Source organism: Suillus subalutaceus, assembly GCF_016647625.1.
Source record: "Suillus subalutaceus strain FC151 chromosome Unknown DFJ58scaffold_202, whole genome shotgun sequence".
Classification (NCBI taxonomy): Eukaryota; Fungi; Basidiomycota; class Agaricomycetes; order Boletales; family Suillaceae; genus Suillus; species Suillus subalutaceus.
The window spans coordinates 1-66873 of NW_024540451.1; the positions used below are offsets into that span (position 1 = coordinate 1).

Sequence of the window (66873 nt, forward strand, 5' to 3'; positions counted from 1 at the left end):
CGAAACCCCTCCAACCAGCCCACTGCATAGCCCAAAATCTAGCCTACTTTTCCCAAAGGTCGATTACGCCGAAGCTTTCACTCGTATCTACCATGATAGCCCCCAAAGCTCCTCTCCACCCAGCAGCCTTTGTCCTTCATCGCCCCCAAGTATCTGTCACATCCTTCCAGATACTGTCAAAGACTCAAATGAAGTTCTGGCAGCATCTGTTACTTCCTCTGGGCACCATGACTTTGGACACGCTGATGTCAGTCCACCTATGAGAAAGCATGAGGGGCGACACCATATTTCACAGTCTGGTTACCACCCTTACGTCCGAAAAAATCCCCCCACACCGCAGGCAGTGCGCAAGATAGCAGGCATGATGGGAAGATTAGCTACCAGTACAAATTCAGACCATGACGACGATGAAACGGTATGTCACTATGTTTTATGCAGCGACTCTCAGTGACACATTGTCATTGTTCTAGGCTCGCAAAATATTTTCGCAGGGCCTGCAGCAGATGTCTACTGAACGTGTTCGCCGTGCTGCTTATTACAAGGAAGCAGAACTGGAATACCATCGGCATCTCTCAATGACTTTAGCTTGGGAGGCGGAGAAGCTCTCAAGGCTCAAATATTTCATTGATGGCGAACAGCAGGAGCAGGAAGAACAAACCATTCGGGCATTTGAGGAAGCGGCGCTCTTTACACGTATGGTTGCTGATCGCGACACAGAACGTGCTTCCCAGGATCAAGAGTTCATTGCTGTGATCCAACAGGACGAGGTGAAAAGGGTGAAACGGTTGAATGCTGAACTCGATGAGCTTGGCATCTTTCTTCCCTTGGACCCATCGGCTTCAGACCTCGACAATGCTGACACACGCTCTATCGGAGATCCCCGCAACTTTGATCATCCATCTGTCGGAGACCGTCCTGAGAATCAGCTGGTGATAGGGGAGTGAATCAGAGCGCAAATATAATTTTATTCGCCAATACCAATGTATGTACGTTGTTTCATGTGGCAGCATGCGCTCATTTATTTATAGGATGTAGCTTGAATGATAGGATTGGATAGCTGTAAGGTGGTAGTACATATGCGAACATGTTTCTTTGGCTTTCGACTATTTGATATGTTGACGTCTTTGTTTGTTGTTTGTAGAACCATATTACCTTGAATGTAGCGCTTCGTAAACTTTGTTTCATGCCTTTTACTATTATGGACACTGAGTACTGATTATCGATTGATCGATTGTTCTGCACTTGACCACCATGTCCTCTCGCCAAAATGCACCATCTAGACGCAGGATTGTACGGGTGAGTAATTTGGGATCTATCTCTTAGTACACTGACTCACAGCAACATGATAGGATGTCCCTATTGTTCGACAAGCAGGACTGAATATCGCAGGGCATTCATCGACAGATCAACTCGGGTGTACGTCAGAGACACCAGAGTCAATGGACACACCGGAATTACCCCCCTCGCATCCATTATCACCCCATTTTCTCGCACGACGGCTACAGCTCGATGCCGCCTAACTACCAGGATGATGTGCCTTTACCAAGGGAATCGCACCTCACCAGGACAGCACCCCACGCTTCGGGGCCTGACCGAGTCCATCAAATGTTTGAACCATCTCGGTTTCGTATGGTATATACATACATGCCTCTTCGCGGTGCAGAGAAATCCCGCCAAGAATACACTGATGGTGTCGTTTATGTAGGCCCTACATTTTTGTACTTTGAGTTGTCACTAACCATACCTTTAGAGAGATGTTACGACAGGGATACAAAAAACGACTGCTCGACGATTCCACCTCCCTCCGCTTAGACCCCCGAGAGAGTCACTCGCTACAAATTTGGAGATCACGCCAATTGCTACTACTAGTACTAGCACCCCTCGATCCTCTGTATCAGCCCGTACGGTGCGCGAGCATGCCCCTGCCACAGTACCTGTGGTCGACAAAGCGCAGTCGAAAATTATTGTCAAGGACGCGAAGGAATATGTGATCGCTGAAACATTGAATACATGCGGATTTCACGATTCCTCCAGTCGCTTAACCGTAGTACGTACCGCGCTCAGCAGTGCATGTTTGTCTGTCATCACGGAAGGTGAGTACTGTCATTAATACAAGATCAATAGTACTAGAACTACTTAACGGCTAGATCACTCGATTGAACTATGGATCAACGAAAACTTATCTATGTTGTACAAGACCGTTATCACGCCCATGTCGACGATACTAAATCGATTCAAGCACTGCGCACAGGACCTCGTTGGCAATCTTTACAGGCTTCAAATGTCAATTTGGACAGACCCTGCAGTCCAGGCGAATCACAATAAGTCGACTGTTGATTTCTTCATCGGCAACAATAGCCTTAACTACATATTTGGTGATCCGGTGAGAGTACATACCATTTCACAGTTTCTATCATTCAGAGGATGACGAGACGATTGTCAGCTTGAAGATGGTAGAGAGGTCCGGTACCCGTTCAAGCACGAAGGGATAATCCAGATCGCAGACCGTGCCGCCTTTCGTGATGGCTATGACAAGTTTATCTACTCGGACAGTAGCCTTGACAACATCATGGCGATGTCTGCAACGGCTGCATGTTGCAGCTTGCAGGAGTTTGCCACTGGTGTATTCAAGCAAATTGATTTCACTTACGCTAGTTTTCACGCCATATATACGAAACTCATCAATTTCATTCGTGTTAACATTAGGAGCAATCCAGCGTTGTTAGCTAGATGGAATAGATTGTTTCAACTTCTTCGCGCGGGAGCTCGTTGATTGCTAGATTATCTTGATGTGGCTACATAGTTATCTAGACATGATAATCTTAATCTAAACGGCTTATCTTGGAAATTTTGTCAGAACTGAGATACACATATACTTCCACCAATCGCATGAGTTCGCTAGTGAAGTCGTAAGCGTTCGTAAGTGTTCGTAACGCGCGTAAGTTAAGCGTTCATTTCGTCGTTTTGCAGATGCAGGGTCCATAGTTCAGAAGCCTGAGGCTGCAATATATTACTAAAAACACTACTGTATAAGCGATCGTGTTCCTGTACCATGACTCAAGCTCGCTGTCTGTTTTCTTGTGCTCTGTTGTTGCGTTATGCTCCTCTTTGTTGGCTTCAACGTTTTCATTTCGCCCTCTTCTCTGGCTCTTCGTCCTTATGGCTTCTGGTTCTTCTTCAGTCATCAATCAAGCTGTGTTTCGCCATCCACCTGTGTCGCTCGTGATTTCAGATCGCGAGCTTGCACAATGCAGACGATGGGACGTCTGTTGTGTCTTCATGTGTCCTGCGGAAGTACTTTGGGTTTTGGGAGGTCTCTTCGGAGCGTGTGTCTTTGTATAATCAATATCCTGTTAACTGGTTTGTTGACAATTGCCTGTCGTGGCGCCGAATCTGCGGTGGGTTGTCGAAAATTTTGTCGAGAGCAATATACTGAGATCGCATGCCCACATCCCATTTATGTGTCCCCGATCGCAAGGATCATGTTCGTGATCTGCTTCGCGTACATGTATGTGAGAGCCTTTCGCAGCCTCGCCTCGTTCACGTCGTGCTACTTCCGAGCGAGATGCGCCTATAACCTATGCGCCAAAGACCTGCTGTGTGCGGAAGCAGGGAAAATACCGTTACATTTGCTGCGCAATGGCTGTTTACCAGAGCACACTCTGCCTCGTACTTATGATTTGGAATTATACAGTCAAGTAATCTTGTATTTGAAGGGGCTCACTAGTTGTTGGTCTTTGTCTGAAGTATATGTATCGCTCGTGTCATTCGGCTCTGCTTGGCAAGAAGTTGAACAGACCAAAAAAAGAGGGAGGGTACATACTACTATGGTACCAGATTCCAGAATCACTTTTTCGACACCACCTTCAAAAACCAGAAAAAGTCCTTCCGACTTCTGCCTTGCAATCTTACCCTTTTTGTTTCGGGGAGATCATCACTGAATACAACAATGCGTAAACCAGGGAATCGAGTGATGTAGATATCAAGCATGTTTACCGAACTGTCCACCCGACAAGGCGACTCAGATCTCCGAAGCCGGTCGAAACACGTCTCACTGGGGAACATCACATTTCCTGACGATGACGGGGGATGAAGATGTCCCGTTCTTCGCAGCTACAATATCTCCGGTGTCCTGATGTCCATCGTATCAACAACAGAAGCCATGTCCCTAACTTGCGCGATGATCTCATTATCCGAAGCGATTCTCTTATACTCCCCACCACGCTGCTGCGCTAGCAAAAGTGCGCCAAAAGGACGAGCAAGACGAACGAGCAACCTCAACCCTCTGGTGACCAGCTCATCATCTCCAGGTTCATTAGGCCAATTGTCCACGCTCTGCGACTCGTCTGTAAAGTCGAAATCATACCGATTCCACGGGCGGATGAGCAGGAATGTCTGCCGAGTACGCTTTGCAGGCGAGAATTGAACAAGTTTGTCTTCCGTTGTGATTAGTAGGTCTGGTAGCCCGTCTGCTATGACTTCATATGTGAAAAATTTGTCCCCGTCTCCACCAGTACTCCGCCTGACTTCTGTGAGAGGAAATGCGATGCAGGGCAGTTGCAGTCTGGCGTTTGCAAAACGAGGAACGCCAAGGTTCTCAAGAGTGATATACAGTTTCGAAGCCGACTCCACAGCCACAATATTGTTTCGCAGCGTGAAGACCGATATCTGCATGTCTTGTTCAGATAGAGATGGTAGCGTGCATGGCAGAGCCTTGTATGAGGAAATCTCGGCTGGGAGACAACTGTTGAAGTTGGACGATTGTCCCACCCAGTCCAGGGCCGTGATGTCGCCCGAATGAGCTATGATCTCCTGTAAGAGAGGTCCGAGCGCGTTCTGTCTTTTTTCTCCGTAGATTACAGGAAGGTGGATCCCAAAGATCCTAAACAGTGAATATGCGATGTCTTCCTGTAACGTAGTAACACGCGTTGATGCCCATTGAAGTTTCTCTCGGGCATTTCTCATCCCCGGGCGGAAGGCGACGAGCGCCCGTGCATTTATGCCAGTTGAACGCTCCAACTCCTGCGTGATAGCAGCAGATTGCTTGTGGTTGCGTAAGCAGTGGTCGAGATATAGGGTCCAATCTGCTTGGTAGAAGAGAACAATTTTAGGAGCGAGGAACTCCTGAACGGTCCATCCTCGCGTGTTCCAAATGCTGTTTGCGAGCGCACCAAATTCTGGCGAAGGAGGAACATCCGATAGATAGACGATGGTGAGCGCTGAGTAGTGATACCAGACGAACATGGAGTTGACTGATTCTTGTAGCTCGACGTTGTTATACTGGTCGATGCAGCATGTATCGTTCCACGCCCAGCGATACCCCGCGTCGCGAGCGACCTTTGCAGAACTTCTGCAACTTCACAATGATTTCGACCCGATCCAAGTCGTAGATGTCCCTGCCCTGAATGTCATGCAGTAGCGGCTCCTTGCTTTCCCACCTATGGGATAACATGACCCAACTGAAGCACTTTATGACCGCTTCTTTAATGAGCTCCGTTTGGAGGGGCCCATGCATCACCAATGAATGCAAAAGCTCTTTGTACTCTGTACTCTCCGTGAATGCGTTTATCTGCGCATCTCGATTGCACAAACGTTCAGTAGAGGTGTTAATTAGGCGAAGTGGAGCGTTTTCCAGTTGGGCGTGAATGGCTCGTCGAATAGCATCTCGTACTTCAGATAAACATTGCTGGCGTAGCCCTGCAAAAATATAAGTCATCTGCAAGTCGGCGCTTGAGTTGTTTAGGACTCACGTCGTATCTGTGGGTCGGGTGCTTGGAGAGCATGATTGTGAAGGCCTCGAATGCATCATCATGGCGCTGTGCTCCACGAAGCGCTGCATGCTTCAGTTCGTACCCGATATAACACGAAGGACTGAGCTCAATGGCCTACGAACATCATTACAAATGTTAAAACGACGGATATTGTCTGCACCTTGTCCACGTCCGAAAGGCCCTCCGCATAGAGCTTTTGGCCCAACTTCACCTTACTGCGATGCACGAAGTACGAGGGATCCATCCCGAATACTGTAGAAAGTGTGTTCTCGATAGACCAGAGGTGAAGATTCCCATCCAAGTCTCCACTCACGAGCAGTTCTCCGCTGAGAGAAATTGTGACGCAGCAAACATGTGCGGTGTGTCTGAGTGGTTGTCCTATCTGCTTGTGTGACTTTGTGTTCCACAGGCGCACAGTATTAATATTGTCGTCCGAGGCGGTTGCAATGAAGGAGCTATCAGAAGAAATGGCAAGTGAGTTGATGTAAGAAGTGTGGCCAGTGCAAGGTTGGCCGATCTGGGTCCCATTCGACGAGTCCCAAAACTTGATTGTTTTGTCCGATGATGCGGAGACAAGTTGCTGGCCGTCGGGCGACCACACGACGCTTTGAACCCAATCGAAGTCGTGAGCGTTGATGTCGAATAGAAGCTCGGCGTTATCGGTGCTCCAAACCCGAACGGTACAATATCTGCCGGATGTCAATTTCAGCCCATCTGGGCTGAAGGCGACACAAAACGGACCCCGATTTCCATCGGGGAAAAATGTATGCTTCACCAGCGGTTTGAGCTTGCTATCGACGTCCCATATGATGATGGCTCCATCTCTTCCACCACTCGCAATTTGTTTATCGTCTAGTCACTATGTGAATTCAGGCGCTGTGACAGCGACTGAATACACACAGTAACTACCATGTCCCCCGAATGGCGTTCCCACCGATACTCTTTTCTTCACGTCCCAGATTCGCAGTGTTCTAAATGAAGCGGTGACGATCAGTCGATCATCTTTGAAGAACGCGACTGCCGACACTTTCCCCTTGTGCACTCGCATCGTATGTGTCGGGCCTGTCGGCGTCGCACGCCTTCTCACAGTAAGATATGATTTTTTTGCTACATTGAGCAATCCTGACATGTCGCTAGACAGGAAGATGGACGGTCAGTGACGTTTGAAGTTCTGTGCTGCCGTCGTCAATCGTGAATAGGGCTGGATTTCTGGATTGCTGCCCATAGCCCAATTCATGCAGGGTCTTTATATATCCTTGGCCCATAGTAGTACATACCACGTTGCTACAGCGTGAATCTCATTTCGCTCCTTCCATCAGTGCCCGTAGCGGACCTCGCGAGTACTTTCTATTCGTCGACGTCCCAGATCATGATGTCATCAGCCACAAGTACTGCTCGCAACTCGCCTGTCATGCATGTCATGATTCATCTGGTGATACAGCGACTGGACACGTGGCCTCACGACCCCGGTGTCCCCCGAATGGCCTTCAGATGCCCGCAATGTGGTCCGAACCAGTGACAACCTGTCGACTGTCTCTGAAGAACGCGACTGCTGACACCATCCTCGTGTGCCCTGGCATCGTCCGCATCGGCGTCAGTTGTATTATCTGCTCCGGTGTCGCGAACCCTCTCACAGCCAGATATGCGGTTCTTGCTCCATCAAGCACACTTGCTAACATGTCATGCTGGCCTACTAGACAGGGAGATGGCATCAGTAAACTACAAATTTCTCCACAGAAAGTACGAACACAGCGTTTTTGTGACAGCCAGCCACAGACACCACAATGCCGCCAGTCACAGCAAATAACAGCCACAAAGTCTACATCATCTCCAGTCACTCACAGTGCTACAGAATGACTTCCTTGTTCCATGTTTATTTCGCTTATCTCATCTTATTCCTGTCAAACTCCTAACTACACCCATTTGTTCGTTGTTTCTACAGTTGCTCGATGTCGCCATCGGCCGAGCAGCTGAGCTCCTTACTACCCATTCCTTACTGTTACCTTTGACGTTTCTGTGTCTCCCCGAAAAGGCTACTACGCTGATTGCTTAAATACGGCACTCAGTAGTAGTGCTACGTTAAAGTTTTCTGGACCCCCAAATATCAGACTTTTACCCTGTTATTTCCCGAGAGCATTCTTCTCTTGTGCCGCTGACTTCGAGCTTCGCGCGCTGGGTAGTCATCGTCACATCTTTTTTAACACCCAAAGTCTACCCACTTTTACTACCCTTTTACCTCACCTCTCGTCACTGGAACGATTATGGGCCGCACGTCTGCATGAAACGTTTAGAACTAGAACAGCGATCTGAATGCTGCGGGAAGTCGTCCACTACGGTACCAGAAGCACTTTTCCCACACCACCTTCAAAAACCAGAAAAAGTCCTTCGTTTCTGCCTTGCAATCCTACCCTTTTTGTTTCAGGGAGGCATGACAAAAGATGCTTTAGTGCTTCCCGAAGTTTCCGTACTATAGTAGCTCTCCACTAGTACTCTCGAGCGCAAGTTCGCCCAGACAATCGTGCACGTGTGCACGCCTGTTATAATTAACTCACTCAGACATGATGACGTTGGAGAGATAAGCGGATCTATAGAAGCGTCACTATGTCCGTAAAGAAATACAACAATTGTTTCGTATGGTAAGACCTCAGACTACGGTATGATTCTAAACATTCACAGCTTTTCCTTTAGTTACCTGCATCCTTCTTGGCAGCGTACACAAGCAAGTCACACACACGCCTCGAGTAGCCCCACTCGTTGTCGTACCATGAGATCAACTTCACGAACTGCGAGTTGAGCATGATACCAGCATTAGCATCGAAGATGCTCGATGCAGGGTGACCGAGGAAGTCCGTCGAGACGACCTGTTCATCGGTGTAGGCGATGACGCCTTTGAGAGGGCCCTCAGAAGCGGCCTTCATTGCCTTCTTGATGTCATCGTATGTGGCGGGCTTCTTGAGGCGCACGACAAGGTCGACGACGGAGACATCCAAAGTGGGAACACGGAAAGAAAGACCACTATAAGGACGTACTTAGCATCTCAGAGTTATGGGAAAAGTTCGATATCACATACGTGAGCTTGCCGTTTAGGGAAGGAATGACCTTGCCGACCGCCTTAGCGGCACCCGTGGAGGACGGGATAATGTTGTTGTTAACAGCACGGCCACCGCGCCAGTCCTTGTTGGAAGGACCGTCAACAGTCTTTTGAGTAGCTGTCGTCGCGTGGATGGTTGACATGAGACCCTCCTCGATGCCAAAGTTGTCATCGATCACCTTAGCGAGGGGAGCAAGGCAGTTGGTCGTGCAAGAAGCGTTAGAGATAACGGTGTGCTTGGAGTCATAAGTGTCGAGGTTGACACCGCACACAAACATGGGTGCGTCAGCTGAAGGGGCGGAGATGATGACCTTCTTTGCACCACCCTTCAGATGAGCAGAGGCCCTGGGAGTAATCTTATTAGAAAGCACTCGATTAATAATAGAAAATCCTCACTTTTCAATTGTAGTGAAGACACCCTATTCACGTCGTTCCAATCAGCTTTCAACTTGAAGAGGGTGCAATAGTCGGGAACTTACAGTGGACTCGACGACGTAATGGGCGCCGACCGAACCCCACTTGATGTTGCTGGGATCCCGCTCACCGAAAACGTGAATGGGCTTGTTGTTGATGTATAGCTTTCCATCTGCAGTGTGGACATCGCCCTTAAAGCGGCCGTGGACGGTGTCGTACTTGAACATGTAAACCTACATTTCCCACCGATCAGATCGAATTCGGTACAGGATGATATGTTCATCTACTGACCATGTACTCCAACTCAATGAAGGGACTGAAAACGAGAATCAGATGAATCTTTGGAAAATAGGAGGTGAACCCACTCATTGATGGCAACGACCTCGATGTCCTGGTTCTCGAGGGCATTACGCATGACGATACGGCCAATACGACCTGAACGTAAGATATTGTGTCAGAAATATTCAAGGATAAAGAGCATATACTCACCGAAACTATACAGCGACGAAGGAGACAACATCCGATTAACGACAAACGCCTCGACTGACGATGATAACATACCCATTGATACCGACTTTGACCTACACGATGGATGTTATGAGCAACCAAACATATGCCTGTTGGACGATTATGTGCTTACCATGTTGGCTGAGAAATTATAGTGGTGATGGGATGAGGTGGAGAAATACGGGCGAGATGAACCTTTTATACTAGAATCAATATATTTGGGTGGGTTAATCTAATCAGTACTGATACGATAACGTCAACTTGGCAAACCCCCCAAAATAAACGTTTCTCGCAATTGCTAAGCACCAACACTGCTCGCACTGGAGGTATGTTAGTAAGTATGTCCGTCTCTCTCTCTGCACCCCTACAAGCTATCTGTAAGCTAAGGACAGCAAATTTTAGAAACGCGAGTTGTTGGTCAAGTTGCCTCTCATTGTTACATAATCAAATTGATTTATCGGACATCGTTCGGCTTGTATTTCTCAGCTAGCATCGTACCATCGGCATCGCACCATGATCATTCAATTAGCCGCTGCCCAGCCTCCTTCGCAATCTTGTTCGTTCTCGTTCTCGCTTTCCTTTCCTTACGATGCTTCTAGGCAACTTTTGATTCGAAGCACATGCAGACTCCGGAGTATCAGGCCTCACTGGGTATCAGGTGTGTTTGTTTATTGGTGAGGTTCTCGGCGCGGACCTGGCGCGGACAAACGGAATCATCACCTCCGAGTTGCCTGATCAATCGAATCTCACCCATCGATCAAGTAATACTCGACCCCTGACTATCTGAATTCGGCTCATCAAAACATTGCCGTCAGATATCTAGAGGCAGTGTCGAACGTGCACAGAGTCTTGGAGCAAGCCTGACTCGCTGTAACTCGTGGTGACAGTCTAACGGAGGCTAGCCGACAGTAGCATATGCATTTCTCACAACATCCCCATTCCACTCTCACTTCAATCGCTAGGTCATGTAGGCTGTTAAGTCACAGGTTGCATGTTTAGAAATTGGAACCCATCTTAGGTCAAGATCATGCGCGGGTGTTTGGATTCAGCAACACTTTAAGCTTCAAGTCCACGCACGGACTAAAATAATACTATGTTTCTGGCAACTGCAATCGGTGCAAATTAGACTAAGTTTTGTGCGCCCTGGAGTCGGTATGGGACTATGTAGAAACAGGCCTCGGCCGTGACGCACCAAATGACGGCACTAAAGCGCAGTCACTCCTGATGTCACCTAACCACATCCGTATTGAAAAGTAGTGTCCTGCATTTGACATATTCCCAACTGCCTCATATTTGGCGAGTAGAGATCAAGCGCTAAGAGGCGCTAAGCAGCGCGGTTAACATAGGTTATAAATGCATCGCAGCTGATTTAAATTAAGCAGTTATTCCCCCCCTGTCATACCAGCATCCCACACAGTCCAGCGGTCTTCTTGTAAAGCAATTTCTTGGCCTCGTTGCCAAGGGGATCCTCTCCAATTATCAACCTCAGAGAGCGCAGATTCTAATAGTGGAATGAGGGTATCTGCATTCTGCTTGAACAGAACTTCGGACGACGATGAAGTCGGGACGCGCATGCGCACTGCTTGAAATTCAGTGTCATTCGGAGAATGGTTCTGGCGCATTGCAAGCGCATGATCTCCCAGAATAGCAATAAACCCAGTCGATTCGCTTGGTTCGCGAGAGGAAGTGAGGAATGCGAACGGTGTGGCTGGTGTGACAGGTTGATCACTATCACCCAGAAATGATGAAACTAACTATCCAGGGGAATGATTATGGGCTCACATCCAGCGTTCTTCATACTGCTCCTGTTCTCCTGTCTGGGGGTTTACCCCGATTCCAGTTTCTACTTCTTCCCCATCACATGAGGTCATAGTGCCTTCATCAGGAGGACCATTTCGTCCTTGGGAATCAATATAATGATTCCATCGGAAACGCAGAGGAGTGGATGAAAGTGTAACACGGATTCCAGCAAAGCCCCACATAATGGTGCTATCCGGTAGTAAAGGCTTTGAGAGACGTAAGTCGAGGTACAGTTGGGTGGAATCTTTGGAATGCGTGTCACTTGTGGACCGGGAGGAAAGCACGAGAACATCGGAGTCTTCAAATGGTTGTCCACCATTCCTAGAAATACTTTTTCTGATTGTTATCGAGGGCGTGCCATATAATAGAGGCTCAGGCTGCTCTAGCACATAGTTGTTCATCCTTGTAAAGAGTCAAGGACTGGCCGCCGTTATTATAACCGAATAATCCGATCATATCATTGGTGAAAGACACAATTATCCGAGTCAACAAAGCCACATACAATCGAGCCGTATTAAGTCACGTGACCTCTAGACTTTTTCGCGTTCTGCCGCTTGTAAGTATGAGGAGGACAGTCACTGGTCAATTTCTACTGCACAAGCTGCCCTTGCGATCTTTGAAATATTGAGCGCGCGCTCGATATTCGTCTAAAGTAGTGTTGGATTTGTGCGACCTACGTCATGCAAAAGACTATCCTTCCCCTCGGTCTACTCGATTTTAGCCTTGCTCATGTCCAATCGGTAAAATGGGGACGTCATTCACGGAACTTACACCAGGCAGTAGCCCTTGCGCCGTCTCCTACGCCGTCTTTTGAGTCCGCTGAGGAAAAAAGCGTGTTTTCTAGGTGGGTTGTCGTTCTATATCAGTTGTCCAAGCTCATGCAGCACAGACGGCGTGGACGCCGCAGGGCACCAGGCAATTCGACAATCAGGGACTCTGGAAAATTGATCTCTTCCCCTGTGTTCAAGCTGCCCAAAAGCTTTACATCTCCAATGTCCGAGCTCGAAAGAAGAGTCCTTGCGTTACAAACCACACAAGTGCCATTGGATGACTTGCGCTCCCAGTCGGTGGGCTTTCACTTTTGAATGTAACCCTTCCTGTACACTTTCTGATGTTTTGCTCAGCTGGAGGTAACTCCGGAGTCGGAAGCAGCGCTTTCCCCTCGTTACACGGATGAGGAGTTATTCTCAATGTATGAAGACTTGCTGGAAACACCACTCGCTCAACAACCTGTAGAGGTCACGAAACTCTCTGAGGGAGGCAGAGATACGCAAGCTATGATTGAAGTGAGACAACGGGTCCACGTTTATGTACGTCTTTTAAACTTTCATTGGAGTCAAGTATCTTACAGACCTTATAGATGCAAGATGGAGACTTGGGCAGCGCGGAAAGTGCAATAGAGTCTACAAAGGTTATTATCATAATTTCACCTCGCTTTCAGATGTTCATGAACAGCTTAGCTTTCCGGTGTCACACCGCCCGAAGACACCATTAATATGGTGCTTGGATATCACGCATTGCATGGAAATATAGAACGATTTGAAAGATTTATGGCAGATATTTTAACCGGTTCGTATTCCATTCATGCACTTGCAGCTGTTGATTAACTGTATTTATGCATAGGCAAACCTTCTGAGACTCAAAGAGATCTGCATATTAAGTCGTACCTGCGTGACCCGAGTGTCTTTGTGTCGCGCGCATTTCCCACTCGTGCAATCGACCTTCTGCATAAGTATGAGGCTTCTGGGCTCCATGCCCCCATGAAGTCCTATACACGTATTATATCCTCCCTATTCTCCGTCCGCCCCTCTCCTTCATGTCCTTCGATATCCTCAACACCAGACGTACCACTGGGAAGACTGGCTGCACATTCACAAGCTTGGGACCTTTTCGCGCACATGCGCTACGTTGCGCACCCGACCCCAGATGCTCATCTCTACGCACTGATGATCCGCGCTTGTGCTTCAGCTCCTTTATCTCCCGAACCCGAGCGCGCCCTGGACCTGTGGACTGAGATGCTCGACGCGGGAATCGTGCCGACCAAAGGGGCATACGACGCAGTGATTCGCGCCTGTGCGAAGGCTGGAGGAGAATGGGTCCATGAGGCCATCAGGTTTGCGCGGGAAATGCGCGACCGCTTTGGAGGTAGTTCTTCTGCGGTTGGTGGTGATGATCTTCAAGGGATCGGTGGGCCACGTACTTGGATGGCTCTGCTGGATGGCTGTAAGCGCGTTGGCGATCTGGGGCGTGCTAGATGGATCCTGGCAGAAGCTGTAAGAGCTGAGGGTCTAAATGAGGAGATGATGCAGCACATGTTCCATGCTTACGCCGCGTATAGACCCCCATTCAAAAGGGGTGCAACCAGGATCGTGGACGACGGAGCGGTTGTAGCACCAGCTACCCTCCCAGACCAAGTGAAACCGCTAACAAGCGCTACTGAGGGCTCATCAGACTTGGCTTCAGTATCTGCAGATGCATCTTCCGACTCTGATGCAGTTCCGACCGATTTGTCGCATATGGGTACCGTGCCTTCATTTTCACACCTCCCGCCCCAATCACCAGGCGAGGTCATCGCAGAGGCCAGGGCTCTCTTCGACAGAATTCTTCATGATACCAACCCTACCTCTCATTCATCATCTAATGTGCCTCCCGAGCCCCTTGCTGGAAAATTTAATGTCACACTTACACCACGCCTCCTCAATGCGTACATGTCCGTGTATTACTCGCATGCGAGTATCGAAAGCGCGCGTGACGTATTTGAGAGGCTGTTTTCTTCTCGTGGCGTTGGCCTTATGGGTGATTCACGCACTTATGTCGATGCCCTCGAGAAGTGTGCACTTGCAAGGCCACGTGAACGTGACATTGCAGGGAAATGGGTGGAAGAGCTATGGACGCGCTGGGAAGAGCTTGAGCGCCAGTGGATCAATGGGATCGCAGAGACGACAATGACTGCCAGGCTAGTAGAGAGAGCACATAGTGCTGTCAGAAGAGCTCATCTCCTGTCGGTCTTCTATTTCTTCAACGTTTATGGTCACACTAATTCCCTCGTTTAGAAATAATAATGTCGACCGTGCAATTACACTAGTCCGCACGTTTATGTCGCGTTATCCTCCGACCGCGCTGCTGCCTCCAGCCCGTAATCCATCGTCTGCTCGTGTAGATGCTCCCAGTCAAGATGTCATGAACAAACGTAAAATTACCCTCTTTGCAAAACCACCCATCCTCTCGACACGTACGATTCTCAGTAATCCATCCGCTACGCCTCGTCCCCTCGTGCGCCTCACATCAGCCATTGGTCCACCTGACGAACGTGTCCCACCTTTGCTGAGTTTCGCGGATGTTGAATTACTGCATGCCCGTTTAGTGGAACAGGGTAGGGGCAAAGAAGTAGGGTTTCTCAAGTGGGCGTGTAAGGCATATGAGGGAGCGCTAAGAACTCGTAGGGAAGCTGTCCTTGGAGCACAGGTCTCCGTGGGAGAGGATGTCCAATGAGAGGTGACTATTGTCCATACTATATCTAAGTAAATTAATTACAACACTATTTAGGGGGAGCAGTTCATGGTTTTTTGACGCTCAATCCTTGTTCCCAGTTCCAATGACATGGGCCGCCCATGATGCGAGTCATGTGCCTGTTCTCAACGGCATCTACGTATCCTGTAAAATCATGGCAACATCATACAGTGAGATTCTTTTGTCTCTGGTGCCTAGCGCATTGACCCTGCACCCGGGCTCTCGTTGACCTGTCTCATCGTTGTCAACGTGGCTGAAGAGGTTCATAAAGTATCTCATGCTCCTGATATATACCGGTTTCTTTCGGTCAACCAATAGGTCAGATGTTTACTGGGTCCAGGGCCGATAGACCTGGTTTGGTGTTCTCTAGCTCGTTATCTTGACACTCTTCCAGCAGAGCGCTGAAACCTTCATATAAGTTACTGCAACCGGACACACAATGTTACGGATAAGTCGTGGACGGCCCATGATGCTATCATGTAAGTAGTCCACTTTTATTTAGTACCCGGTCTCCTCATGATCAAAGGTGCCGGTTCCTGGACCTGAACGTTAACGCAGCTGAGCGATTTTTCCTCTCTCGGTTCCTCCGCTTCTGATCAAGCTACTAGCTTCGTATCTCAACATTTATACAATGGTCATTCTATCAGCACGCATGTCGAGTTTGCCTGCCCACCCGGCGGCAATCTCGCCAGTGTAATGCTCGGTCCCAGCCCAACCACTAATTGTCCGATCCCAATGTCTCGGCGAATCGCGATAGATGAAGCTGGATAACAAATCTCGATAAAGGTAGCGAGCGTAGATTTGACAGCAGCGGATGCGATCGCAACTTGAACACACGCGAGGACAGCAGGAACCTAGCATTTACACATGTACACAGGCCTGAGGGCCTGACAGATGAAGAAATGAGATTTCATGCTTCGTGATCAGTGGGGTACACCGAAAGTAAGTTCTACTCCTAGTACCAGCGTTTCAATGGCTCATGCTTGGACTTTGAATGAACAAGCTGCGAGTCTGAGAAGGATACCCAACATCACTTACACATCTTTTGAGACTGAACTTAGTTGCTGGTTCCCGCGTCAATTAAGCCTGGTTGCCCTGGCAAGGGGAATACCGGCATGTATAACTAAACCTACTAAACGTTTGCGTTCACACTTTAGATCATCGATGTCAACCATGGCATTGCTAACTCAGCCTGATCCGCGCCAACCTTGATTTCCCTGATCAAGCGTGGCAGATCGCACACTAATAATTAAATACTAACTTAAGCCTATGCATGACCACTAATTAGGTGACGACCGGCCGTGCCATGTCACATGTCTGGCAACTTATTCCATACACAGGGAAATTCAAGTTGCACCAACCCTGCAGGCCTGAGCGTTGTCGATAAAGGTCTCTTCAGAGTGTCGCGCACACTCATTCTATTCTCATGAATAGTCATTATACCCTCTCTGCTCAAATTTCACTGCCGCTGCCACCTCGAGGTGTAAATGTAAATGCCATTCGAGGGCTTTTAGTCTTGCTTGTGGTACCCTAACTGACGGCCCTTAACGTGTCCACAGAATGTCTTTAGTGAGTCAAGTGTTCTATCTTGTGCAGCTCACCATGCTTATAAAACTTGCTTGCTGAAAGTCGTCCTTGCGACAATTGTGGTACGTTATCCTGTGGTGTTGCCGGAGTGGAACAGATAACAACACCGTACGCTCGGACTAGGTGTACGATTTCGTAACTAACCTAGGCGACGAGGTACGCAATGTGTCCCGTGTAGTGGGGTGATTGGTTCAGAACTCCAACAGTTTGACTATCTCTTGGGTTCTCGAATGACACTGGCAAAAGGGCTATTTCTTGGATGTCGTTACACACCCTTCGCGATATGCGCCCTGCACGTTCGAAGTACATTGGTCGCTGTCTTAATCTCACAACTCACTAAACGAGACGTTGTTCGCAGTGGGCCTCTCACCGAGCGTTGAGGTATGTATGCGACTAAGAAACACGGAAAAGTTTGGCTTACAATGGTGCTAGGGTTGCCCGGGACTTGCTGAAAGTAACATACGTCAGCGAGCGTAATATCTATGACCTACTCGCCCGCTGACCGATGGCGATAGTGCTCCTTGGGATTGTTCTACTCTGCGCGGAGTGTAAGGGATACATTTATCGAATGAATATCACTGAGGTCGGCGTACATAGGTGTCTTTGTTCTACCAACATATGCGTTATGGAACTGCGACCGACGTGTTCGAATAGCGCTATTAGTATCGTATTTGGTGAGTACCCTCACCCAAAGAAAAAAGAAGGAAAAAGCTTTTTTAACCTCCTTACTTCCAACTCTGATTAGGGCTTTTTCTGTGGGATGATATTACTAGTAGTGGCATCCGGGCTACAATCGAACATAGCGAATTGTACGCGTTTTCAATTTGAAGTCGCTACTTATGTCTGGAGCAGGACTCTTGCAGTCGCACCAGGTTGTTACTCCGATACTTCGGTTTCGGGCGATTTCATTCTCGCACCCTATATCTTTTTGTTACTCCTTGAAATCGGTCTGTCGTTCATTGCCCAACCTGGACATTACAACTAAAACCACAACTATTGCGCAGAGATTGTTGGTCTCACCTTGTACAGAATGATCAGACACTATCGTGCTACACGCTGCCGGCTTTTAACATTGCTGGCACAATACAGCGTAGGCTATATCGTTACTGGGCTATGTGAGCGAATAGAACAACGTTGATACGACACACTAATCTTTTACAGTATTCACCATAGTCAATATCGTTACGAACTGCATTGTTCCGGTATGTATCCTCAACGCCTAGTCTTCTCAACTCATGAAATAACCTCGTGGTTCCACAGGGCGATTATGGCCCAACGCTTGAAGGGTGAGATGTCTCCAACGAGAAGTTTGTGCATGCTTATTGTTTTTAGGTCACAGATCGTAGCACAGGGTCTTCTTGCAACTCGAATGCAACTTGACCTATGGAAGCTTAATCGCCACTCACCGGCAGTGGCTCCTACATCGATCTCGACCGAGTACTCACAAACGGATCTGGAATTTGAGTTGTCACAAAGAGCATCCATCGTACCCAGTGGCACTGTACCAGTAATCTAGCAAAGTTCGGTGCAAGCGCGATGCCGAGACCATCTCCCTCCTTGAACATGATTATCACCTGGCTGGCTGAGTGGACCTATCTCATCGCTGTCAACGTGACCGAAGAGGTTCATAAAGTATCTCATGCTCCTGATGTATACCGCTTTATTTCGGTCAACCAACAGGTCAGATGTTTACGGTTCCAGGGTCGATAGACAGGTTGGTTTGGTGTTCTCTAGCTCGTTGTCTTGACACTCTTCCAGCAGAGCGCTGAAACCTTCATATAAGTTACTGCAACCGGACACACTATGTTACAGATAACTTTGTGGACGGTCCATGATGCTACCACGTAAGTACTCCACTTTTATGTAGTACCCGGTCTCCTCATGAGAAAGGTGCCGGTTCCTGGACCTGGGCCTGAACGTTAACGCAGCTGAGCGATTTTTCCTCTCGGGTTTCCTTCCCGCTTCTGATCAAGCTACTAGCTTCGTATCTCAACATTTATACAATGGTCATTCAATCAGCACGCATGTCGAGTTTGCCTGCCTACCCGGCGGCAATCTCGCCAGTGTAATGCTCGGTCCCAGCCCAACCACTAATTGTCCGATCTCAATGTCGTGGCGAATCGCGATAGATGAAGCTGGATAACAAATCTCGATAAAGGTAGCGAGCGTAGATTTGACAGCAGCGGATGCGATCGCAACTTGAACACATGCGAGGAGTCGCCGAGGACAGCAGGAACCTAGCATTTTACAGACTTGAAAGCCTGACAGATGAAAAAATGAGATTTTATGCTTCATGAGCCTATCAGCGGGGCACACCGGAAGTAAGTTCTACTACTGGCCTTTCGATAGCTCGTGCTTGGATTTCGAATGGACAAGCTGCGAGCCTGAGAAGGATATCCAACGTAACTTACATACTTTGAGACTGAACTTAGTCACTGGTTCCCGCGTCAATTAAGCCCCAGACAAGGAAAATGCTGGCATGCATAACTACTAAACCTACTAAAGTTAGTAGTTTGTGTTCACACTTTAGATCATCCATGTCACCCATAGCCTGCTTTGGCATTGCTAACTCAGCCGGCCTGATCCGCGCTAACATCAAGTCTGGCCAACAGATCGCACACTAATACTAACTTGAGCCCATGCATGACCACTGATGTTACGTGACGACCGGTCGGATGCCTGGCAAATTGTAACTTAACTTATTATTCCATACATAGGGAAGTTGCACCTCAACGTTCAACATTCAACCCTGCAGGCCTGAGGGTCGTCGATAAAGGTCTCTGGAGAGTGTCGCGCACACTCATTCTATTCCCATGAATAGTCATTACACCCCTGCTCAGGCTGCTCAAATTGCACTGCCGCTGGCACCTCGAGGAGTAAATGTAAATGCTATTCGAGGGCTTTCAGTCTTTCTTGTGGTACCCAACTGACGACCCTTAATGTGTCCACAGAATGTCTTTAGTGAGTCAGATATTCTACCTTGGACAGCCCACTGTGCTTATAAAATTTGCTACAAGTCGTCCTTGTGACGAGTGTGGTGCGTCATCCTGTGATGTTGCCAGAGTAGAACAGATGACAATATCGTACACTCGGACTAGCTGTACGATTTCATGACTAACCTAGGCGATGAGGTACGTGATGTATCCCATGTAGTGGGGCGATTGGTTCAGAACTCCAACAGCTTGACTACCTCTTGGGTTCTCGAATGACACTGGCAAAAGGGCTATTTCTTGGATGTCGTTACACAACCTTCGCAATATGCGCCATACACGCTCGAAGTACGCCGATCACTGTTTTAATCTTACGACTCACTAAGCGAGACATTGTTCGCAGTGGTCCTCTCACCGAGTGTTGAGGTATGTCTGCGATTAAGAAACACTGGAAACTTTTGACTTACAATCGTGCGAGGGTTGCCCGGGGCTTACTGAAAGTAACATATGTCAGTACGCGGAATCTACATGACCTACTCGCCCGCTGAACGATGACGATAGTGCTCCTTGGGATTGTTCTACTATGCGCGGAATGTAAGGGATATACTTTATTGAATGAATATCACTGACGTCGGCATACACCTAGGTATCTTTGTCCTACGAACATATGCGTTGTGGAACTGTGATCGACGTGTTCGAATAGCGTTGTTGATATTGTATTTGGTGAGAACCTCGCTCCCCCCTCAAATAAAAAATGAATAAAAGAGCTTTTTTTAACCTTCTTACTTCCAACTCTAATCAGGCTCTTTTCTGTGCTACGATAATACTAGTACTAGGATGCGGGCTACAATTGAAGAATACTAAATGTACGTCTTTCCAAGTTGAAGTCACTATTTATGTCTGGAGCAGGACTCTTGCAGTCACAACAGGTTGTTACTCCGATAGTTCGATACCGACCAATTTGATTCTTGCACCCTATATCCTTTTGTTACTCCTTGAAATTGGTCCGTCGTTTCATGGTCCAACCTGGACATTACAACTAAAACCACAACTCTTGCGCAGAGGTTGTTGGTCTCACCTTTTACAGAATGATCAGATACTACCGTACTACACGTTGCCGGCTTTTAACATTGATGGCACAATACAACGTAGGCTATATCCTTGCTGGGCTATGTGAGTGAATATAACCTGGGAGTTGATACGACACACTGATCTTTTACAGTATCCACCATAATCAATATCGTTGCAATCTGCTTTGTGCCGGTATGTATCTTCAACGCCTAGGCTTCTCAACTCATGAAATAACCTTGTGCTCCAGGGCGATTATGCCCCAGTGCTTGAAGCGTAAGATGTCTCTAACAAGAAATTCGTGCATGCTTATTGTTTTAGGTTACAGATCGTGGCACAGGCTCTTCTTGCAACTCGAATGCAACTTGACCTATGGAAGCTTAATCGCCACTCACCGTCAGTGGCCCCTACATCGTACTCGACCGAGTACTCACAAACGGATCTGGAATTTGAGTTGTCACAAAGAGCATCCACCATACCCAGTGGCACTGTACCAGTAATCTGCGATGTACATGTTCCTACCTCTGGCTAAACCACAGTGGGTTCATGGTACTGAGGGAAATGCGCAAAGTGGCGTCCATGAGCCCTGTTTGATCACACAAAGCGGCAGAGTTAGTTCTTCCAGTTCTGTCCGAAGTTGATTGGACCCTTGTGACATCGCATAAACTGACTTCCGTAGCTCAGGAGTAGCGGGAAAGCCACAAGCAAGGAGAAATGACATCAGGTAACTGACCCGAAAACGATAAATTTTTGAAGAGCTTTATCTGATTTAATATGTGTATAATATCTATCAGAATTACACCCCATAGTAAGAGAAAGCTTTGAATTTGACAAAGACTAAACTATGCTCTCGCCAGGTCCTTCTAGATAATCCGTTCGAGCTCATCCTATCTCGTCTTCTTAATACTTTCCATCATCTCCCTCTCGCCAGGTCCTTCTAGATAATCCGTTCGAGCTCATCCTATCTCGTCTTCTTAATACTTTCCATCATCTCCCTCTCACCAAGTCCTTCTACATAATCCACTCAAGCTCGAATCTTCCTGCATCTCCTAAAATCATACCATCTACCTACATCTCGAATGTCTGCACGTTCAGGTATGCAAAGTCTGGCGTGTCGAAACTGATGAGCAAGGACATCGCCGTCGCCCGCAAGTGAAGGGAGTTGCTTGCCGTCAACGGTGCACTCGCCCAGCGCTGGGAGGGCTCACCAGATCTGCCGCAGCCCTCGTTACTACCAGTGTGATTACTGCAGCACATGTTAGCTGTGTCGTCTCCCCCACCTTCGAACAGCTTCTCTCTTCGTTATCCTTTTGGTTTTATTTCGCCATGACACACCTTACGATACGCCCGCCTACATAATCTAATGTCGCTAATTAGTAGAGGGCCTGCAAGTATGTCAAACTTTAATGCACTCGTTGGCCACTAGTTACTGCTTGAGCTGCTGTAGGAAGTTGGGACCATAAACAAGACCGCAAATCTTCCACGACCGACCGTGACTTTCTCGCAGGAAACTGCTAGCATTTCGATGGCTCATGCTTGAATTTCAAATTGACAAGTTCTAAGTGCTAGTCTGAGAAGGATACCCAACGTAACTTACATACTTTGAGACTGAACTTAATCACTGGCTCCCGCCGCGTCAATTGAGCTTGCCAGGCTGCCTTGGCAAGGGTGTTCCTGAAAAATATTGGTATGTATAGTAGTTATTTATGGCTCGTTTGGGTGTCTAATGGGCCTCGCACGATTTATGGAGGCGCACGCACGCCGATATAGCCAAACCACGGTCCCTCGATACGCAGAGGGACCAGCTGCAATTATTGACTAGTAGTATGATGCGGCAAAAGGTATCCAACATCAAGGCTGGCAGATCACACACTAATACTAACTTAACCCCATGCATGACCACGAATGTTACGTGACGACTGGCCTATGGCATGTCTGGCAAATCGTAACTCATTATTCTATACATAGGGAAGTTGCACTTCAACGTCCAACCCTGCAGGCCTGAGCGTCGTCGATAAAGGTCTCTCGAGAGTGTCGTGCACACTCATTCTATTCCCATGAATAGTCACTACACCCCCTCTGCTCAAATTGCACTGCTGCCACCTCGAGGTGTAAATGTAAATGCCATTCGAGGGCTTTTAGTCTTGCTTGTGGTACCATAACTGACGGCCCTTAATGTGTCCACAGAATGTCTTTAGTGAGTCAAGTGTTCTATCTTGTGCAGCTCACCATGCTTATAAAATTTGCTGAAAGTCGTCCTTATGACAGTTGTGGTGAGTTATCCTGTGATGTTGCCGGAGTGGAACAGATAACAACACCGTACGCTCGGAATAGCTGTACGATTTCGTGACTAACCTAGGCGACGAGGTACGCAATGTATCCCACGTAGTGGGGTGGTTGGTTCAGAACTCCAACAGCTTCACTATCTCTTGGGTTCTCGAATGACACTGGCAAAAGGGCTATTTCTTGGATGTCGTTACTCACCCTTCGCGATATGCGCCCTGCACGTTCGAAGTACATTGGTCGCTGTCTTAATCTCAAAACTCACTAAACGAGACATTGTTCGCAGCGGGCCTCTCATCGAGCGTTGAGGTATGCATGTGACTGAGAAACACAGGAAAAGTTTGACCTACAATCGTGCGAGGGTTGCCCGGGGCTTACTGAAAGTAACATATGTCAGTACGCGGAATCTACATGACCGTCTCGCCCGCTGACCGATGGCGATAGTGCTCCTTGGGATTGTTCTACTATGCGCGGAGTGTAAGGGATATGTTTTATCGAATGAATGTCACTAAAGTCGGCATACACCTAGGTATCTTTGTCCTACGAACATATGCATTGTGGAACTGTGATCGACGTGTTCGAATAGCGTTGTTGATATTGTATTTGGTGAGAACCCCCCCTCCCCCCCTCAAATAAATAGAATAAAAAAGCTTTTTTTAACCTCCTTACTTCCAACTCTAATCAGGCTCTTTGCTGTGGTATGATAATACTAGTACTAGCATGCGGGCTACAATTGAAGACGACTAAATGTATGTCTTTTCAAGTCACTATTTATGTCTGGAGCAGAACTCTTGCAGTCACATCAGCTTGTTACTCCAATAGTTCGATGCCGACCAATTTGATTCTTGCACACTATGTCCTTTTGTTACTCCTTGAAATTGGTCCGTCGTTCATTGCCCAACCTGGACATTACAACTAAAACCACAACTTTTGCGCAGAGATCGTTGGTCTCACCTTTTACAGAATGATCAGATACTACCGTACTACACGTTGCCGGCTTTTAACATTGATGGCACAATACAACGTAGGCTATATCCTTGCTGGGCTATGTGAGCGAATAAGTACAACGACGTTGATACGACACACTGATCTTTTACAGTGTTCACCATAATCAATATCGTTACTATCTGCTTTGTTCCGGTATGTATCCTCAACGCCTAGTCTTCTCAACTCATGAAATAACCTTGTCGTTCTACAGGGCGATTATCGCCCAGTGCTTGAAGCGTGAGATGTCTCCAACGAGAAGTTCGTGCATGCTTATTGTTTTTAGGTCACAGATCGTAGCACAGGGTCTTCTTGCAACTCGAATGCAACTTGACCTATGGAAGCTTAATCGCCACTCACCGTCAGTGGCTCCTACATCGTACTCGACCGAGTACTCACAAACGGATCTGGAATTTGAGTTGTCACAAAGAGCATCCACCATACCCAGTGGTACTGTACCAGTAATCTAGCAAAGTTTGGTGCAAGCGCGATGACGAGACCATCTCCCTCCTTGAACATATCTTCTAATTGTCACCTGACAGGCTGAGTGGCGAGACTGGTGAAGTCAACCCACGCTTGAGTACGCGTGAAAGGTTTTGGTAAATAAAAAAAAACTGTACGTTGATGTGAATCGAGTGTCCTGGAATAAGGTTGATATCGTGCAGCAAAACTGTCGTGCCAGAGTGATCAAAACGTCACAACCATGAGCATGCAACTGGCGCTGCGTAGTTATATGACTGGTGTGCATGGCGTTAATATTCCAGGAAAAATGACACCCCTGACATATTCAGAGGAGAATCCCTTGAACTACAGAGATGATTTGATGATGTGGTCTTGCCCAGATTAATGGTCACACAAACGCCGACAGTGAGTGGGCAGAACACGCGGATCTGCTCAGCTCTCGGCTATCATGATGAGCACCTGCCGTATGCTGCACCATTCGACAGCTGGTATTTAGGATACGTTAACAACGGACACACATACGATAGGATAAGTTATAACTTAACAAATGTACCTGAACAGGGACCACCGATGCATCCTTGCCTCGCCTCCTTGCCCTATGTATATCCTCGGTAATTTGCGCAGCCTGGACGTGTATCGTGACGGAGATGCCCTCCACCCTGTGCAGAGCATGCTGATTTATTTCAAGACTGAGCTTCCGATACCCATCTCTGTGATATATTTGTCACTCCCACGTCTTCTCATTTCTTCCACGACTTCTCCAACCTTCTGGAACTCGGACCAACCCTGGTAATTCTCATCGTTGGTAAGATCTATAGGTTCCACAAATCGCACTCTTAGGGCTAGCCACTGCATAGATTTGATGTTGGCGACGAATTCTTCGACGTTTTCCTGTGAGCCTTGTGCATAAATGATGCCTGGGTAGCCGACTTTAGCGAAGCCAGATATCGAAAGGTCAGAGGACCATCGCTGTAATGACCGCCGTTTTGTTGGGGACACGAGATGATGAGATGTCAGGAGCGCATGGTAGTCTGCTGTCTCTGGGAGACGATTGGTGCTCTGCTGTTCTAGTATAACCATACTCTCTGACAGTCCTGTATTGATACTATGTTCGTCTTCGTGGAGTTTCGGCAGCAAGTGCATGCATAGCAACTGGTAGATTGGATAGCTCCGTACAATTCAGCATTCCTCGCACCATAATGAGGAAGACGCCGTGATGCTCACTCTGACTCATTTCCTTGCACCTCGACTAATTTCTCCTGAACAAAGGCCCGCCATCGGCGATGTTCATCTCCGGATATGTTCTCCCCGTTGACAGAAATGAAGGGAACGTTGACATCCGAGTCCTCCGGGTATCGTCCCGGGAACTGCACCTCGAAGGAGATCCGGGCATCCACAACCTTCACTTGGAACTTGACTTGTGGAACTGGGCTGGGCAGAGACGGGAGAGCTGTAGGAGTGTTGAAGGAGTGGAGTAGCGAAGTCCATATTCTAGAATCTTCTGGAGGGAGGACGAAGGAGAATGATTCACCGGGAAGGAGGGAGTGTTGGATAAGCTGAAGTTCTTGGAGCTGACTGTCCAAGCACGTCATAATGGACGGAGCAAAATTGGAGCCGTACCGCTTGTCTATTCGGCCCCGCTGGTATATCCCAATAATATTAATGAAAGCCGATGAGTCATGCGTATCAATAAACCTAAACTCGGCGTTGTTCGGCATATGAATAATGTGCTCATGATGATGTGCCGTGCTGCGTCATTCCACATCATCATGATGATTTTGTACTGCATGGTTAATGTCGACTCACAATGAGTCGACTCTGGCTGTGTCACCGACCACAGTATATAATTACTAGTACGGAGGTGACCGTGTCCGCTTAGAATCCTTTTTTCAATCCCATTTCTCGCAGGCCGTCTTTCAATACAAATATCATCATCTGGCAATTCTCAAGTTCAACCTTACCTGGAACAGCAACTCGGTGGATCACAAATAAAGCTAATCCACGTGTGTATACTGCGCATTTTTGTATCCTTCAGCTCATACACGTCATTCCTTGTCAAGGGCATTTATTACCACTACCAGTCCCGCCGAATGAGCACCGCGGACGCCCTGACGTGTCTGGCATTTTCACCCGACGGCAATAAAATTGCCTGCGGCACTGCTCGTTCGGGGGTGACCATCACCGACATCTCGTCGAAGAGCAAGCATCAACTAGAAATGCTTGCAGAGGCCCATACGCACGTCACTGCTGTAGCATGGTCTCCTGACGGAGAAAAAATTATAATTGCATTGCCAGACCACACGATACGTTGCTGGAACGCTACTTCAACGCACCCTGTAGGATCACCATTTGCAGAGCACAAAGACCTGATCCTCACAGCGGGATTTCTTCCCGACTCATCTCACGCAGTAAGCTTGTCAAGGGATGGGGAGTTGCTCGTGTGGGACACAAGGAGGGGGGTAGTCATTCAACAAGTAACAGTGTCAAATACTACCCAAACGATGTTCGTGGCGGCTCTATCCACGGATAGTAGTCTCCTTTTTACTAGCGATACAAAGGAGGGCATTGTATGGGAGATACCAAAGTGTGCCCGAATAGCGGAGATCGCACTTCCAAATGTACCATTACTTCAAGCTGCTATTATTTCGCATAGCCGTCCTCAAGTAGTGCTTGCATTTGGCGACAGGTCTTTCTGGATATGGGACACGAGCACAAAGAAGCATGACGATGCGCGCTTTGAAGGCCTTAGTGAAGATGACATCCCCTTTGCCATGGCGGCTTCTCCTGATGGCAAGCTTCTGGCGCTGGAAATTGATGGCGACGTCAATCACCCCACACATTTCTATGATATGAAGGGTCACGAATTCACTACGTCCAACATGAGATGTACCCATCCATTTGCATTTTCACCAGACGGCAAATTGTTTGCGGCCTCAAGCGTGCCCTCGGATTCGAAGGATGGCATTTATAAGCTAGTCATTCGTTCAGTTGAAGAGGCAAGGATACTTATCCACGTTCAATCCCGACTACTAACGAAACGTACTAGATTATTGGTCGAAGCCCCCTTGATGTAAGATCTAGGTTTATGTGAGAACATTAAACTCATGGTGTGCAACAGTTTCCTGCAACGGTCACCCCGAAAGCCAAAGGAAAACAACGTTCGCTGGGACTCAACCCGGGGTTCTTCGATCAAGCGCCTGTAAGACGTCCCAGACTCGAATTCAAGTATATACTAAAATCGATTTGTTAGATACGATCATCAAGCTCCACTCACGGGCGGGCCTTCTCACGGACCACCAGTCGGGAACGGCGTATCCTACCTCTTCCAAAAATATGGAAACGGATTCGTCATCCTCGATCTTCCAAGGCGAAGTCCACTGTAAGGGAGGCCCGGCAGACATCCTCAAGATCTGCCAGTCGGGAACGGCATGTTCCACCTCTTGGCAACATTTGGACGCGCGTTCGTCACCCTCAATCACACAGGGCAACGTCGACCCCAGATGTTGTCGAGGTAGCGACCGCACAAGCTAAAACGGTATGTTCGGCGTATTCGTTCTCAATGACACATCTCAAGAAATTTCCAGAGGACTGTAGTTTCACGTTCACATCGGACAACGACGGCTCAGTCTTCTAGTGGTGCCAAGGCAAATCCCCGTTCGCAGTCGGCGTCGACTCAGGAAGGCTCGGCTCAGGCTTCTAGTGATACTAGGCATAATTACCAAAGAGCCGCAGCCTCACCTTTGCGTCACGAAGCCACCACTCAGAACGACTCGGCACAGTCTTCTGGGCAAGCCAGACGACCAGGCCACATCGATACAGAGGACCGGGTGAGCGTTGATTCAGGGATTGTCTATGCAGAACGGGATACCGAGAGCGTGAAAGCGCATGGATGTTGGAATATTTTCTGGGATTGGTTGTGCTACAAAGGTGAGTTTTCTCACATCTGGAGTGGACGTAGTCATTTCATGCATTGCATCAGCGTGCTGATACTGTTGGTCTCCCGCTTGACTATGCTCTATGTACGGCATACTCTATGTTAGTATGTAACCTTTTCTCCTGTGGCTCGTCGTGTCAATGCTACATATCTTGTATGGTTTGCAAGGAATTGACATGGTAATTGTTGTGATGAAACTAGCCGATGATCGTGGCGATTAATGTGCTATGATATAAAGGCGGGAATAATCTTCAGGGTCAGTGACCCCAAAGGACAATGGGTATGTTTTTTTAACAAAACATCGAGACCTTGGAACATGCTAATGTTGGCCTACCATTTCTTGCATGCGTTACATCTTCTATGGAATCTAATTAGTCTCCCTGATCAGATTACCCTGCGATCTCACGTCATTCCAATCCCCACAAATGAATTTCCCTTTGCAACAGCCTAAGAGAAGACTTCGCTGTCTTACTGAGGCGAAATTGACGAGGGAGGAAAGATTGCGAAGAGCGTAATGAGAGAAGGTGAGTGGAAGTTGAAATAGGTTTGTGTGATAGGCAGAAGTTACTAAAGCGAGCGGGCGGTTGAGACGAATGACGCGGTTAGTGACACTGGGCAAACGGCATTATCCAGCAAGGAGGGTTAAAGTTAAATTTGCAAGAGGCGGTAGTATTATCTTTGGCCCAGAGTTGCAAATTACAATGTAGCACACTCATTTCCTTCGCACAATGATTCTAGAGGATTATTGGTACGTAGCTTGTTGTATGCATTTTTTATTTCATGAAAAACGGGCTGGAAGTGCTTGCGAAATACTGCGCAGAACATGCATTTTTCATGCTAATATTTCCATTGATCAGAGGGAAGCCATTGCATGCACCAAAAAAATCAGGAATTTTACTAGTAATTTCAAATTGCCTTCTAATTATAACAAGTACTGCTGGTCAGCACACGGAAAATAGACAAATGTATGTAGGCTATACCTACCCGTCCTCCGCGGATGAAAAGGAAGAGACTCGCTATCAGTTATAATTATACTAGATCTAAATCGGGCCGTCCTCATTTGACGCGGGCCTAAGGTAACTGGTTCGGAAACTGTGAAGGCCGGAAGAAGGCATCCTGCTATCATGAAGTGGCATCATCGATGGGCCATCTGCAACGAACGGAGTGGCACGAAGTGCAGATCTGCAATATTCATGCACGTACTTAAGTGGTCATCTTTTGGACTTTTACTAAGCCCATGCGGATGAAGACAAATTGGGTGTCGGGAGGTTTATGTATGCAACTTGACAATGTCATTGAAAAATTGAGCAGCACCTCAAAGAGTCGACCCAATCGATTCAAGCGATGTTGGTTCCATTTTTGCCACTGCGCTCGGGTGTTGCACGCGTCAACAAGTACTGGGCAAGGGAAGCAAGAAGGAAGTCAGAGCACTAATGCTTGCATGAGACTGCCGGAACAAGCAATCTGCAAGAATATTTGGAACGTGACATGCGAGTAACAAAAGCGGCGCGCAGACAAGCCTGCTAGTAGCCATAAAACGGGTCTACTGGTAGTAGACAGTACTTTGGGTTAATTAAGATTTGGGAGGTGCATATATAAGTTGCGCAAAGTCGACATGTAGACAAGTGTCGGTGCAGCAACCCGCGCGCTAGTTTGAGGACTTGAGCAGTTAAATTGAAGTTCGATATTCCAAAAACAACCTGATACTACTCACCAAAAGAACCTCAGCACATCCCAAGCTCATGCACAAGTCATTACTTTGTGCTCAAGATCCTACAACCCCTCCCCGTACTGAGCCATCGCGTCGCTCAAGCCTCATCCCCAAACCTCGGCTGGAAGCGTGCAGTGAACGGTTTGGAGTACAAAATCACGCCATCCACGAAGCCCATCTTATCAGTCGGGTTCTCTAGGTCCCGAGGGATCCCGAACGACCACAGGAGGAGCACGATGTCGATGAAGACTGAACGATCCGCTATGTGCCGCCCGGGGCAGATTCTGCAGGTTGTTTTTCAGCAAGGCTCTACTCGGTCCAATATCAGGCGAGCTGTACCTGCGTCCAAAGCCATATGAAGGGAACTTGATGTCGTCCCAAATTTTGCCTTTGTTGTTGAGCCATCTCTCGGGATCAAATTTGTCGGGGTTGGGGTAAAGACTGGGTCGCGTTGGATTGCCCTGTTAAAGTGTGATCAGCATATTATTCTGTAAATTTCTGCTCGAGCAGCCATAAGAATAGGAAAAACAAGCCAGAGCACTGGAAACGTACATAAACGATATCGGCCAAAGCACAGTGAGAAAATCCAAGGGTTGTTACAGGCCTCCAGCTCCAACATGAACGCTTCGATATGAGGAAGGGAATTGTAGTCAAACGTGGGAGCTGTAGCAACCAGATTGAGATTCGTTCACTAAGATGAGCCTTGACATGCCTCTGTCATAACTAACAACGATCTCCAGCTGCTCTCGCACTTTCTCCTGCACCTTGGGATAACATGGCAAACCATGAAAACATACACGATCGCCACGGCAGTTATGTCTGAACCGGCGCCAAAGAGCGGTCCAGTAAGATAGGTAATTTCTTCGTCCGGAAGCTTGTGTGGGACTGGTTCTCAAGACGGTACCAAGCAAACGAGGAATTGGCCGCCTACAAACAACTGAGGGTCAGGTGGCGTTTAAGAACAAAGTTGAAGAAACGAACCAATTCTCTTGAAACGGGATTGAGTTGGTCATGAAAGACCTAGAAACTCCTTACAAATCCGACTCCTTCCTGACGAAGAAGACCACAGAAACAGGACCAACGTTGGTCGTTAAGGCTAAACACTGATTACAAGGTTCTCCACAAAAAGTGCGAACTTCTGAATCATGATCAACCATGCTCCTCATGTTGCACTCTGAGCCACACCTGCGACACTTTGACCTGTGTATTGGCAGACGCAGAGCTCTTCAGCTTCGATTTGTCTGGATACTGTAGTGGATTGGTAGCTGTCGACCGCAGTGGACACGTGGAACCTTTCGTAATTGACTAGCGCTCAGGATTTCATTTCCTCTCATGCACAGGTAACGGCGGCCATAAACGTGCTGCAGCCTGCCGCAGGCCTAACCTTGAACGTTGACTGGAACGACTCACAGGTTTCTACTACTTCAAGTTCATTACTTGGATTTCTACCAATGTGTGTGTGCATCGCAATTCAAATTTATCTTCATGGATTTGTGCTAATGAAAGGCAGATAACCTGACAGTGCTTGACATTTTCGCCCACTTGCACTCTTTCGCTTCATTTACCCTATGTTCCTCACAGTCCTCGTGTAACTTGATTGTGGCATCATATCATGGCAGACGATGTGGAAAAGTGTCGAGCGGCCTTGAGGAGATATCCCGCCGGCCATTCTCTTCGATCACAGTATCTCAGCAATCTCGCTTCCAGCCTTGCAGACAGATTCAGGCAGCGGGGCGTCCCGTCTGACCTTGATGAGTCCATCGAGCTCAATCGGGCTGCACTACTCCTTCGTCCCCCCGGTCATTCTGATCGATCATACTCTCTCAACAATCTCGCTGCCAGCCTCGCAGACAGATTCGGGCAGCGGGGCGTCCCGTCTGACCTTGATGAGTGCATCGAGCTGCATCGGGCTGCACTACTCCTTCTTCCCCCCGGTCATTCTGATCGATCATACTCTCTCAACAATCTCGCTGCCAGCCTTGCGGTCAGGTTCAGGCAGCGGGGCGTCCCGTCAGACCTTGATGAGAGCATCGAGCTCAATCGGGCTGCACTACTCCTTCTTCCCCCCGGTCATTCTGATCGATCATACTCTCTCAACAATCTCGCTGCCAGCCTTACGGTCAGGTTCAGGCAGCGGGGCGTCCCGTCAGACCTTGATGAGAGCATCGAGCTCAATCGGGCTGCACTACTCCTTCGTCCCCCCGGTCATTCTGATCGATCATACTCTCTCAACAATCTCGCTGCCAGCCTTGCGGTCAGGTTCAGGCAGCGGGGGCGTCCCGTCAGACCTTGATGAGAGCATCGAGCTCGATCGGGCTGCACTACTCCTTCGTCCCCCTCGGTCATTCTAATCGATCACAATCTCTCAACAATCTCGCTGCCAGCCTTGCGGTCAGGTTCAGGCAGCGGGGCGTCCCGTCAGACCTTGATGAGAGCATCGAGCTCAATCGGGCTGCACTACTCCTTCTTCCCCCCGGTCATTCTGATCGATCACTGTCCCTCAACAATCTCGCCCTCGGCCTTCGAGACAGATTCTGGCAGCGGGGCGTCCCGTCAGACCTTGATGAGTCCATCGAGCTCAATCGGGCTGCACTACTCCTTCGTCCCCTCGGTCATTCTAATCGATCACACTCTCTCAACAGTCTCGCTGCCAGCCTCGCAGACAGATTTAGGCAGCGGGGCGTCCCGTCTGACCTTGATGAGTCCATCGAGCTCGATCGGGCTGCACTACTCCTTCGTCCCCCCGGTCATTCTGATCGATCATACTCTCTCAACAATCTCGCTGCCAGCCTTGCGGTCAGGTTCAGGCAGCGGGGCGTCCCGTCAGACCTTGATGAGAGCATCGAGCTCGATCGGGCTGCACTACTCCTTCTTCCCCCCGGTCATTCTGATCGATCACTGTCCCTCAACAATCTCGCCCTCGGCCTTCGAGACAGATTCTGGCAGCGGGGCGTCCCGTCAGACCTTGATGAGAGCATCGAGCTCAATCGGGCTGCACTACTCCTTCTTCCCCCCGGTCATTCTGATCGATCATACTCTCTCAACAATCTCGCTGCCAGCCTCGCAGACAGATTCGGGCAGCGGGGCGTCCCGTCTGACCTTGATGAGTGCATCGAGCTCCATCGGGCTGCACTACTCCTTCGTCCCCCCGGTCATTCTGATCGATCATACTCTCTCAACAATCTCGCCAACAGCCTCGCAGACAGATTCAGGCAGCGGGGCGTCCCGTCAGACCTTGATGAGTGCATCGAGCTCAATCGGGCTGCACTACTCCTTCTTCCCCCCGGTCATTCTGATCGATCATACTCTCTCAACAATCTCGCTGCCAGCCTCGCAGACAGATTCGGGCAGCGGGGCGTCCCGTCTGACCTTGATGAAACATTTAGCCTCTTCTTGCAACTCCCACACATATCTCATGCAGTGTCTCGTGCGGATCTTACTGCTGCAAAGTCATGGGCTACCGCTGCTGAAGAGACAAACCATAGTTCTGCATTACTCGCATATCAAACTGCATCGAAATTCCTAGATCAGCATGTCAATCTTTTGTCGTCCTCGTCACGTCATTTCGATGTCGTGAGCATGGCTACGGCGTCCCTTGCTGTGGACGCCTTCTCATGCAGCGTTCGTCATGGTGCGCTGACAACTGCTGTGGAATTGGTGGAGCAAGGTCGTGCAGTGTTCTGGACCCAGTTGGTACGCTTAAGCTCGCCGTCCGATGGACTTTCTCTACCTGGTGACGCCGGTGGAGCCTTGGCGGAAGAATTCAAGCAGCTGAGCTTTCGCCTTCGTACTGCATTCGATCAGTCTACTGGAGACCAGCCCCCACAAATCCGACAACTGACCATGCAATGGAACGATGTCGTTTCCCGCATCCGCATGCTCCCTGACTTATCTCAGTTTCTCCTGCCTCCCATGTTCTCAGACCTACAGAAGGCCGCTGAAGAAGGTCCAGTCATCATCGTCAATGCTAGTCAGTACAGCTGTGACGCCTTGATTGTCCTAAGTGATCAAAATCCTATTCACGTTCCGATTGATGTCACGCGCACTCAAGTCTCCGAATTGTCCTCCGATTTTCAGTCTGTCGCAGAGCAATTCGGTTCTTCCGATCATCAGAACAAGCTTGTGGGCATCCTCCGCAAGCTTTGGCATGATATTGTTGACCCCGTGGTCCAAGCCCTTGGGAAGTCGAATGTTTGCCCTGGCTCGCGTATCTGGTGGTGTCCCACTGCTGAATTTACTTTACTTCCTCTACATGCAGCAGGACCCTATGAGAGGGAGAGAGATAACTTGTCACAGATTTATATCTCCTCTTATACCCCCACTTTGGCGACACTAGTTCGTGCGAGACAGCGCGTTTCTCCATATGCATCTACTCAATATTTTGTTGCAATTGGTCAAGGAAACCCGGACAGAGGGAAGGAGCTACGATGCGTCGCTCCTGAATTAGCCGCCATAGCTCAGCGTCTCGTACCCATCGTGTCGTCCTTCACGTCGCTCGAGGAGAGCGACGCAACAGTGCAGGGTGTCCTCGAAGCACTAAACCACAACCAGTGGCTTCACTTAGCCTGCCACGGAATACCGAATCGACAACGTCCATTTGAATCTTCCTTCGCAATGCGTGATGGGCCGTTGATGATCAGGGACATCATCCGATCCAACTGGCAGAACCCCGAGTTTGCTTTCTTATCAGCTTGCCACACCACCGTGGGCGATGAGAAGAGTCCCGACGAATCTATCCATCTCGCTGCGGCGATGCAATTCTCCGGATTTCGCAGTGTGATCGGCTCTATGTGGTCCGTCGACGACGAGGTTGCACGGCAGGTTGTGTCTGCTTTTTACGACAAGCTGGTCGATGATTCAGGGAAATTGGACTGCACGCGGGCTGCGGTGGCGTTGCACAAGGCTGTGAAGAAATTGCGGCGCAATAATATTCCACTGGAACAGCAGATCGTATTTGTTCACATAGGTATCTAGCTATTTTGAGGTTCGTTCGCTATATTACTGCATTTCCCGTGACCCCGATTGCTTTCATTCTCCCGCTGTCCTACCTAGATCTCAGCTATTTAAATCATGTCTGCAAGATACTTTTGTTGTACGTCAATTACGTCTTATATTGATACAAGCCCATTATACTTGCTCTTGTACATTGCTAGGTACACGATTACTAATTATGCCGTGGTTGATGCAAGTCCTTTCGTTCTCCGTCTCAATGATGCCTTTTATTCCTCTTCCTTTGGAATCGTCTCCCCTCAGTCCTTCAATCGAAGACTGAGTTTCTCCCTCGTTCCTAGTCTCTAGTCCGAGCCTCTCTTCGTTTGAGAGGTTATGAGCCCTGGCTCAGACTAGAACTTTCCATTTGTTTTACCCTTCCACTCATTGAAGTCTGAGCCTTCCAGTTTTATCCGAACTGGAACAATACCGACCTCTATCACCGCTTGACCCGCGGATCCTTGGCATACCCCTACCACTGTCACCACCGCTGACCCCCGTTTTCCCGACTCGTTCATTACTTAAGCTACCCGTCTTTCCTATCCTATCGTCGCCATCGCCGACACACCATTCCATACCATCCACGATGTCCACCATTTCATCATCCAATATTCGGATTCCTACCTCCTTCCCTCATCCTCCTCTGGATGCCAATGGCTCCAACTACACCTCGTGGGTAACATCCATGGACCTTTGGCTCTCGCTCTTCAATCTTTGGCTCCTCCTTACTGGTGATGAGAAGGGCCCTCAGCGCCCAAGCAAAGGCACCACTGAGACTGACAATGACTTCGACAAGTGCCTCGCGGCCCATGATGCGAGCGTGGATGTCATTTCCTTCTGAGAATGCCAAAGTATAACCAAGGGACTCCTTGGTATGGCGGTCCACTCGAGTGATCTCATTCACTTTATGGGTGCCACTGACCCAGCAACCATCTGGAAAGCACTAGAAGAGAAATACCAGGCGTCCGTCGGCATACATTTTACGACTCTCATGGGCCATGTTTTTGACCTTCCGAAAGCGTCTGATAGTGACACTCTCACAAAGACCATTAAGGAAATCACGGACATTAAGGCGCAGTTCAAGGTTATTGAGTCTATGGAATGGAAGTGCAATGAATATACGCTTGTTCAAGCGTTACTGTGTGCCCTCCCTGATTTCTACGCCCTGCTCTCCCAGCTCATACTCCACAGCGCTGATGCCAATGCTGGAAAGTTAACACTGGAAGGTGTAATCAGCCAGATTAGGAACTCGGAACAGTACTATGCGAGCTTTGGCTCCGCAAACCTGCACACGCACCATACAGCCATGGCCGCTAGGGTGGCGAAAGCAGGTAAACCCACTGAACGTGCCAAGCCGAAGGATTTTGATGCTTCCAAGGGGGATAAGTGGGAGTTATCGTGGCGTTCGACATGCGGATCTTGCAAGCGCACAGGTCACATCTGGTCTAACTGCCGTACTTGCCTAGCGAAATCAGACTTGCCGAACACGTCAGCACACATTCCATCATCTTCCTTGCAGAACACTAATGTGTCGACTCTTACACCAGGGCAACCTGACAGCATCCCATCCTTTCTTCATCTCTCGACACATTCTGCAAGCCTTTCTAATACGAGCACTATTTCCTTCGTGTTCCATGTAGATTCTGCTGCAACCGCACATATGGAATCGGACTCTTCCCATTTCACTCGTTATTCTGCCTATGACCCACCCATAATAGTCAAACTCGCAAATGATGATATTGTTTTCGCCCCTGGTTGGGGAATTATAAAACTAGCGCTGAACAATGGCACGAGCTGGGAACCTATTGAGTTGCCTTTCCTACATGTCCCCGACCTACGATGTACCTTGATATCGGTCTCAGCTCTCGGGTCCGAAGGCATTTTTTTTGCAACAAATGCCAAGGGAGGTTCAATGCAACATGCAGACGGTACTTGTATCGCACAAGTCAACTGCACTTCGGGCCTTTATTATCTTGATGCTAAATATAGTGAAAACCACACTGCCTTTGCAGCGAAGTCCACCTCGAGTATACCACTACCAATGACTGTTTGGCACGCACGGATGGGCCATGCTGCCAACTCTACTTTGCGTAAAGCAGAGAAAATGGTCAAAGGACTTGTGCTCAACGACGACAGACCTGCGAAACATGGTGGCCATATTGATTGTGTGTCGTGCCTGATGGGAAAGCAGAAATGCTTTCCTTTTCCATCCTGTGCTCGTCATCATGCTACTCACATTGCTGAATTGATTCATTCTGACGTTTGGGGACCTATCAACACCACAACCACATCAGGAGAGACCTATTTCGTTGCTTTCACAGATGACTTCTCCCGCTATACGACGATTTACCTCATCAAGAACAAAAATGATGTCTTCTCTCGCTTGCAGCAGTATGTTGCCTGGATCGAAAATCAGTCAGGACAGCGGGTGAGACGGCTTCGCAGCGATAATGGTGGAGAATATATCTCTGGTGCCGTCACTGGATTCCTACACAACAAAGGTATCGAACATGAACTTATGATGCCATATACAGCGGAACAAAATGGTGTTTCTGAACGTGGACACCAGACAGTTGTGACTCGCGCGCTAAGCGCACATCATCAGAGCGGCTATGCTCGTTCATTCTGGGGATATGCTATCTTGAACTCTGCATACATCAAGAACCTACTCCCATCATCGGCTACGGAGGACAAAACACCTTTTGAACTTTTTCATGGTTATCCACCTGATGTTTCACATTTACGGCCCTTTGGTTGTCTTGCATATGCGCATATCCCTGATGACACACGTCATAAATATGACTATGTGTCATGACGGTGTTTCCTGCTGGGTCATGCTAAGGACATTGGTTATTCGCTATGGGACCCAATGACTTGACAAATAGTATGGTCTCGCAATGTTCTTTTTGATGAAAGTATCTTCTACGGAACTCCCAACTCCATAATTTCGCCACTCATCGATTTATACAACCAGCAAATCCGAACATCAAATGTATTACAAACATCAGAAGACCCAGAACCTATGTCGCAAACCAATGGTGAACCCTCCGAAATCATTCTCGAAACAGCAACCCCAGTGTCCACTACTTCAGTGGGAGTAACTCCAATATCCATGGCTAGTACCACTTGTGACATGTCATTGCCTCCCTCACAACCAAATGATGCTATTCCTGTGCCCGCAGTTGATGTTCCACCAGATTCAGAGACCATACCACTCCCCGAGCCACGACGTTCAACTCGTCAGCGTGTTGCAGCCAAACCTGCATTACCACGTTCAGTTGCAATTCCGACAAAAATTGTTCCCATAGAGCAGCGCTGGACATATGCACCAGTGGACACCAGTCATGTAGATGAGAATCCGGCAGCTAACACACCTTCCGATATCGACATCGAACATTCAGCAATGAAAATGAATGTAGACGGGCGAAAACCCCCCCCACAGAATCTCACTCAAGCTCGTACTTCCACAGAATCTGCGAATTGGGAAAGTGAAATGCTAGAATAATTGGCGTTGCTTCGTGAGAAGGGAACTGGAGTCCTTACACCACTCCCACCTGGCCGAAAAGCAGTTGGTTCTCGGTGGGTTTATGCCTATAAATATGATGAAGGTGGTCAGATCACTCGCCACAAAGCTCGCCTTGTCGCACAAGGATTCTCGCAGATCGAAGGTTTAGATTACACGGAAACTTTTGCTCCAGTCGCCAAGTATGACACGACATGGGCCTTACTCTCCATGGTTGCAAAATATGACCTCGAGCTGGATCAGATGGATGTAAAGACGGCTTTCCTCAATGGTGGTCTTGATGAAGATATCTATATGAAGCAACCACCTGGGTTCGAAGATGCAGAATATCCTGACTGGGTATGGAAACTCCTCAAGGCAATTTATGGTTTGAAGCAATCGGGACGCCAGTGGAACAAGACACTCGATGAATTTTTGTGAAAAGAAGGTTTTAACTTTGCCCGCAGTGAAGCTGATTACAGTTTGTATGTGTTACACAAGGATGACAAAACCATATGGCTTCTTGTCTATGTCAACGACATGCTTCTCGCATCCAACTGCCGAAAATTCCTTGATGGTTTCAAGGGTGAAATGAGCAAGCGCTTTGAGATGAAGGATCTTGGCGAGGCACGCCACTTCCTGGGGATGCATATCAAACGAGATCATACCAAGCAGCTCCTCACCATTGATCAAACTTCATTCCTCGAGCAAATTCTGACTGAAGCCAAGATGTCAGACTGCCGCCCAGTCGGTACTTCCCATGGTACCAGGAGTCTCACTGTCAAAAGCTACTGCACCTCTGACGGAAACCGAAGCACAGCAATTCACGCACATTCCATATGCACGTGTTATCGGCGAACTCAATTTTGCGATGCGTGTCAGTCAACCTGACATTGCTTATGCGGTCTCCACATTATCCAAGTTCCTAAGCAACCCTGGTGTCGAGCATTACCAACAGCTCCACCATTTGCTTCGCTATATTCGTGGAACCACACACCTATCCCTTGACTTCGGCTTATCAGACGAAGGACTCATTGGATACTCTGATTCTGATTTTGCTTCGGACAAGGATGACAGTCGTTCTATTGGGGGTTATGTCTACTACCTTTTTGGATCTCCCATTAGCTGGCGCTCTCAGAAGCAACCCATTGTCGCAACATCCTCCATGGAAGCAGAGTATATTGCTCTCTCCAATGCCGCTCAAGAACAAATTCATCTCAACCAACTCTTGCATGATTTTGGACTTGATTCATCGCTCGTCACACCTACTATCCTGTACGGGGACAACAATGGGAGCTGAGCATTGACGAAGAACCCTCAGTTTCACGACTGTGCGAAACACATCCGTGTCCGCTGTCATTTTATCCGCGACCTCATTAATGATGGGATCATCGTCATCCCTTACATACCCACACATGACATGATAGCTGATATTTTCACAAAATCATTACCTCGAAAGGCTTTCCGTGGTCATCGTTACTCCCTCGCACTTTGCTCGTCCTCGAATGATAGTGCTATTGGACAAGACGCACATGATGCGAAGATCGAGTGATATGCGTCTGAGTGGGAGTATCACAACACATTCTTCATACGTATTTCCTTTTACATACACTATCACTCATCTTACACGTTGTCCTTTCGTTCTCCGTCTCAACGATGCCTTTTATTCCTCTTCCTTTGGAATCGTCTCCCCTCAGTCCTTCAATTGAAGACTGAGTTTCTCCCTTGTTCTTAGTCTCTAGTCCGAGCCTCTCTTCGTTTGAGAAGACGTCTCCGCGACTCGAGTCAATTTACTGGAATCAGATCATCGTCATCAAGAGCTAGTAGTATTGAATTGATTAATGCGAAGAACAGAAAGGACTGGAGACTCACTCGTAGCAGCGCTGCCAATGTGTCCCATGTGCCATGCGGCTCAGATCAAGCTCAATACATCCTCTCCCAATCACTAATGCCGTTCGAGGATTATATCTAAATGTCTCTTGTGAAGCGGGTGGTACCCAGAATAAGAGCCGACGATTGGGTCCCATTATCCATCCATCGTCTCCTAGAAGAGCGAATGTTGAACTGTGGTCATCATGGGGAGTGCCTGCGAGTAGCTCAGCAGTGTCACACAGTGCATATGTCGAGTTTGATGAGAAGGAGATGAAGTCATCAATCGCAGTGTTGGGTGTGGGGACGGCCACTGTTGGATGTGGGATGTAACCACCATGCGGGGAGGATGCTGGACAGTCTTCTTCGGCGTAATCCTGCAACGACTTCCCAATCACTGCATACCAGATCCGGACAGTCCCATCCCATGAACAAGAAACGATACAAGTCCCATCCTGGGAGAAAGAGGCTGAGCTGACCGGCTCAGTATGCCCCCGCAAAGGCAAACTGACTGGCTGCCCCGTCGCTGTATCCCACAGCCGGACAGTCTCATCATTTGAACCAGAAACGATATGAGTCCCATCCTGCGAGAATGAGACTGACCTAACCCAATGGTTGTGCCCCCGGAAGGGCTCACCAACTGGTTGCCCCATTCCTGCATCCCACAGCCAGACAGTCCTATCATCCGAACCAGTCACAATACAAGTTCCATTCGGCGAGAACGAAACAGAGCTAACCTCACCAGTGTGCCCCATCAAGGGCTCACCGACTGGCTGCCCTGTTGCTGCATCCCACAATCGGATAGTCTTATCCCGAGATCCAGTCACAATGCGAGTTCCGTTGGGCGAGAATGAGACTGACCTAACTCCATGATTGTGCCCCCGCAAGGGCTCACCTACTGGTTGCCCCGTTCCTGCATCCCACAGCCGGACAGTCTTATCGTCTGAACCAGTCACTATGCGAATTCCATTCGGCGAGAATGAGATCGAGCTAACTTCATCGGTGTGCCCCATCAAGGGCTCACCGACTAGCTGCCCTGTTGCTGCATCCCACAGCCGGATGCTATGATCACGAGAACCAGTCGCCATGCGAGCCCCATCCAGAGAGAATGAGATTGAGGAGACTGCATGAATGTGCCCCTGGAGGAGCTCACTAACTGGCTGCCCCGTCGCTGTATCTAACAGCTGAATGGTGCCATCCGAAGAACCAGTCGCGAAGCGGGTCCCATCCGGCGATAGCGAGACTGAGGTAATTGAATTGGTGAGCCCTTTCAAGGGCTCACCGAGTGGCTGCCCTGTAGCTGGATCCCATAGTCGGACAGTCTTATCCGCAGACCCAGTCGCGATGCGAGTTCCATCCGGAGAGAATGAGACTGAGAGAACCTGCCAAGTGTGCCCCAGCAAGGGCTCACCGACTGGCTGCCCTGTTGCTGCAACCCACAGCCGAACAGTCCCATCATGTGAACCTGTTACAATGCGGCTTCCATCCGGCGAGAATGAAACTGACCCAACCCAATCGGTGTGCCCCTCCAAGGGCTCACAAATAGGCTTCCCTGTCGCTGCATCCCATAGCCGGACAGTCTTATCTGCAGATCCAGTCGCGATGCGAGTCCCATCCAGAGAAAACGAGACTGACTTAACCTCATCAGTGTGCCCCAGTAATGGCTCACCGGCTGGCTGCCCCGTTGCTGCTTCCCACAACCGGACAGTCATATCGCTTGAACCAGAAACGACACGAGTCCCATCCGGTGAGAACGACACTGAGTTAACCCCATCAGTGTGCCCCCATAAGGGTGCACCAATTGGCTGCCGCGTTGCTGCATCCCACAGCTGGGCAGTCTTATCGTCCGAACCTGTCACGATGCAAGTACCATTTGGCAAGAACGAGACTGAGTAAACTGTTTCCGTGTGCCCCCATAAGGATTCACCAATAGGCTGCCATGTTGCTACATCCCACAGCCGGACAGTGTTATCGGCCGAGCCAGACACCATGCAGGTCCCATCCGGCGAGAATGAGACTGAGGTAACTGAAGAAGTGTGCCCCTGCAAAGGCTCGCCTAGTGGCTTCCCCATCGCTGCATCCCATAGCCGCACGGTGCGGTCGTCTGGTCCGGTCACAATGTGAGTCCCATCTGGCGAGAACGAGACCAAGTAAACATAACTAGTGTGTCCGCTGATCACAGTCTGAACAGCCGTCCAGTTCTTATCACGTCCAGATGCCAGATGAAGAGTATTCAGAAATTTGGTAGTGCATTTTTGGGATATCATAGAGTTGAGGGGAGAGAACGATAGTGCTGATACATAAAGATGCGGGGTGCTGTGCAAGATCATGCCGCCGAAGACTTGGACAAACCTCTGCACATCCATTGCAGCAAACGAGGCATCTTCATATCCAGACTGGCCCTGTAATTAAGTGTCAGTGCTTCATCTGACATTCATTAATCATGTGCTCACCTTGAGCCACTGGGAAATGTGCAGAAGGGTGGGGACTGTGCCGCTGAGTGCCTTGATAATGCCAAGGACTTCGATCCAGAAAAGCAGTCGCTGATGGTCGAAGAATAATTTGACTTCATGTGTGAGCTCTGTTTCGAAGACTGTCGTCTGTACATGGACAAGCCAAAATCGACAGGCGTAGGATAGGTGTGGGGGGATGCACTTTTCAACTCATTCTCGCAACCCAGTGTGAAAGAGAAATAGCTACTAGGCTGGTTAGAAACTAGTGCTACTTATCCAAATAGGCACGAGTGTAGTATTCGACCCAAGAGGACTGCTATTGAAGCAACTCCCTTCAAATATGCAAGGGTAGCGATGATGCGAAGGGCTAATAACCTATAGTGACCTAAGACCAAAAACCAATGAGTAGTGCTGTAGCAATCAGCGACTAGCGACAAGTGAGTTCTGACAGAGAAACGTGTGTATAAGTGAGGAGCGCTATGCAAGTTGTCCTATGCGATAGCGCTATGCGACGTCCGACTAGCGACAGCGAGAAGAAATTAAAAGAAGGGAAAGCGAGGAATAAGGTATGATAGTGCAAGTGGAATGCCCGATAGCGACTAGATTATAGCTCGACTACCGACAACGATCCCGACGTTGCGAAAATCAAACTTATGAGGGAACTTTAGTGACGCGCACTCAAGGCTAGGCAAATGCACAGGTAAACCCCCGGGTATGTGAGCACATACCCATACCCAGACCCGGTGATATACCCGCACCTGCACAAAGGGTACGGGTTAGATAGCGGGTAGAGGAGATAGACACCCTGGGTACTACCTGTCAAGGGTATACCCACGGGTTTCGCATTAAAACACCTAGGACAGTACACACAAAACAAAACATGTAGCCCTACTCTAGTTCAATAGCATCCTAGCCATCTGCCATTGCAACATCATCACCTTCAACATTCGCGAGAGCGCTGACAGACAGCACATCGTCCATCTTCACGAGGCCAAGAGCGCTCCAGTCACTTTGGTCACCCCCTTACAGACACCTCTTAGGTTGATTGTCACCTACAGAGGTTTTCACCTAAGAGGTGCTTTTCTGCAGGTCTGCCCGGTGTTCTGTGGTCTTTCCCTGTTGTGCTTGGGGACCAAAGGCCATGGACCATACATGAACCAAAGACCATTGGGAATTATGTTATGGGAGTACCACAGGATGATTTGGACCACTTGAATTCTATATGATACAGGGGTGTCTGGGGTCCTCAAATGCCAATTTCTTTGGAAAATTCTCACTATATGTATTGCATCTATGCTCTGCACCCTCCATAAACCTAACAAATATTCTTATATATAATTGAACAATATATCTGGTGGGTATATGGAAAAAATGAAAGTCATTACTTTAATTGAACTTCTTGATGAAAGTTGTAGTATGTGTTAAGGCGAGTCTATATGTGATCATACCTTATCAAAATTTTGAAGGGAAGGTGAGATATGGCCATAACAAAAATTGTTGTCAGGCTTGTTTACAAAAAAACAAAAGTCATTATCCTTGATGAAAGTTGTAGTCCTAGTGAGGGTAGGTCTATACCTGCACATATTTTGTCAATTTGCTATCATTTGGAAAAGATATAACCTTTGTGCAAAAACAATAAACAGGGAAGACCACATGCTTAATGGGAAAGACCATAGGCATAATATTCATCTAATAGGGAAGACCACAGGTGTGATATTCATTTAATAGGGAAGACCATAGGTGCAATATTCATCCAATAGGGAAGACCACAGGTGTGATATTCATCTAATAGGGAAGACCATAGGTGTGATATCCATCCAATAGGGAAGACCACAGGTGCAATATTCATTTAATAGGGAAGACCACATTTTTAATGGGAAAGACCATAGGCATAATATTCATCTAATAGGGAAGACCGCATGCTTAATGGGAAAGACCACACTTTGGTTAAAGACCACAGTAACTCACTTGTGGTCTAAAAGACAAGCCCGACAACGATTTTTTGTATTGCTTATAACTTGCTGAAATCACATGCAATTGCTTAGATAATACAACATACATTCCCGCCCCAAGTAGTACTACATATTTTATCAAAGCATCGGACCATGGGAAATTATTATGTTATGAACACATAGTCTATTTTTGCCATTCTTATGAGTCACCTCACAGTCAGGGGCATTACCACACAGCAGATTTCGAAATTTCAGGCACCTGTGGGAATTTCTCCTTAATTTGTCATTCCCCATAGTTTCATAAGTCACCCCACAGTCAGGGACATTACCACACAGCATGATTATGCAATTTCAGGATCATTACATCAGATTTCATCAGGGGGATCTACATAGTTACCACATTATATGTTAATTTCGCAATTTTGACCACTTACTCCACAACACCTAAAATATCACCCATTTTGGTAACTCTCCAAAATATCAACCTCTCCATGTCATTTCTGTCTCCACTACACCACAATCACTCATCCTATGTATCTAAGTAGTAGTGTATGTCATATATGTATAATATAATATAATAGACCACTTTTTTGGTGTATTTCTGTCCACATGCCTCCTCCAGGTCTATAATTGCTGTGTCTGGTGACAACATGGAAAAACATTTTCGCATTTTTGCTCCTGTGATGTGAGGGTGTTCTAGAAGGTGCAGAACATGTTTAGGAGTGTATATAAACTCATTCCACCGCTTTTTTGACCCTCTGGAGTTCCCTGGAGCTCCCAACATCAACATGTATAGCATATGTGCATGAAACACAAAATTGGGTCGCATTTGTGAGTTTCTAGCTATATGTAGTTGCAAATACTGTCCCCAGCATCAGTTCAACATTATGAACAATGTATCAGCAGCTCATGACAGCAGGTGAAGCCTTTGTGGTGCTGTGTGACCACCCTCTCCTGATGGTTCACTCCCTGGGAAAAAATTTCCTGCAGGAATGCAGCTCCAGGAAGGTATGGGGACCATTCCTAAATACATTTAGAGCATTTTAATCAAGTTGGCACCACAGGATACCCACAGGGGCCTTGTACATAGACCAAAACCTCCAAACATGCATTTTCGCATTTTTGGTGTTTTTCACTGCTTTAGCTTTTCATAACTTGTCCAAGCTGTTCATATATCATCATTAGTACATATTTACATGATTTCTATGCCCAGGATCAGTTAGATATAGGCCGGAATATTAGGATCTAGTAGAAAAGAGCTATTATCACTGATAAGGGACCACAGTCTCCCCCAGGTCAAGATTTGATGATCAGACATTTGGAATACCTGTCTAGCACACCCATAAAGATGGCCCTGAATTTGTAGAATGATCCACCCAGTCCCTAGTGAATGGCAAGCAAAATAGACATGTCATAGAGCGTGGGAAAGTAAAAGTATCCCACGCTCTATGACATGTCTATTTTGCTTGCCATTCACTAGGGACTGGGTGGATCATTCTACAAATTCAGGGCCATCTTTATGGGTGTGCTAGACAGGTATTCCAAATGTCTGATCATCAAATCTTGACCTGGGGGAGACTGTGGTCCCTTATCAGTGATAATAGCTCTTTTCTACTAGATCCTAATATTCCGGCCTATATCTAACTGATCCTGGGCATAGAAATCATGTAAATATGTACTAATGATGATATATGAACAGCTTGGACAAGTTATGAAAAGCTAAAGCAGTGAAAAACACCAAAAATGCGAAAATGCATGTTTGGAGGTTTTGGTCTATGTACAAGGCCCCTGTGGGTATCCTGTGGTGCCAACTTGATTAAAATGCTCTAAATGTATTTAGGAATGGTCCCCATACCTTCCTGGAGCTGCATTCCTGCAGGAAATTTTTTCCCAGGGAGTGAACCATCAGGAGAGGGTGGTCACACAGCACCACAAAGGCTTCACCTGCTGTCATGAGCTGCTGATACATTGTTCATAATGTTGAACTGATGCTGGGGACAGTATTTGCAACTACATATAGCTAGAAACTCACAAATGCGACCCAATTTTGTGTTTCATGCACATATGCTATACATGTTGATGTTGGGAGCTCCAGGGAACTCCAGAGGGTCAAAAAAAGCGGTGGAATGAGTTTATATACACTCCTAAACATGTTCTGCACCTTCTAGAACACCCTCACATCACAGGAGCAAAAATGCGAAAATGTTTTTCCATGTTGTCACCAGACACAGCAATTATAGACCTGGAGGAGGCATGTGGACAGAAATACACCAAAAAGTGGTCTATTATATTATATTATACATATATGACATACACTACTACTTAGATACATAGGATGAGTGATTGTGGTGTAGTGGAGACAGAAATGACATGGAGAGGTTGATATTTTGGAGAGTTACCAAAATGGGTGATATTTTAGGTGTTGTGGAGTAAGTGGTCAAAATTGCGAAATTAACATATAATGTGGTAACTATGTAGATCCCCCTGATGAAATCTGATGTAATGATCCTGAAATTGCATAATCATGCTGTGTGGTAATGTCCCTGACTGTGGGGTGACTTATGAAACTATGGGGAATGACAAATTAAGGAGAAATTCCCACAGGTGCCTGAAATTTCGAAATCTGCTGTGTGGTAATGCCCCTGACTGTGAGGTGACTCATAAGAATGGCAAAAATAGACTATGTGTTCATAACATAATAATTTCCCATGGTCCGATGCTTTGATAAAATATGTAGTACTACTTGGGGCGGGAATGTATGTTGTATTATCTAAGCAATTGCATGTGATTTCAGCAAGTTATAAGCAATACAAAAAATCGTTGTCGGGCTTGTCTTTTAGACCACAAGTGAGTTACTGTGGTCTTTAACCAAAGTGTGGTCTTTCCCATTAAGCATGCGGTCTTCCCTATTAGATGAATATTATGCCTATGGTCTTTCCCATTAAAAATGTGGTCTTCCCTATTAAATGAATATTGCACCTGTGGTCTTCCCTATTGGATGGATATCACACCTATGGTCTTCCCTATTAGATGAATATCACACCTGTGGTCTTCCCTATTGGATGAATATTGCACCTATGGTCTTCCCTATTAAATGAATATCACACCTGTGGTCTTCCCTATTAGATGAATATTATGCCTATGGTCTTTCCCATTAAGCATGTGGTCTTCCCTGTTTATTGTTTTTGCACAAAGGTTATATCTTTTCCAAATGATAGCAAATTGACAAAATATGTGCAGGTATAGACCTACCCTCACTAGGACTACAACTTTCATCAAGGATAATGACTTTTGTTTTTTTGTAAACAAGCCTGACAACAATTTTTGTTATGGCCATATCTCACCTTCCCTTCAAAATTTTGATAAGGTATGATCACATATAGACTCGCCTTAACACATACTACAACTTTCATCAAGAAGTTCAATTAAAGTAATGACTTTCATTTTTTCCATATACCCACCAGATATATTGTTCAATTATATATAAGAATATTTGTTAGGTTTATGGAGGGTGCAGAGCATAGATGCAATACATATAGTGAGAATTTTCCAAAGAAATTGGCATTTGAGGACCCCAGACACCCCTGTATCATATAGAATTCAAGTGGTCCAAATCATCCTGTGGTACTCCCATAACATAATTCCCAATGGTCTTTGGTTCATGTATGGTCCATGGCCTTTGGTCCCCAAGCACAACAGGGAAAGACCACAGAACACCGGGCAGACCTGCAGAAAAGCACCTCTTAGGTGAAAACCTCTGTAGGTGACAATCAACCTAAGAGGTGTCTGTAAGGGGGTGACCAAAGTGCTCCAGTAGCTGAGACATAGGATCGCACGAGTCGTCTGAGCGGTGAGGCATGAACGACATGGGAGAGCAGGAGGCAACCACAGCTAAAAAGCCGTTCAACATCGACAGACATTGCTGTAAAAGACCATAAGTTGTGAGCAATGCCACGAGAAAAGAACTGACCCGGGATTGTGAGGTAGTCAAGTGCCATTCGAGAAAGAGAAGGATAGAGCGCACGATGTTTAACCCACCATGCGAGTGGGTCTTTGACGTCTTCGACATCAGTACTGAGGTAACGTTCGAGTTCATTCCATAGATCAGCAATTACTGGCGGTGCAAGTGCAGGCATGTGGTCAAACATGTTCTACAAGAGAGGGTCGGTTAGAGTACTGGAATAAAACAAATGACTTACCATTGAGGATGACTTGTTCTCAAAAAGGTTTACCATCTCATCAGTCTCCCCCTCGGTGTTATTGCTCGTCGAGTATGAGTGACTATACTTGTCGCGTACAAGTGACAGCGCAGTTTCAATCCAATCCTCCCCCCAATTTGCACGTTCGAAGTAAGACAGCTTGTGTCGTGGATGGAGAACTATAAAAAGATTTAGTTAGTAAGTAGAGACTTAAAGACAATGCTACTGGACTCACTCATTGTGATACGGTAAACATCTGAACTGTCTGTAAACTGGTAGTAGCGGTTGAGTGTTTTTTTGGCCAGTCCTGCAGCAGCATGAATTGAGGGTAGAAGTTTGTTGTTGAGCGTGTGTGTAGCAAGTGTCTGGTCAATAAGGTCCATCACTGGGATAACTGTTGCAAGGTTTGGTGTTGCACGCGAGAAGAACAGCATGGCATCCTTAAGGATCTATTGTGACATCAGCAATGTCACATAGTAACACACGCCGGTAGCCTCACCTTCAATACATCCTGCAACTGCTCGACAATACACCATTTGTTATCGCTCATCTCGAATGACCTCAAACCCAACTCGCGATGCTGTGTAATTGTGTCAATTGCCTTCTGATGCTGCAGTGCGTATTGCAGCATATTGAATGTGGAATTCCACCATGTCGAAATGTCTCGCGGCAGCATGCTAGGCTTCATCTTCAAGTCGTGCAGGATCTCATGCCAGGCGGGGAGAAGTTTTGTTGTAGAGTGAATTATCTTGTATCCGAGTTTACGAAGCTATTTGCCCCATCCAAGTCAACTGTAAGTTTTTGCATTGATTTTGAACAAACCAACCTTCACAAGCGCTAATTGAACTGGAACTATTGTGTTTTCCAGAACTTCACATTCATTGTCAGTCAGCAGTTCGGTTCTATCCACCAAACCCTCCATATTGTCCATCAAATCATCGTCATCAGCTTGGATGTCTCTGATTGTTGCATAATCTTTATCTTCAATGTTTTCACTCAGCTCCTCAAGTTGTCTCTTCAACCGAATTTTGTCTGCCGTCAGCGCAGCTGCTTCATCTTCCAAATCACCTTCACCTATCGCTTTGTTTTTCTTCACATCGAACTCACGGATAACCGCCTTCGCTATGAGGTTGACGGTATGCAGGAAGCACCGCGTGTGCGTTGCTCGTCCTCCAAACTCTGGAAGACTTGCAGCAAGTTCATCAATCATAGCATCATTGTTCGATGTGTTGTCGCATGTGATACAAAGAGTCTATATGCTCATAAGTTTCAATTCGTTATTCTTTTTTTTTGCTTACCTTCTGTTCTACTCCAAATTCTTCTAGGACATTCTGAAATGTGCCGGCAAGCTCTACACCTGTGTGAGACTAGTATTACAATATCAGCCCTTACTATGATGTTAGCGCTGCTATGGTAAGTGACTTTTACCTTCGCGACTTCAACTATATCTAACGGTAAGCATAACAGTTCTCCATTGTGCTCTAGATGTGCCAATACGGCTATGAGGGCCCTATGGTTTGGAGAGGTCCACCCATCAGTGGTGAAGTTGATTTTACCTTCGTACTCCTGGTAAGTGTTAGTTGGTGGCTCAATTGTTATAATACGAAGCTTACCTTTGTCATTTAGCAATGCGCTGATGAGTCCATGCAAAAACAAGTCGGACATCTCATGAGACGGTCGAAGGGGACGGTAAGTAATATTCCGGTCGTCCTGTTTTCATCAAAGACTGAAAACCTCTATCTTGCACTATTTCGAATGGACGCAGGCTTTCCGCCACCCAACGAACAATCTCGGCTCTGTCAAGCATGTCAGATCTCGGTCAAGACAATATCGAAATCGCCTTACTTTGTTTCAGTGCGTGTATGTTGACGATGAGAGTATGTGACCTTTCCTTTACCCTTTCTTTCAAATGATGCCGTGATTGAACCATTTCGCAGCACGCTGCCAACAATCTTTTTCTGGACCTCATCAGCATCTTTTGCTTGATCTGCAGCCTGCAGGACATCATCTCCCCAACACAAGCATGTATGTTTGCGCATATTTCCTGTCGAGCGAGCATCTCCTTTATCAAGGTAACGCTTCACTGTGGTCTTGCAACCTTTGGCCAGGCACCTGAATTCATGTGCACGCTGCCCATTCTGCTCAATGATCTTTGGAACTGGATCAAAGAAGGCATATGCCGGTGTAGAGACTCAATCCTGGGTAGCCTCACAATGGCACATATTGCAACATAGGTTGAGTCTACAGTATCATGCATGTAACACGACACTTGCGCAATAAACGCGACGTTCGCGCGACGCGCGCGACTTAGGCGACACTTCCGCGACATAGGCGACACTTGCGCGACTTGCGCGCGCTTTAGGCGAATTTTCCCGCGCCTAAGCGCTATAGGGCGCCTGACTTCCCACTGTGTTTTCCCATGTCCAACCAAGTTCCCAGGTATGCATTTCTCCATTTATCATTTATTTCAACATCGTACCATGTTTATTTTCACTTGGTACACATTTTTCATTACACATTTTTTACTTACACAACACACATTACGACGGACCACCATCATCATAGACAGTCACCATCTCCGAGTTTTTATTATGTTTTGAATAAATCATCGCAAGCCCTAGTAGCAGTTAGCTCTAGTGGCCATATCCGCATCAGTTGTCTTATCAGCATCTCAGTACACGTCTTACCATCTCACTATCGCTCGCATACCGCTTTCACCCAGTTCCGCTTTTCGACGCGCGACTTTCCCGCGCTTCGCGCGCCTATAGCGCCTTTGTTCCCGCGCTTTCGCCTTATCACGTGCTTTGCGCATTCCCCCTAGAGTTGACCAGTGGATATTTGCTTTCTCCGCTTCCCCTAAGGGACGAACATATCGCACTCATATTTTCCTCCCTTCAACAATTATATCAGCTGCACCCTCAGCTGAGTTGAAGATCCTTCACCGGTGAGTTCCAGTCTTTCATGAGCCGCTCTGTTCGTTTTCATTGAGTTTATGTTGTGTTCTAGGTTTCTAAACTTACTAAGTTCATCCTTGGCACTTTCTTCTTCAACCTCCGAGTCCGTCAACACAAGTTCAACACCATTATTCGGTTCATCCGGTTTATCACTGAGCAAGGTGTCTTCCTCCTCTGTGCAGACAACAGCTCATCGACTTGGCACAGCTGGTGATGACGCCGTCACAGAGTTATCGTTCGGCACCCTCTCCTCGCTGGTGAGAGTGTCTCCAGTGGGTAGGCTGGCTTTGGCCTTTTTTGGCCATGTCTTTGTGCTATTGCCGAGTCCTGTCAGCATCAGGTTTTCGTTTTTTTGGATGTGTCTTCAAGCGCAGCTTTAGCTTTGGTGGAGATCTTGGGTACTTGTTTGGCAGTAGTAGGATCATCCATGGTCACAGTGAGAGTTAGGTGAATGATATTAGTGTGGTCTCATAAAATATCGACGGGGCTTGCCCAAATGTACATTAGAGTTTTCATTGACATTGACATGTGTAGAACCTCTGAACTCTTGTTGACAGATAGTTACTAGGCCAAATCTTTCGAAACCCTGTGCCAAGGGTATGGGTACGGGTACACCAACACTAGACCCCTACCCGTACCCCGGTGATACCCATACCCCGAACCCGCGCGGGTTACCCCGACCCATGCATTTGCCTATGCAAGGCAAGTCAAGCGACACGTGATCAGAGAGATTGGCAAGAGCGGAATCGATTGCACCAAAACTAGGATATAGCGACTAAAGTGACTCCGACACCAGCAAAGGTCCAGGGAAGGAAAGTACTGTACTGTATGTGCGATGGGTCATTTTATCATACTGCGTAAAAGTTCGGGAATGTGTAGGCGAGAATAGTAGCGACACTGATGGAGGCACAATGTAGCGACAGGTAATAAGACATGCAGCGCAGCGGAACATGAGGATGCATGTAATAAGACCAGCAGAGGTAGGTGGACATAGGCAGGACATGGGAGGACGGAATACCTAGGTGTCGGGCCAGGCAGTGCTGCTATGGGAGAAAAGCAGTTCCAAAGTGGATAGCTTGGGAGCTGAATAGCGCTGGTGACTAGCGCTTTACTCCTTTCCTCAAGGTAAGGCAAAATGTGCCTATGACACTCATACGCGCCTAGCGCTGGTATGATTGTCACACTGGGATCTTCGGAATTAGGAAGATACGAAGATTTTACATTGCAGACATTGAACGAAAGCCCATGTTCCATCACTTGAAGTGATGCAAAAGCAAGGTTGCGCTGTACTTTCGACATGTCGACGAAAAAATCCCCACTGTATGATTGGTTCGTCAGGAAATTGCAGAAGGATGCATGGAGGGGTCGGATGGGGGTAGATGAGTTGGTGGTACCGCTGAGGAGGGATCCCATGTGTTCTATTATGACTTGCACTTCGTAATGCTCGCCTGTGTCTGGAAAATGGCTCCGCATAACATTCAGGGACTCCAAAGAGAGAGGTTCAGCTGCACCAAGGATTTGCCCCATCACAGAACAAAACCTCGCTAGTTGTTTGTGCTGAGACGGGGTGTGCGTAGGCCTATCCTTTCGTATGATCTCTGTCAAAATGAACTGATACATATCAAATAATAAATTTTCCCGCTTGGTGTGGTGTTCAAGCTCGGGCTAGCCTCGCAGAACCCCATTTCGCTATAGGAGTCAAGCAGCCTAGACATCCCCATCAAACCCATACACCACTTCCTTGCAAAGTCTTGACTCACTCGACTCACCTGTGTCGCACCGGTCTATGTCTGACTCGGCCGATACGGATCCGTGGCCTCGGTCTCTCACAGAAGAGCCAGGGTTGTCTTAACCTGTCCCTTGCTCGTCAGATCGGCCATCGCGCACCTCAGCTGACCATTCCATCCCATTGGTACCAAATCCTCCCATGTCCTACCCATGTCCGCCTATCTCCATTGGTGCGTTTTAAGCTCATTTTACTGTTACTGAACAAACAGCAGGCGTTATTACATGTATTCCCATGGCCGCAGCACTCGCGAGCCTTATTACATATCGACCCGAGTACCTCGCGTTTCGCTACTACTCTCGCCTGTGCGATTCCGGACATTCACGCAGTTAGATAAATAGGACTCAAGTTCATATTATCCCTTACTTCCCTTCCTCGGACATACCTGGTACCGTTGTAGGAGTCACCTTATTTAGCCCTCGATTGTGCAAATTGATCCCCTTGCTTTTTATCATCGGATGTGCCTAGACCACTCTAAGTGCACTCTATCTAAGGCTTCTTTACCTAGGCCTTGTAAAGATCCGGACCGCTACTGGTAGTCTTACATCGGCAACCCATACCTAGTCTTACCTCGTCATACCTAGTTATACCTGGACTCTCTTTCCTCAGCCTAGACTTACGTGCCGCTCATCGGCATCAGACTCCCCACCTTGCCTCGGTATCTCGCATCGGCATCTCGCATCGGTATCTCGCGCCAGGTGTACCATCGGTATCCTATATCGCGTCGGACATTTTTGGACTCGGACCTTCGGTCGGTCAGATATCTCGGGCCATAGAGCTTAGTTCTTCCTTTCTCTTCCCTCGCACTATTCGAAGGAAGTGCTTCAATAGCAGTCCCCTTGGGTTGAAGTACTGCACTCGCACCCATTTGGATTTAGTAAGTTAGTTGGTATATCTAGCTGATTACTATTTCTTTCACCACATCGGCAAGATCACGGGACGTGACAAGACTGAAGGCCTTGATTGGAGATAAACCAGGAGGGGGCGCTTTGATGTATCTGCAGGCGAGACACGCCCACTCGAAAAGCCCATCAGCTTTTTCAGTGAGAGTTGTGAATTCTCTATCCCCAAAATTCGAGAGCCCTTCCAGCTCCTTCAATACGTAAGTACAGATGTTCGCGCTCTGCAGTGGCTGATGAGATGTTGTCCATGGACATCCGTCGAATATGCTGAGCACCTGCAAGCTCAGCTTCGATGTCATGAAGGGGACGAGAAGTGATGATAATCCGGAAGTTGGCTGGGAGTTCGGAGATTCATTGAAAACCTAGTTTGCCTGCAAGAATTTGGAGGAGGGGGAGCCGTGTCTCAACTCTGCCGCTCTCGTCCAGTGCATCTATCACAATGACGACGGGTCTTACAATCGATGCTGAGGGTTTCCTCAATGGTTTCATGAGAAGCTTGTCCCACTGCTGGATGATATCCACAGTAGTCTTGAGCGAACTCGCATCTTTAACTGCCTCTGCCAATGCTCGCCTCATCTCCGGATCACGGTCAGCCAGGTCGTGCGCAATGGTAGAAAAAATCTTTTCATGGTGACAGTCGGCATCATCAGGCATTTGACTGGAGAATGACAAAGATTTAGCTACCTTTATCTAATATATAATATTGAAAATATGTATCACAATTATAGATCAAATGATATAGGAATAGATAGGTAGACTTCACTGGTGGGATCTCCCAATGCTGAAATATTGATAGGCCTATGGCACCAGGTTGTGATCTGCCAGCACACTGTCATTTTATTATAAAATGTATCTACTCTTACATAGGTAGCTTCCAATGGCAGACTCCATAATCACTGACTTTGCTCCAAGGTGTGATATTGTCATAGCAACTATTAGCAAGATGCTGATGTTCAACTGAATATGTCTGGCTTTAGATAGCCAGCTTTTGATGGTGAAATATATAATTACTGACAGTGTGCCAGGGTATTATATTGAGTGGTAATGGCATACCAAGATGTTGATGCATGATCAAAGATGTCTGGGCAGCTTTCAATGGCAAGACCTGTAATTACTGACAGTAGGACAGGGTATGCTATTGAATCATCATAACATATCAAGATGCTGATGTTCAACTGAATATGTCTGGCTTTAGATAGCCAGCTTCCACTGGTAGGATCTAGAATCATTGACAGTATGGCAGGGTATGCTATTAAATCACCATGGTATATCAAGATGCTGATTTGTGACCAAACACATCTGGGCAGCTTTCAATGGTGGAACCTATAATTGCTGACAGTATGGTAGGGTATGCTACTGAATCACCATACCACGTCAAGATGCTGGTGTTCGACTGAATACATCTGGCTTTAGATAGCCAGCTTCCAATGGCAGGATCAAGAATCATTGACAATATGGCAGGGTATGCCATTGAACCTTCATGACATATCAAAATGACAACTTACGACCAATCAAGTCCAAGTAGCTTCCAATGGTGGGATCTATCTTCACTGCCAGTGTGTTGTTGAATTGCCAGGCCATATCAAGTTGCTGATCTTCGGCCAAAGACATCTGGATAGCTTCCAAAGGCAAGATCTATAATGGCTGACAATATGGCAGGATATGGTATTGAAATATCGCGCCCCATCAAGATGATGACTTTCGAGTGATCACATCTAGGCGGCTTCCTATGACAGGCTCTATCACTGATGTTAACTGAAGATGTTGTATCACATAGATGGAACATTTATCGATTGCATTATGATTCGCATACCCTTATAGACATATATGGCTATGATACAATAATGAATTACGTAGTGTCAGTACTTGTATTTGCTCGTTCTCGCAATGCAGCTCGTTTTGCGCGAATTTTTGACAATGTGCTGTTCTTGCTGATACTGCGCTGTGAAGAGGATGAGTTGGGAAAAATTCGACTGTGTAAGTTGTCAATTGAGAGATTTGTTGTGAGGTTGAAGATACATATTACGAACCATGTCCACCATGTCATCAACTCAGCTACTTCCTCACTTTCATCGGGATCCTCCAGCAGGTCGAGAATACTGTGATAGAAATTTTCGGAATCGGTAACCATGTCTGTGCGCGAGAATACAGACGACAAACTTAACGAAAATCGAACCTAGAGAAAGAAATATCAGCGGAGGCGGGTATACAATATGAAATTTTCTGCATGCCTGTGTGGCAATATAGGCTAAAGATCCTTTCGTTACGGACTTCATGCCGTGAAGGTAGGCATTGCCGGAACATGTAGCTTTGGGCTCCCTATCCATGGAGCTCGGAGACGTAAAAACATGTTTGAACCCCTACTGAGAGATAATATGTTGAGTCAGATCTTTATTGCCAACACTGCACTTACAAATACGAGTATCTTGCTTTTCAGCAAGCCCTTCCATGGATCCTCAGGATCGTAATCACACCCAGCATACAAGAACATGGGCCACTGGTCTCCACGAACTGCGGTTTCACCGCTTTTGAGGCTCTGCTTGGTTCTGGATAGTGTTACAAGGGTTGGGTGATTAGATGACAAGACTTACTCTGCATTCGACCAGTCAAGCCCAGTGGGACAGAGCAATGCACTGGTAACCTCATGATTGAATCCACGATCAGACTTGATGTTTCGGGAGAGGGGTGGGATGACAGCCTGTCCTTTGGGCACAAGCCATTCGAGGATGGCGCACCAGAAGCACCTTTACCTAGCTGCAAAGCGCTGAGTATGACAACCTTCCGGTATGGAAAACTGACCAATTCTCCCACATGGATAATGTCTTCCTCCTCGCCATTTGTCAGACGGTCTAGAAGTCCAGGATACGAATCTACTAGCTCAATAAACACCTTGTGTTCCTGTCGTACGCTACCATAGTCCTTTAAGCGCTGGCGGTATGTCATTGTCACGATGGTCCTCACTCTGCTGGATAATCCTCGATGGGAGAGTCCATCAACTCTTCGAGTTGGAGTATTCCTGTAGTCAGAAGTGCAGGATAATTGCAGAGTGCAAATACTGTCCGGCCAAAATGGCGGCCATGAAGAACAAGCGGATTAGATGAAGTCCTGACGAGGACAAGTCAGGAAGGCTGTAGCTCACCTGAAAGGGCACTTACGCCTTTTTATGCGGTCCCAAACGAAGGGCTGAACCACTACGCTTGCGCGAAGGATTGCTGGGAGAGGGATGGTTCTCGTCACTACTCATACTAAGTTGAATAAGCGATGTACCATTAGTAGATGTGGGGCTTTATATGTGCACACGGAGATGAAAAATCCTCGCCGTCCGAGCACCATAAATATTGTAAGGATAAAACTGCACCTTCCGAGCGCCATAGATATTGTAAGGATAAAACTGGGCCTTCCCAGCGCCATAGATATTGTAACGACAAAAACTGGGCCTTCCCAGCGCCATAGATATTGTAACGACAAAACTGGGCCTTCCCAGCGCCATAGGTGCCGTAAAGTAAAGCAAACCTCGTCATCCTGTTTACCTGACATGCGTAGTCATCGTTGCATGTAGATACATAAATGATATGCTTACAATTATGAGGTATTATCCCCCGCGGGACAGCTCAATGAGCGCATCTTTGAATGATAACCTTCAACTGGGGGAGCGCTTATTAGTAATTAATAGTATATGCAGTACAAAGCATACTGCTAATATACACCACATGATAATCGTAGCAGGGAGTTTTTTTATTAAGTGACTATTGTATAGGTATTAGTTTCTAGTTGGTGAAGTGTTGAGAGTTGGGTAAGTTCGAAGTCATTTCTCCAGGTTCTAGTTAAGTGTAAATTCGACGGCCCATAAGTTAACCAAATGCTTGATTTTCAAAAAAAATCTGTGCAAGTCCAACAACACAATTTATATAGCTAGACTATCATACTAATACTAGAGTGAAGTATGATGGAAGTTGGGAAGAGGATCGTTGTGTGAAAAGAGCGTGCTAATATAGTGAACAACTACATTCAAACTCAGCCGGCAATTCCCCAGCGCCACAATTTCAATTACCGGTCAGGCGCTGCCGGTAATCGAAATCGTGGCGCTGGGGAATTGCCGGCTGAGTCTGAATGTGTATACTCATTCAGTATATCAAGGTGTCCTTCGCATAATCACCTTTTTTTCTCTCCCAAGTCTGGGCATGAGTCTATATTTAAATGTGAACATGTAGAGTAGTACATGTGATTCGTGATAGTATGTGTTTAGCTCTGGCTGGCTGCACGTTTCTAGTCCTGCAGCAGGGCCTTTACTGTCACCACCCAAAGCGATTGTAGTAAGCCAGGCCACACTATATTGTGTGGGCATGACTTTAATTCGACAAATATAGTATATGATAGAGGTCTCGGTCCACAATTCCCAGGGACTCAATGCTGTTGCACCGTCAGTCCATTGTGCAACTGAAAACCACAGCTCGCCACAATATTATCTAATCCAAAATAGTGATTCACTATAAATACTGACTTCGCGCTGTGACAATCATACCAGCGCTAGGTGCGTATGAGTGTCATAGGCACAATTTGCCTTACCTTGAGGAAAGGAGTAAAGTGCTAGTCACCAGCGCTATTCAGCTCCCAAGCTATCCACTTTGGAACTGCTTTTCTCCCATAGTGCGCTGCCCGGCCTGACACCTAGGTATTCCGTCCTCCCATGTCCTGCCTATGTCCACCTACCTCTGCTGGTGCATTATTTTTCATTAAACGTCGCTACTCATCAGTTGCAGGTCTTATTACATGCATCCTTGTGTTCCGCTGCGCTGCATGTCTTATTACCTGTCGCTACATTGTGCCTCCATCAGTGTCGCTACTATTCTTGCCTACACATTCCCGAACTTTTATGCAGTATGATAAAATGACCCGTCGCACATACAGTACAGTACTTCCCTTCCCCGGACCTTTGCTGGTGTCGGAGTCACTTTAGTCGCTATATCCTAGTTTTGGTGCAATCGATTCCGCTCTTGCCAATCTCTCTGATTGTGTGTCGCTTGACTTGCTTCAAGTGAACGTTGCTAAAGTTCCTTCATAAGTTTGATCTTCGCAATGTCAGGATCGCTGTTGGTAGTCGAGCTATAATCTAGTCGCTATCAGGCATTCCACTTGCACTATCATACCTTATCCCTCGCTTTCCCTTCTTTTAATTTCTTCTCGCTGTCGCTAGTCGGACATCGCATAGCGCTATCACATAGGACAACTTGCATAGCGCTACTTACTTATATGCACGTTTCTCTGTCGGAACTCACTTGTCGCTAGTCGCTGATCGCTACAAGCGCTACTCATTAGTTTTTGGTCTTAGGTCACTATAGGTTATTAGCCCTTCGCATCATCGCTACCCTTGCATATTTGAAGGGAGTTGCTTCAATAGGCGTCCTCTTGGGTCGAATATTACACTCGCGCCTATTTGGATCAGTAGCGCTAGTTTCTAACCAGCCTAGTCACTATTTCTCTTACACAGCGCATTAGCAGGTCTTCTTTCTCCTCCTACTACCATACCTCGACACCATTACTACTAGTATATAACGTAGAGAACATAGAGTCTAGACTATCGAATAGACATTGAATGTATGTGAAAAATTAAGTTGGTTGTAACGCTGAGGTTGATAACAGACTATACAGAACCATGTCCAAGCGTGCCTGGACTTCACGTTGGATCCAGAGGTGACGAACCATCTGCAAAGTGACACAGGACTGCTGAAGGTAAGTTGTATCATACCATCAAGATCGTTATTGACGAGCACAATATAGGGGATGATGCATTACCACCAGCACTGTATGATGCTGCTGCATGGGACATTCTGACACAATTCCTTACTTCATCTATGTCAATGTCTGAGATGGATGACATGCTTGTATCTTATCTTGGCGATAGATACCATGAAGATGACTGGGTGGAACCTCGACGTCTCTTATTCTCCGGCGATGGAAACGACGCTGAATCTTTGAGGAACCTCAAACTCCTCAAGGTAAAGTACGTGCCTGATTCACCAGAAGATTGTTCCGTGGGTACCTCTGCATCAAGGACCAACGGTTCCTTGTCAAGCTCGCCTGTTCGAAAGTTGCTTATGCGACCAAAAGTAAGTAACAGTCATGGCTGGTAATATTTGTGAACTAAACAGCAATTGTAGGCTACAAATTCTACCTCCAAGATTGGGGAGGAGGAGATGGAGAGTGTAGATGGACACTCACGCATTCGAAAATCGTATAAGCAACCCAAAGTAAGTGAATGTCATGGTGATATTTCTGTGAATTAAACAAATTCAGACTAAGAATTCCTTTATCCTCGATATGGCCAAGGTTGGGGATGATGATGAGGAGGAGGAGGGGGAGGAGGAGGGGGAGGAGGGCTATGGGGATGGCACATCTGTGGGGTCTGTGATGGTTACGCGCTTGGCAAGACCGTTGGCAACACAGAAGTTAGCTGCAACCTTCGACGATATGGCCACTCGGTTTGAGCAGAATCAGCGCTGCTCGTCACAAGGCTGCGAGAATGCCACTCACGGAGTTCCCGAAGCCAGGATGTATCTGGTTCACGTTCAAAGTAGGTTTACTTCTCGATCACGCAGTATATTGCTAATTTTATCGTAGGAACTACCACTGAATATGTCACCTCACACCTTCGAAAGAAAGGATTTCCCGTGACCGTATCAGCTTGGGCAGCTGGCCAGCTGTACGTGGTGGCGGACAGTCCAAAAACAGTCGCAAAGTCCTTGCCCCTCTCACTTTACCTGGCTGTAAAACAGTACACTCTCGTCACGGAGGAAGAACGTGGAGCTGTAGAGCGTTCACAGTCCGAATTTCCTAACCCAGCGTGGGTGAGGGTTAAGAACGGCCCGTACAGGGGCGATACAGCGCTGGTCTTCGAACAGTTACCAAATGGTATCGTCGCGATCTTAATTGTTTCGCGAGACATGCCCTATGCCATGCCTGGCAGAACTCGGGCGTTGGTTGAGCAATCTCGCCTCCCAAAGAACAAGACTGTGTCTGACGTCATTCATGACGATCAAGTGGTAGGGTGGAAGTTTAAAGGTGAAAGCTACTACATGGGGCTCCTTCTGAAAAACTTTTACCGTGACCGACTAGAACTTGTCACATCTCCTCATATCAATGACATTTCAGTTGCACCTGGAGTCCGGATGGGACAGAATCTTCATGAAAGAAACTGTGATAGCATTTTCGATGCAGTTCCTGCGCGTGGGCGATTCAGTCAGGGTTGTCACAGGCTCTCTTCGTGGAGAGCTCGGGAAGGTTGTTTCTACTGACCATACTGTCGGTTCAGTATGCTTGGAATCCGCCTTCGATGGGCATATAACGGAGGTAGAAGTTCCTCTGCAGGACATAGAACACAGTCTTTCGAGTCGGTGATACTGTAAGAATTGTGGCCGGCTCATATTTTGGCCTGGAAGGGCACATCATCCAGATGCGTGAAGATATATGTCATGTTTGTCAATACGGTACCAATGAAGAGGTAAATCTCTATTTTTAATTTTGAACTATCTAATACTCGAGTTGTGCATAGATTGAAGTGTCAAAGTACTACTTAGATGGGCGTCCATTGACTCACACACTTACCTCACGGTTGCCAACACAGCAATATTTTGAGCCCTACGAGTCTGACTCAATCCAAATCGGGGATTATATAGAAGTTCAGGGGGGAAAGCACAAGGGGAGACATGGCATCGTGGACTGGTGTGCTAAGGGGGACACTGATATCTGGTTCAAGGATATTTTCACTTCGAACAACGTAGAATTGTCAAGCATATCAGTTCCTGCTGCAATGGTTCAGCAGATGGATATTACCAAGACAATCCAATATACGAAGGAAAGGGGTTATGACGTCAGACCTGGAGATGTTGTGACAGTCGTCCGTGGGCCAGAGTATGAGGTGAAAGGGGTCGTACAACACGTAGATTTTCCAAATGCTCACTTAACCCTGCTGTGGGAGGGTGCATTCATTCATCTCGACTTGAACTTCATCTCTGACTTGCTATAGATCAAAGTTCCAATTGGATTTGTCATGAAAGTACGCAATGCCTGACTTGGATCATTTTAAGAAAGAAACAGGCAAAGAAGTGTTTATTATTTCGGGCGACCGGAAAGGCTCCCAGGGAATGCTTCATAGTGTCGGCCTCGAGACTTGCATCGTTGCCGTGTATGGGCAGAAGCGCATTGAACTCAAACTCTATGAAGTTGCCACCAGGTGAGTAGCAAATATTTTCGTTGTGATTCAAAGGTTCACGACTTTCAGATATGGAGTGAGGTTAAACAGGGTGATGCTTGAAGGCCCGGATATGACTTCCTTCTGCGAAATGCGGAAAAGATCATTCTTGGCACCGCCACCTTGTAGCATCACCCCACCTGTCGAAACATTACCCTCCAGCTCTTCGGCTTCCATGACAGGTCCCATTCCCTCCTCATCTAACGTGTGGTCCTCCTGGTCTGCACACCCAGGGGGTGTCGATGCAGCGCAAGACCCATTGTTGAGCATCCAACCCAGCTCATCAACACTCCAGCCATGGAGTGTCGATAAAAATGACACCCAGGACAGCAACGACGCTACAGCAGAGAAACTCCGTGACAGTGGTAAGTCCTCATTCGAGTTGTTTTAATCTCTACTTATTTTGTCACAGGTCCATTGCCTTGGTTGAGGGAGTTCTCTTCATTGTTCAGGAAATATCATGCGATGTTGAAGGTGTCGCCGAGCTTTGACGGATCGTTATCCAAGCAATTTGTATCAACCTCTTGTCCTGACCCTTTCTGCGGCGATAATGGACCTGCACCCGAGGATTTTGTAGCAGCATTCTGCACATCAAATGGTGCTGGTGCTGCAATGAAGCACTATCATATCCCTGCCAGATACCTAAGTCCTGCCCCTCCACGGAAGAAAAATCAAGAATGCCTTATTCTAGATGGCCCTCATCGTGGACTTATCCGAACTTTAGTGTCGTGTAGCGCCAAGCACGCTAATGTCAAGATCAATATTATGCCTACGGCCGCTGTTACTCTACGGTTTGACCAGAGATGTCTGGTGGAACCAATACGATCATAGGCTGTACGGTATTATAAACTTTTGGGACATGTCTATGTTGTACCTTACCGTTACCAATACTCAGGCTCTTAGTACATATAATGTGAGGACTCGAGCTTGAGTACTTAATATTAATGTCATTAGCAAATTTTCCTTGACGTCCCTCGGGGATCTTGCAACTGCAGAGCGTGAACTTGTTATGGTGGATTGTGCGTACTGGCTTTTTATTGTATACTGAGAACGTTCTTTCAATAGGCCTGTTTGCGCAATCGTCCTTATCTCGGAAATGGACGGTTGAGACACGAATGTATGGTCTGAAGCTGCCTGTCCCCTATGTGGGAGGTGCCAGTCAGTTGTACAGAGGTGTCGGATAAAGGGGCAAGGTAAGGCAATTCATCACACCTTCGTCAATCTACAGATTCTCACATGTTTTCCGGATAGGCAGAGTTCTGTGCAAAACCTATGTGACTTCCCCTTGTGCGCGATATTCTGGATAAACAGAATGATCTGTGATTTGCATATGGTGTTACAAACTCGGGAAACACATCCAATCTAAGCAGGTAATGGTCCAGATTCTGCAACTATCCTGCCCAGCCAGCTTCAGATGACCATCATCATCCGTGTTGTCTACCTCGACGGATTTGCCATTCATAGTGTAGATTCTGATAGATGGTCGGTCCAGAAGATAAGAAATGTTGTGACCCAGAATTTCAGAGATTGCCTGGCTTGGTAGCTTTGGGGCCGTATAAGATCTCACAAAGCAAAACGATTGCGACAGTACTGATGCTACAATCAGGATGAAGTAAGTGCAGGATGAAAACGTGAAGAAATACTGTCTATTTGCAGAGACGATGCTAATATAGTATTTCCTGAGTTGCTACTGTAAACACAATACACTGGCAAGGACTCACCTTTGGTCGGCTTTTGTACACTACACTGAGTTCAGAGCGATGTCAATTGAGTCACATATGTGAATAGATACTACATGATGGTTACACTGGTAGCAAGACAGTCACTGGGAATTACAATATTAGCACAGTCTTGTCTTTCGTTTGCTTCTGCAAATAGACACAATGTGTCTCTTCGTGTTCTCACTCTCGATAGTGCTGTGTACAATTGACTGTGAGCAAATGGATCCATTCACAAGTTGAGCACCGTTTTTCCTAGTGTCAGTCCTTGAAAACCATTAGTAAAAGTAGTTGCATATGTGAGTCATAGAGATCGATTAAATGTACTAGTACTAGTAGTAGTTGCGTACATAGATTATCAAAAAAAATATGAAATATGTACATTGAAACTACAAAATACTCAAGCTTGCTGTGGACCACAGCGAGCTCAAAGGTCTCAGCAACGTGCGGCACTGACTCGGAAAACAGCCATGTGATTATTATTAAGAGTCTATTGTCGACTTACATAATTGTGGCGACATACATACATGTGGACTACATCTGGCTATTTTGGGCAGTGCCAGCAGAGTCTGATTCTCAATAGTCAGTCAGTATATAAACCCTTCTCGCTCGTCCTGACACTTCTTTCTCACTTTGTTTCCTCCCACCTGAACATAGCTGTAGCCTTACTAGCAGTATTACTATTACTGTAGTTGTAGCCTTACTATACACTTAACGCTAGGGACTTGTATAGTTTTTCATTGAAGCTCAAATTTTCTCACAAGTCCAAAGATGTAGTGCATCTACGAACTTCAAATCACAGCCTCAGTACCTCGTGCATGACGTGTTCATACACATCATATGCTGCAACACAGGTCACATCTGTGACTTCAGCTGATGTAATCTGAATGAGCTGGCACTTGACTTAGTGCTGTAAGTGTCATAATACTACCAGAAAACTACCGGCAATACTCACATCCCAAATTAGTTTACAAATCCGCCTTACATGAGCGGGAGGTGCATCAGAATCGGTGAGAATGCCCTTACGCCCAGCATGATCAACATCTCTGACGTCATATTGACTTAGACCAATCAAGCTTGGATGGCTTATTGGGGTCAGTATAATAATCTCAGCATATCTTAAGTCATTAGCTAATTTTGTGCAATGTGAGATATGCGAGGGCACAAGTTCGAGATAAAGTCCTTCATATTTCAACATGACTATCATAGTCTTATGATGGTGCGTTTTTTTTACTACAACTTCAAATTATTCAAGTTCATAACTAATGTTAATATGATCAGTCATACGACAAAAGTGTGTAGGACGGTCAATCTTCGCAGGAGATATTAGCCTGTGCATTTGTGTTCAACTTTGAACACCTACCTCTATGAGGATAGTACATCGCAGGTACGCAGGCTCGACCAAAGAACTTCTCGATATTTACTAAATGAAAGATCAGCCCTTTAAACTTTCGATAAAGGGAAATGGACAGACACATATATCCACAACCGCCACTCGCACATTCAGCAACGTATTGCCCTTCACACACACCCCTTGTTTGCTGAAATATCGACACTTCGACGTATCTTCCTCCCCTGGCGCAAAGGCAACATGGGTAGCGGAATACATGCACATCGCGATAAGCCTTGAATTTCGAGGGGTGAATCTTGCGCCCTTGTCGGGTGGTTGGCCTGTAGTTGAAATGTGTGAGTGAGCGAAGTTATTCTTTCTGTGAGAACAACTAACCATTGAAATGTTGTCAGTTCTCCTGTTTGGCCATGGTAATGAAGTATACCATGGCGTGCAGTTAAAATTGTGACAAGCATTTTCACAACCTTATGGTCGGCCACAAATTCCGTTCCTTCGAGGCTCGAGTGTGCAGGAGAAGATGGGAAGGACATTTTGGGGCACACAGGGTGTCCTGTGTGCATCCAAGAAGTGTAAATATCCCCTCCTTGCATTCGCATCAGCCGAGCGCCATCATGTTCCTGGCTATATATGGCAGCAATGGGATCTTTGCAACCCTCACTGGCTACCACTGTGCCATAGCCCGATCTACTTTCGGGAGCGCATCAACCGGGCTGCATAATGCTGCAGCACCATCGTGTTCCTGGTCATATACGGCATCTATGTAATCATCACAATCTTTGGCAGCTATCACCACACCATAGCACCAGGGATGCTTTATTTAATTAACCAAACTCTTGTCGCTGCAGAGCAAGTGGTTTCACACTCCCGCATGTCAGTGTCTGCTTATACTTGTGTGTGC

At 47.2% G+C, this 66873-nt stretch overlaps 18 protein-coding genes across 18 annotated transcripts; 10 read left to right on the top strand and 8 right to left on the bottom strand.

Annotated features, from left to right (window-relative positions):
• Positions 1–170: 170 nt before the first annotated feature.
• DFJ58DRAFT_847106 (uncharacterized protein) lies at positions 171–944 on the top strand (the record flags this gene model as incomplete). The annotated part of the gene is made up of 3 exons (XM_041393402.1): positions 171–247; positions 296–415; positions 471–944. Coding segments are annotated over 3 exons (671 nt in total), but the record flags the coding sequence as incomplete, so codon positions are not given.
• A 307-nt stretch (positions 945–1251) lies between these two features.
• Positions 1252–2773, top strand: DFJ58DRAFT_847107 (uncharacterized protein; the record flags this gene model as incomplete). The annotated part of the gene is made up of 6 exons (XM_041393403.1): positions 1252–1296; positions 1350–1416; positions 1548–1690; positions 1751–2093; positions 2148–2383; positions 2444–2773. The coding sequence occupies 6 exons, from the start codon at positions 1252–1254 to the stop codon at positions 2771–2773; spliced, it is 1164 nt and encodes a 387-aa protein (XP_041236838.1).
• Positions 2774–3045: 272 nt separating this feature from the next.
• On the top strand, positions 3046–4027 carry DFJ58DRAFT_189092 (uncharacterized protein). The gene has a single exon (XM_041379125.1). It carries the CDS (start codon positions 3099–3101, stop codon positions 3939–3941), a length of 843 nt encoding a protein of 280 aa, XP_041236839.1. The 5' UTR covers positions 3046–3098; the 3' UTR covers positions 3942–4027.
• Positions 4028–8189: 4162 nt separating this feature from the next.
• DFJ58DRAFT_847108 (glyceraldehyde-3-phosphate dehydrogenase) lies at positions 8190–9919 on the bottom strand (the record flags this gene model as incomplete). The annotated part of the gene is made up of 10 exons (XM_041393404.1): positions 8190–8356; positions 8464–8786; positions 8842–9207; positions 9259–9281; positions 9342–9509; positions 9568–9592; positions 9642–9711; positions 9766–9770; positions 9838–9857; positions 9917–9919. The coding sequence occupies 10 exons, from the start codon at positions 9917–9919 to the stop codon at positions 8190–8192; spliced, it is 1170 nt and encodes a 389-aa protein (XP_041236840.1).
• A 913-nt stretch (positions 9920–10832) lies between these two features.
• On the bottom strand, positions 10833–12038 carry DFJ58DRAFT_819239 (uncharacterized protein). The gene is made up of 2 exons (XM_041391903.1): positions 11566–12038; positions 10833–11511 (listed from the first exon to the last, which is right to left on the bottom strand). Exons 1-2 carry the CDS (start codon positions 11982–11984, stop codon positions 11166–11168), a joined length of 765 nt encoding a protein of 254 aa, XP_041236841.1. The 5' UTR covers positions 11985–12038; the 3' UTR covers positions 10833–11165.
• Positions 12039–13046: 1008 nt separating this feature from the next.
• DFJ58DRAFT_669933 (uncharacterized protein) lies at positions 13047–15075 on the top strand (the record flags this gene model as incomplete). The annotated part of the gene is made up of 3 exons (XM_041382822.1): positions 13047–13152; positions 13207–14584; positions 14637–15075. Coding segments are annotated over 3 exons (1923 nt in total), but the record flags the coding sequence as incomplete, so codon positions are not given.
• Positions 15076–16005: 930 nt separating this feature from the next.
• On the top strand, positions 16006–18196 carry DFJ58DRAFT_847111 (uncharacterized protein; the record flags this gene model as incomplete). The annotated part of the gene is made up of 14 exons (XM_041393405.1): positions 16006–16035; positions 16155–16210; positions 16528–16582; positions 16653–16662; positions 16690–16742; positions 16804–16836; positions 17039–17061; positions 17335–17354; positions 17426–17489; positions 17533–17627; positions 17685–17795; positions 17842–17882; positions 17941–17966; positions 18013–18196. 14 exons carry the CDS (start codon positions 16006–16008, stop codon positions 18194–18196), a joined length of 801 nt encoding a protein of 266 aa, XP_041236843.1.
• A 1114-nt stretch (positions 18197–19310) lies between these two features.
• Positions 19311–21558, top strand: DFJ58DRAFT_749896 (uncharacterized protein). Its single transcript, XM_041387701.1, has 17 exons — positions 19311–19562; positions 19632–19641; positions 19698–19717; positions 19779–19811; positions 19862–19958; positions 20014–20036; positions 20089–20119; positions 20172–20204; positions 20257–20333; positions 20413–20476; positions 20531–20614; positions 20673–20783; positions 20833–20873; positions 20929–20954; positions 21000–21402; positions 21473–21486; positions 21536–21558. Exons 1-15 carry the CDS (start codon positions 19494–19496, stop codon positions 21208–21210), a joined length of 930 nt encoding a protein of 309 aa, XP_041236844.1. The 5' UTR covers positions 19311–19493; the 3' UTR covers positions 21211–21402; positions 21473–21486; positions 21536–21558.
• Positions 21559–22560: 1002 nt separating this feature from the next.
• Positions 22561–24603, top strand: DFJ58DRAFT_189369 (uncharacterized protein). The gene is made up of 15 exons (XM_041379126.1): positions 22561–22795; positions 22866–22875; positions 22932–22951; positions 23013–23045; positions 23096–23192; positions 23248–23270; positions 23323–23353; positions 23406–23438; positions 23491–23567; positions 23647–23710; positions 23759–23842; positions 23900–24010; positions 24061–24101; positions 24160–24185; positions 24232–24603. The coding sequence occupies exons 1-15, from the start codon at positions 22736–22738 to the stop codon at positions 24413–24415; spliced, it is 894 nt and encodes a 297-aa protein (XP_041236845.1). The 5' UTR covers positions 22561–22735; the 3' UTR covers positions 24416–24603.
• Positions 24604–25085: 482 nt separating this feature from the next.
• Positions 25086–25999, bottom strand: DFJ58DRAFT_669938 (uncharacterized protein; the record flags this gene model as incomplete). The annotated part of the gene is made up of 2 exons (XM_041382823.1): positions 25086–25575; positions 25638–25999. The coding sequence occupies 2 exons, from the start codon at positions 25997–25999 to the stop codon at positions 25086–25088; spliced, it is 852 nt and encodes a 283-aa protein (XP_041236846.1).
• Positions 26000–26238: 239 nt separating this feature from the next.
• Positions 26239–27605, top strand: DFJ58DRAFT_819278 (WD40-repeat-containing domain protein). Its single transcript, XM_041391904.1, has 3 exons — positions 26239–26260; positions 26316–27403; positions 27454–27605. The coding sequence occupies exons 2-3, from the start codon at positions 26498–26500 to the stop codon at positions 27496–27498; spliced, it is 951 nt and encodes a 316-aa protein (XP_041236847.1). The 5' UTR covers positions 26239–26260; positions 26316–26497; the 3' UTR covers positions 27499–27605.
• Positions 27606–29967: 2362 nt separating this feature from the next.
• DFJ58DRAFT_189458 (cytochrome P450) lies at positions 29968–31137 on the bottom strand. Its single transcript, XM_041379127.1, has 6 exons — positions 31034–31137; positions 30765–30979; positions 30605–30715; positions 30392–30513; positions 30056–30336; positions 29968–30001 (listed from the first exon to the last, which is right to left on the bottom strand). Exons 2-5 carry the CDS (start codon positions 30837–30839, stop codon positions 30150–30152), a joined length of 495 nt encoding a protein of 164 aa, XP_041236848.1. The 5' UTR covers positions 30840–30979; positions 31034–31137; the 3' UTR covers positions 29968–30001; positions 30056–30149.
• A 527-nt stretch (positions 31138–31664) lies between these two features.
• Positions 31665–35026, top strand: DFJ58DRAFT_735160 (TPR-like protein; the record flags this gene model as incomplete). The annotated part of the gene is made up of 3 exons (XM_041386591.1): positions 31665–32256; positions 32300–32393; positions 32449–35026. The coding sequence occupies 3 exons, from the start codon at positions 31665–31667 to the stop codon at positions 35024–35026; spliced, it is 3264 nt and encodes a 1087-aa protein (XP_041236849.1).
• A 13942-nt stretch (positions 35027–48968) lies between these two features.
• DFJ58DRAFT_669916 (uncharacterized protein) lies at positions 48969–49647 on the bottom strand (the record flags this gene model as incomplete). The annotated part of the gene is made up of 3 exons (XM_041382820.1): positions 48969–49195; positions 49252–49465; positions 49516–49647. 3 exons carry the CDS (start codon positions 49645–49647, stop codon positions 48969–48971), a joined length of 573 nt encoding a protein of 190 aa, XP_041236850.1.
• Positions 49648–50682: 1035 nt separating this feature from the next.
• Positions 50683–51205, bottom strand: DFJ58DRAFT_669914 (uncharacterized protein; the record flags this gene model as incomplete). The annotated part of the gene is made up of 2 exons (XM_041382819.1): positions 50683–50812; positions 50862–51205. Coding segments are annotated over 2 exons (474 nt in total), but the record flags the coding sequence as incomplete, so codon positions are not given.
• A 494-nt stretch (positions 51206–51699) lies between these two features.
• DFJ58DRAFT_847119 (uncharacterized protein) lies at positions 51700–52307 on the bottom strand (the record flags this gene model as incomplete). The annotated part of the gene is made up of 3 exons (XM_041393406.1): positions 51700–51872; positions 52037–52144; positions 52169–52307. The coding sequence occupies 3 exons, from the start codon at positions 52305–52307 to the stop codon at positions 51700–51702; spliced, it is 420 nt and encodes a 139-aa protein (XP_041236852.1).
• A 4200-nt stretch (positions 52308–56507) lies between these two features.
• DFJ58DRAFT_719153 (uncharacterized protein) lies at positions 56508–57902 on the bottom strand (the record flags this gene model as incomplete). The annotated part of the gene is made up of 8 exons (XM_041384576.1): positions 56508–56631; positions 56689–56834; positions 56890–57018; positions 57072–57204; positions 57250–57356; positions 57458–57566; positions 57620–57763; positions 57814–57902. The coding sequence occupies 8 exons, from the start codon at positions 57900–57902 to the stop codon at positions 56508–56510; spliced, it is 981 nt and encodes a 326-aa protein (XP_041236853.1).
• A 2409-nt stretch (positions 57903–60311) lies between these two features.
• Positions 60312–64090, top strand: DFJ58DRAFT_847121 (uncharacterized protein; the record flags this gene model as incomplete). The annotated part of the gene is made up of 17 exons (XM_041393408.1): positions 60312–60349; positions 60378–60388; positions 60437–60512; positions 60561–60659; positions 60711–60765; positions 60817–60906; positions 60953–61229; positions 61277–61698; positions 61808–61966; positions 62031–62156; positions 62208–62594; positions 62682–62711; positions 62743–62888; positions 62937–63271; positions 63319–63697; positions 63861–63925; positions 63972–64090. The coding sequence occupies 17 exons, from the start codon at positions 60312–60314 to the stop codon at positions 64088–64090; spliced, it is 2814 nt and encodes a 937-aa protein (XP_041236854.1).
• Between the last annotated feature and the right edge of the window lie 2783 nt (positions 64091–66873).

Bases quoted from the DNA above. Each gene is read 5' to 3' on its own strand.
- DFJ58DRAFT_189092 (XM_041379125.1), top strand. From the start codon at position 3,099: ATGCTCCTCTTTGTTGGCTTCAACGTTTTCATTTCGCCCTCTTCTCTG.
- DFJ58DRAFT_819239 (XM_041391903.1), bottom strand. From the start codon at position 11,984: ATGAACAACTATGTGCTAGAGCAGCCTGAGCCTCTATTATATGGCACG. The intron at 11,512-11,565 runs GTGAGCCCATAA...TCTGGGTGATAG, and splicing joins CAGTATGAAGAACGCTGGAT to TGATCAACCTGTCACACCAG.
- DFJ58DRAFT_749896 (XM_041387701.1), top strand. From the start codon at position 19,494: ATGAATAGTCATTACACCCCTGCTCAGGCTGCTCAAATTGCACTGCCG. The intron at 20,037-20,088 runs GTATGTCTGCGA...CAATCGTGCGAG, and splicing joins TCCTCTCACCGAGTGTTGAG to GGTTGCCCGGGGCTTACTGA. The intron at 20,615-20,672 runs GTCCGTCGTTTC...ACTCTTGCGCAG, and splicing joins TTTGTTACTCCTTGAAATTG to AGGTTGTTGGTCTCACCTTT.
- DFJ58DRAFT_189369 (XM_041379126.1), top strand. From the start codon at position 22,736: ATGAATAGTCACTACACCCCCTCTGCTCAAATTGCACTGCTGCCACCT. The intron at 23,193-23,247 runs GTACATTGGTCG...CATTGTTCGCAG, and splicing joins ATGCGCCCTGCACGTTCGAA to CGGGCCTCTCATCGAGCGTT. The intron at 23,568-23,646 runs GTGAGAACCCCC...AACTCTAATCAG, and splicing joins CGTTGTTGATATTGTATTTG to GCTCTTTGCTGTGGTATGAT.
- DFJ58DRAFT_819278 (XM_041391904.1), top strand. From the start codon at position 26,498: ATGAGCACCGCGGACGCCCTGACGTGTCTGGCATTTTCACCCGACGGC. The intron at 27,404-27,453 runs GCAAGGATACTT...GAAACGTACTAG, and splicing joins TCATTCGTTCAGTTGAAGAG to ATTATTGGTCGAAGCCCCCT.
- DFJ58DRAFT_189458 (XM_041379127.1), bottom strand. From the start codon at position 30,839: ATGGTTTGCCATGTTATCCCAAGGTGCAGGAGAAAGTGCGAGAGCAGC. The intron at 30,716-30,764 runs GCATGTCAAGGC...TGGTTGCTACAG, and splicing joins CGTTGTTAGTTATGACAGAG to CTCCCACGTTTGACTACAAT. The intron at 30,514-30,604 runs GTACGTTTCCAG...ACACTTTAACAG, and splicing joins CTTTGGCCGATATCGTTTAT to GGCAATCCAACGCGACCCAG.